General features: G+C 35.6%; 1 protein-coding gene across 6 annotated transcripts; it reads left to right on the top strand.

The window, feature by feature from the left end:
* Positions 1-7,899: 7,899 nt before the first annotated feature.
* Positions 7,900-48,093, top strand: RBM17 (RNA binding motif protein 17). 6 transcript variants are annotated; one of them, XM_074268763.1, is made up of 13 exons: positions 7,982-8,069; positions 8,956-9,044; positions 18,009-18,149; positions 23,476-23,592; positions 25,323-25,489; positions 34,893-34,990; positions 39,185-39,241; positions 41,324-41,465; positions 42,335-42,486; positions 43,780-43,853; positions 44,611-44,709; positions 46,525-46,597; positions 46,706-48,093. In XM_074268763.1, exons 3-13 carry the CDS (start codon positions 18,027-18,029, stop codon positions 46,807-46,809), a joined length of 1,206 nt encoding a protein of 401 aa, XP_074124864.1. In that variant the 5' UTR covers positions 7,982-8,069; positions 8,956-9,044; positions 18,009-18,026; the 3' UTR covers positions 46,810-48,093. The 6 variants fall into 6 exon arrangements, with proteins under 6 accessions (XP_074124863.1, XP_074124860.1, XP_074124864.1 ...); XM_074268765.1 differs by lacking the exon at positions 8,956-9,044 and adding an exon at positions 12,683-12,730 and having other exon boundaries at positions 7,983-8,069; XM_074268760.1 differs by lacking the exon at positions 8,956-9,044 and adding an exon at positions 12,683-12,730 and having other exon boundaries at positions 7,983-8,069; positions 18,009-18,155.
* Positions 48,094-56,407: the final 8,314 nt, after the last annotated feature.

The following is a 56,407-nucleotide window of genomic DNA, read 5'->3' as shown; positions in this document are numbered from 1 at the left end:
CCGAGCGAATATAATTAAGATGACAATACTCCCTAAACTAATCTATTTATTTAGTGCTATACCAATCAGACTTCCAAAAAACTATTTAAATAACCTAGAAAAAATAACAACAGAATTCATATGGAACAACAAAAGGTCAAGAATTTCAAGGGAAGTAATGAAAAAAAAATTAAGTGAAGGTGGTCTAGCTGTACCTGATCTAGAACTATATTATAAAGCAACAGTCACCAAAACCATTTGGTATTGGCTAAGAAATAGACTAGTTGATCAGTGGCATAGGTTAGGTTCACAGGGCAAGATAGTGAATAAAAATAGCAATCTAGTGTTTGACAAACCCAAAGACCCCAAATTTTGGGATAAGAATTCATTATTTGACAAAAACTGCTGGGAAAACTGGAAATTAGTATGGCAGAAACTAGGCATGGACCCACATTTAACACCACATACTAAGATTAGATCAAAATGGGTCCAAGATTTAGATATAAAAAACGAAATCATAAATAAATTGGAGGAACATGGGATGGTTTACCTCTCAGACTTGTGGAGGAGGAAGGAGTTTGTGTCCAAGGGAGAACTAGAGAGCATTATTGATCACAAAATAGAACATTTTGATTACACCCAATTAAAAAAGTTTCTGCACAAACAAAACTAATGCAAACAAGATTAGAAGGGAAGTAACAAATTGGGAAAACATTTTCACAGTTAAAGGTTCTGATAAAGGCCTCATCTCCAAAATATACAGAGAATTGACTTTAATTTATAAGAAATCAAGCCATTCTCCAATTGATAAATGGTCAAAGGATATGAACAGACAATTTTCAGATGATGAAATTAAAACTATTTCCACTCATATGAAAGAGTGTTCCAAATCACTATTGATCAGAGAAATGCAAATTAAGACAACTCTGAGGTATCATTACACACCTGTCAGATTGGCTAAGATGACAGGAACAAATAATGATAAATGTTGGAGGGGCTGTGGGAAAACTGGGACACTGATGCATTGTTGGTGGAGTTGTGAAAGAATCCAACCATTCTGGAGAGCAATCTGGAATTATGCCCAAAAAGTTATCAAAATGTGCATACCCTTTGACCCAGCCATACTACTACTGGGCTTATATCCCAAGGAACTACTAAAGAAGGGAAAGGGACCTGTATGTGCCAAAATGTTTGTGGCAGCCCTTTTCATAGTGGCTAGAAGCTGGAAGATGAATGGATATCCATCAATTGGAGAATGGTTGGGTAAATTATGGTATATGAATGTTATGGAATATTATTGTTCTGTAAGAAATGACCAACAGGAGAAATACAGAGAGGCTTGGAGAGACTTACATCAATTGATGCTAAGTGAAATGAGCAGAACCAGAAGATCATTATATACTTCAACAATGATACTGTACGAGGATGTATGTTGATGGAAGTGGATATCTTCAACATAGAGAAGAGCTAATCCAATTCCAATTGATTAATGATGGACAGAATCAACTACATCCAGAAAAGGAACACTGGGAAATGAGTGTAAACTGTTATTTTTACCTTCTGAATCCAATTCTTCCTGTGCAACAAGAAATTCGGTTCTACACACATATATTGTATCTAGAATATACTGTAATATATTTAACATGTACAAGACTGCCTGCCATCTGGGGGAGGGGGTTGGGGGAGGAAGGGAAAAAAATCTGAGTAGAAGTAAGTGCAAGGGATAATGTTGTAAAAAATTACCCATGCATATGTACTGTCAAAAAAAAAGTTATAATTATAAAATAAAATTTAAATTAAAAAAAAAAAAAGGAATTGACCTAAATCACTCCATTGTTGAATAAAACCAAAAAAGTTGATCATCACAAAATCTTGTTGTTGCTGTGTACAATGTTCTCATGTGAACTTATATTTTTAAAGCATAGGCCTAATCAGCTTGAAGTCTAGCTTTAAGAAGCTCAAGTGGCTCCTAATTACCAAAAGCTGAAAATCTGGCTTTCCAGACTGATTCCATATTACTCCCCTGCATAGATTCTATATAATAGGACATTTCTAGCTATTGTTTCTGGGTCTTTGCAGTGATTTCCCCCCCACCCCAGCCTGATACCTAGCATGTTCTCACTCCTTACCTTCCTTCAAACTTAACTCAAAAACCACTCCTTACATGTGAAGAATTTTCAAATGAAGAAATTGAAACTTTTCTAGTCACATGAAAAGGTGCTTTAAATCACTATTGATCAGAGAAATGCAAATTAAGACAACTCTGAGATACCACTACACACCTGTCAGATTGGCTAAGATGACAGGAACAAATAATAATGAATGTTGGAGGGGATGTGGGAAAACTGGGACACTAATACATTGTTAGTGGAGCTGTGAAAGAATCCAGCCATTCTGGAAAGCAATCTAGAATTATGCCCAAAAAGTTATCAAACTGTGCATACCCTTTGATTCATCAGTGTTACTACTGGGATTTTATCCCAAGAGATATTAAAGGAGGGAAAGGGACCCACATGTGCAAAAATGTTTGTGGCAGCCCTTTTTGTAGTGGCAAGAAATTGGAAATTGGAAGGATGCCCATCAATTGGAGTATGGCTAAATAAGTTATAGTGGAATATTATTGTTCTGTAAGAAATTACCAGCAGGATGATTTCAAAAAGGTTGGAGAGACTTACATGAACTGATGCTGAATGAAATGAGCAGAACCAGGAGATCATTATACACGGTAACAACAAGACTATACAATGATCAATTGTGATGGACATGGCCCTTTTCAACAATACGATGATTCAAACCAGTTTCACTTGTTCAATGATGAAGAAAGCCATCTATACCCAGAGAGAGGCTTGTGAGAACTGAGTGTGGACCACAACATAGCATTTTCATCCTTTTTGTTGATGTTTGCTTATATTTTCTCAGTTTTTTTTTCCCTTCTTGATCTGATTTTTTTTGTGCAGCAAGATAACGGTATAAATGTGTATATATATATATATATATATATATATATATATATATATATATATATATATATATATATATATATATATATATATATATATATATATATATATATATATATATTGGATTTAACATATATTTTAGCATATTTAACATGTATTGGACTACCTGCCATCTGGGGGGGGGGAAGGGGGGGGAAATTTGGAACAGAAAGTTTTGCAAGGGTCAATGTTGGAAAAATTACCCATGCATATATTTTGTAAATAAAAAGCTTTAATAAAATTTTTTTTAAAATTAAAAATAAAAACCATTCCTTACAAGAGGCCTTTCCTGATTTTCCTAGTTGTTAGTATTTCCTCTACTTTGAAGTTATTTTGCTTTTTTGGATATATTTCTATATTCACTTATCTGTAGTATATATCCTTTCCCTTCCTCCATCCCAGCCCATAGAATATAAACTGTTCAAAGGCAACTGCTCTTTTTTTTGTCCATGTATTCATATCTTAGTACAGGTAGAAATTTAATAAGCACAAAACAAATGTTCCAGACCTTATGAAACTTACATTGTTTGGAAAAACAAACATATATGGACATAGACTAAGTTGAGGGGGGCAAGAAGGAGATGGGGAATCATGTTCTGTTTTGCTCCAATAGACTATATACATGGAAGCTGAACTTTGGGGAGTAAGAATTGCTTTTCAATATAACAAAGCAATCTTTCTTTTCCTCCTTAATCAAGTGACTATATCATTGTCAAAGCAGCTGTTCCAAACCTTCTCATCTTTCTTCCAGTCTTCCATGATACCCACTTTTCACTGTCACTGAAAAATTTGAGACAATTTGCCAAGAGTTCCCTTTTCCCCTCCTGAGAGAAACTAAGACTGGACAATGAGTGTCTTGAATAAACACCATCTGGTTTTTTGAACATCTCATAACTGGATTTTTCTAAGATTCCTGCCTCAAGTCTGTGATCCCTTCAATCCATCCTCCACTTAGTTGCCAAAATGATTTTTCCAAAGTAAAGATCACTCACCAACTCAAAAAATTCTAGTGGATCTTTGTTGCCTCCAGGATGAAGTATAAAGTCCACTTGTCTAGCATTTAAAGCTTTTTCCTAAGCCATCCCTTTCCTACTTTTCTCCTTAAACTTTATTCCCCTTTACCCACTCTTCTGGCCTACTTGTTCTTGAATAGGACACTCCATTTCTTGATGAGATTGAAAATAAATGGAAGATTGGGGATGACAGAAGGGGAAATCTGTCGGAGAAGATGAGACCTAGACTCCAGCCTTGGGAAGAAGTACAGCTACTTCATGATGGATGAACAGAGGAGAATGGTCAGAATGCATTTGGGTGACAAGAGAAGAAGAGGGACCTCAGGGCAAATGGACAAATGAACTTAATTTTTTAAAAATATGACATATGATTCTCAGCTGAGAGAGTGGGGAGATGGGAACCCATGGAAGGTTTGAGGAGGGATAAAAAGTTTTGGAAGGGCAGCTTCAAAGAATAGAATAGTGAATTGATGAGGAAAATGTAGTAAAATTGCCTAGCAGCAGTGAGAACCCAATTGAAATTATTTAATATAGATCTATAGAGGAGGCAGAATGGTTGCCTGATTTTCTTCACCTTCATTTAGTAGTCTGAATATAGGACCAGAGGCAACAAATGGTGGAAATAATACAAAGCTGGGGATTGGCTGGGTATAATCAATGATAGGATAAGGGGGGCTAGGGAGAGTGTAGGACAGTGTAGAAATGAATTATTTCATCAAGGAGAAGCAGAGAGAGTGGCTAGCACAAGAATTATTGCCTGGAAGAGAAATGACAGGTCAAGGGATTGGAAGTAACAACAGGGATGAAGAGCAGGGTTATGTAAAGGATGACAGGCCAATAGATTAAGGTTAGATAAGGGAGTTCTGAATTCTTGACCATGCAGGTGGTACATTTGTAGGTACTGGCAAGAACACAGGTGGAATCATCTTAGTGTGTGACTGAGGTAGGGTAGAGGAGTAGCTCATGAAAGGTAAGTAGGTAGAGGAAGTGGATGGTCTAACTGAGGGATAATATGCATATTAAAGTCACCTACTATGAGGAGAGAGGGAGGAGAGAAAAATCATAAGCTAGGTATAAACTCATTGAGAAAGGAAGGAGAACGACCCGAAGGTCTCTAGACAAAAGCTACCAGCATTTTGATTGGTGGCAGATATGAATAACATGAACCTTAAAGGAAGAGAGGTTGCTGACTTGATGAAGGAGGAGAACCTGAAAATGGCAATGGGAAGCAAGAAGCATTTCAACTCATTAATGAGCTGAGGAGAACTTAAGGTGCAATATTGGAAAGAGTGGTGAGGTAGGCTGTGCCATCATAAAAATGCCAGATTTCTGTAGATGGAAGCAGTGAGAGGAAAAGATTTTAAATGAAGAAGGGAAGTTTGTTGTTCATGGAAGGGGCATTCCAGACTGCACAGTGGAAGGTCTGGGAGGAGTTAGGACGGGGGCTTAAAGATTCTAGAACCTAAGAACTGAATAGGACCTTAGAGATCACCAATCTTCATATTATGGTTAAGGAAACCAAAGCAAAAAGAGAGGAAATGATCCATCCCAAGTGATACAATCAAGTAATGGCAAAGTCTAGTAGACAATCAGGTGTGGTACTTTTTCTGCTATACCATACTTTGTTCCAGGAATCAATGGACTTGCTTTAAATGCTTACTCTGTTAACTTGAGGGGTACTTATGCCTCAGTTTTCTAATTTATAAAATGAATAAGGATCTAAATCCTGTGGTCTTATGAATAATCACTCTACCCTCTCCATTCCTGCTCCCTTTTCTTCCTAATTTTTTTTTTTTTTCCTAAGGCAGGGTCACACAGCCAGGAAGTGTTAAATGTCTGAGACCAGATTTAAATTCAAGTCCTCCTGACTTCAAGGATGGTGCTCTATCCACTGCATCACCTAACTGCCCCCTCCTTCCTAATTTTTTATGGGTCCACATCTCCTATGTTAGCATGAAGCTCCCTAATCCTGCATGAACGTATTCTAATCCCTGAGGCATTTGGAATTTAGTGAATGTTTCCTTGACTCCTCTATTGGTTGTTTTTAGTGATTACAAAAACTTTTAAGAGACACACCTATTGATTTAGATGCTGTCCTCATGGAGCATGAGCTCCTGGGGCTGAGGTGAGGGACTTTGTAATTCCAGGCCTTTAACACAGTGTCAGTCAGGCACATTTTGAACACAAATACTTGTTGATTGACTTGCTAGCCTCTTAAGTTTTTCAAAACTTATATTACCTATAAAATACTGAGGAGACATTTCCTAGTCACCTCTTTGGGCTTACGTTCCTCATCTATAGGACATATATAATCTATATATCTATATCTATAAAATATCTATAGACTGTCTCACAAGACTCCTGAGCAGAAAAGCACTACAGTTATAAGACAACATAAGCCATCATTGTTTTTGAAAGGTTAGCTGGAAGAAACTTGTTTGTCCTTTGCTCTCCAAGAGTACCTATGGCTTCAAGAAGGTAATGTCTTGACTTGCAAGTGAATTGGATTTAAATGAGGCAGGGCTGTACAAGTGACCAGACTTGTTCTCTCCTCAAGGACATCCCAGTCCAGGGCCAGGCACAAGGCACAACAACTGGAGAAGGCCCCAGAGGCAATGGGAGACTGTGGCCTTTTTACTCTAAGTCTGTCAAAGGCAGCATTCACTGGAATGAAAGCTAGGTAAGAATTGAGGCAAAAGATGGCATAATTTGCCTTCACAAAAGAATCGGTCTGAGAGGGGAAGACCTTCAGTTTGGGGCCAAAACAGAAACAATTGCTATTTATACTCATTCTGAGCCATCAAAACTCAATGACCAAAAAAAAAATTTTTTTTAATCAAAAAAATTAAAAAAAACCCAAAAAACAAAAAACCCTCAATGACCAAGTGAGGCTTGGTCATTACTGACCAATTAGTAAAAGCCAAAGGGATAGCTCCATTTGGATCCCAATAGGCTTTATCAGAGTCTGGTTTTTCAGAGCTCTACAGCAAGGAATCATAAATGAAATCTACAAGAAACAAAGGAGTTAATGCAGGGGAAGACAATCCGGAGGATGTGGCCCCGCCCCTGGAGGGGAGATAGAGGCCCCGCCCCCACTTCTCTGCCTCCCAGAATATCCCCTGCGATCTGGGGCTCCCCCCAGCTCCACCTTTTTGCTGCAGCTAATCCATAATAATAATAATAATAATAAATAACAATAATAATTTTAAATGGTTGAAATATGGTCTAATCTTGTTGCAGCAATTAAATTGCAGGAAAAATATGAACAGGAGATATCTAAAAATATTAAAGGAAAACCCGGGACAAAAAGTTTGAGAATTGCGGTACCGAGGAAAAGTCACCGGATGCCGGAACAGAAAAGGCGGGACACATCCAGTGACTGGCAAATGGGGGTATCTCTCTTCTCTGCGGATCAGAAATCCAGCCTGTGTCCCTTTCAGCACCAAAGTCCTCAAATGAGCGGGAAAGACTTGGGTTCGAATCTTGCCTCAGACATTTATTAGTGGTGTCCTCCTGGGCAAGTCATGGACTCGGATGAGTTTCCTCTTCCGGGAAATGGGGATGCGGGACGAGGTGACTTCAGAGAAAGGAAGGAGGATACAGGGAGGGGGCAGGAAACTCAGGTGGCCCGCACTTTTACACCTGGGAACTCACGCCTGCGCAACTGGGGCCAGAGTCCGCCGAAGGATCCCCTCCCGGAGCTCAGAGCCTCGAACTGGTATTGGGCGGGAGAGAGGGAAGAGGAGGAAGGAATGAGACGCGCCCCTGACCTCCCACCAATAGATGTCGCTCGATAAGCAGACGCCTGCTCCTTCCGCTTGGTCGGACCCTCTCTTCTTGCCGCAGACTTCTCTACGTATTTGGCGCAGGGATTCGTACTAACCGCGGCTACACGTCTCCTGACGCTTACGCCGTTTGCGGTGTGATCCTTCTCCCGCCTCGCTTCCGGGGCTGCTCTACCCTTACGCGGTTGGTGGAGGCGCGGAGCCTGCGCAGTGCGGCTCGGTAGCCCCGGTCGCCTTCAGCCCCGCTGCCGCTGCTGCTCCGGCCCATGGGGAAAGTCAGCCGGTCCCCCCGGGTGAGTGACCCCCTCCAGCCCCTAGCCCCGGTTCCCGACCCGCGCCCGGCCTCCCTGACCGACTCCCGCCCCTCCTCCCCGAGGCCCATGCTGGCCTGGCCCGAACGAGAACGCCGCCCCCGGCCCCCGGCCCCGGCCCCCTGGCCCGGGCTCGGGCTGGCTCTAGGCCGCGCTGCGGAGGAGCCTAAGGAGACTGGCCGGCCGCTTCGGGCCGGACCTCCCAGGCCCCGGACACCTGTGGTCCCGGACGCTCGGGACTCCTCGGAGGGCTTTCCTGGCCCCTCCCCCTGCTCCTCACCACCTCCTTATGTCCCCAGCTTCTCTCTTCTGAGAGTGAGCAGCCCCCTGCTCTTCCCGCTCCCGGACTGCCTTCTGCTGCCTTCTTCACCTCCTTATCCCCCCTTTCCTTTTTCCTAAAAGAAAGGAGTGGTCTGCTTTTAGCCTTTTCCTGCTGCCCCCCCCCAGCTTTTTTCTCAGCTCCCTCCTTCTTCCCCTGCGTGTTACCCTCCTCGTCCCCTCAGTACACCTTCCCTGTCACCTCTCACCCTGTCCTACCCCGCTCCTTCTACAGCCCATCACCCCCGCCTGCTTCCCGGCATTCCTTTACCCTCCTCGGACTCCTTCGCCTGCTCCCCCATTCTGTTCTCGCTCCTCCGCTTTTACCTCCTTATCCCTGTTCCGACCTCTCCCGCCCCTTCTTTTTATCCCATCTCTGAACTTCTTGCTCTCCTCCCCTACCCCTTTCTTCATCTCTCTCTTTTCTCCTCCTTTCTTACTCTGATCCACTTCCTCTTCCTTCCCTTTACCCCTTTCAGAAACGGGTCCCTAGCCTGACTTAGGGGCACGTTAATGGATGCAGGACTGAAGCGATCATTTCATTTTCCAGAAAGTGAAGGGCGCCAGGGAAGGAATTGTTGCTGGGGTGGAAATGATGGATAAAGTGACTGCTCCGTTTTAGTGTTAATGAAGATTTAGGTGAGGAAAACTGGGCACGGTTTGACGTGTATCCCCTTGTTTGGGGGAAAAAGTATGAATAGGATCCACGGACTAAAATTTTACCCCGAGAGTCTGTCCAATAAGAAACAGAAAAGAATGAGTGGTGAAAGCACAAAGGTAAATTTGTGGTGAGAAGGAAAGGAGAGAGAGTTATCCAGAAAGACTGATGTGTGTGTGCAGAGAACTATGGAAGGTATCAGCGAGGGCGTGAGTCAGAGGGGGTCTTTTAAAGGTAATGTCAGGAGCGTTGGAGCTCAGGGTGAGAGAGGCAAAGAAAGGTAAGGCAAGGCAGCAGCTGCAAAAGGGGAGGAGAGGTAGAGCTTATAAATTTGGGGGAAAGGAGAGGATCAAAAAAACAAAAGAGTAAATGAAGTGATAGCCATCAGCAGAAAGGAAGGCTGCTGTACTCTTTAATCTCTGGTTTTCTCTCCTAAGGAGTATGATCTTTGGACTGGAAAGCACAGAAAGATGACCAATCAGAGAAAAACAGGGAGAAAGTTACAGAACATTAGGCTCACCTTGATGATTTTGATTACATCTTAATTACATTTTAGAATACTGGAAGATTTGATGTTATGGTTTAGCCACTCTACAGTGATATCTTGAAGTTCCCAGGAATTCTTCAGGATTTAGGAAGTTAATCTTTATTTTTAAAATATTTTAGAGTTTATTAAATATCTACTAGGTTCCAGGCAGAGTACTATGATTTAGGAATATGGAAATCTTGTTTCAGAAATAAAGAAGAAAGTGTGGCTTGAGTGTAGATAATTGGGGAAGGAGGGGACAGGGGATGGGGAGGGAAGTGGCAAGTAAGGGGCAAGAAGGCGGGAAAGGGAGGAAGGGACTAGGTTATGAAGAGTTCTAAACAGAGGAATTTGGATTTTATCCTGGTGGTAATAGGGAAGCACTGAATTTCAGGGAATAGGGAGGTAATATGGCTAGGCCTGTACTTAAGGAAGCCAACAGGTAAGTAGAAGGGAGACTGGGATGTAGAGGAAGACTTGAGTCAGGGAACCGAACGCACAAGCTTTTGCAGTGGTCCAGGATGAGCAGATGCAGTCCTCTAAGAGAGTGGTATCCGTGTCAGAGGAGCAGAAGTGATCTATTCCAGAATCGCTACAGAGGTATAGATGACAGGACTTGGCAACAGATTGGTCATGGTGAGAGGTGGGGTGAAATCCAAATGCACTCCTAGTGTGACCAAGAAGGAAGAAGGTAAAATAAAATCCTAGGTTTTGAGTTGAGAAGGTGGGACAGGGAAGCTGTGGGGCCTTGGGAATGATGAAAAAGCTTGAAGTGGGACTGTGACTCAACTAGAGAGAGAAAAAAAGGATTGCCTTGCTTCAGTGGGGGTTCAACACAATTTGGTAATTTCTCTAGTTTCATTCAGCAGCAGGTGAGTAGAAGCCAAGCTAGTAACACTGTTGGACTTGGCTTTGAATGAGAGAAGGAACAGGCATTTTTAAAGCACCTTAACTATGTAGCAGGTACAGTGTGAAGTGATTTGCAGATATCTCATTTGATCAGCAGAGTGAAGGGTGGTTTTGTTGTCAGTGTTTGGAAGGCAGGGAAACAAGTTAGGAAGCTATTAGAATAATCCAGGCAAGAGATGATGAGGGCCTAGCCTGGGCGATGTCTGTGCGACTGTGGAAAAGGGGAAAGATGCTTTAGCCTTAGAAAGACAAAGTGAATAATTGATTCATATGAGGTGAATAAGAATGGAGAGTTGAGGTTGACACCAAGATTTTGAATTCAGCTGACTGGAAAGATGGTCATATCCTTGTAAAAGGGCTGAGTTTGGGAGTGGAAAATAAATTTGAACTTGTTGAGTTTGAGATAGATTCCTTTAGTAAGAGAAACACAGGACATTCTGAATGTCAAAAAAAGAGACGGGGAGTGGACTCTGCAAGATATAAGCCAATGAGCTTGAATTTGATTCTTCACACAATTCTAGAACATGTTAAGGTGAATGGATGATTTCTCCAAAAGGGAGAAATAACCTCAAAAAGTCATTCTGGCTTCTTCAAAGACATCATACCAGACTAATTTTTTTTTTCTTGAAAAACAGTTGTTGGATTGGTAAGTGAGAGAAATGTTTCATGGTTTGTTTACATTCATCAAAGCACATGACAAATCTCATGCTATTCTCCGAAAAATAGGTGCTAAATGATAGTTCATTTATGTGGCTTTAAAACTCTGTGCTCAAATCTCAGGAAAAATTAGCATTAACCTGAAAAGGCAGGCTCCTGTGCAGTGCCATATGAGGATTAGTTGAAGAAAGGGGGAATGATAAGCCTAGAGAAGACAAGACTTGGGGTAGGAGAGAAACTGTGATAAACCTATAGTGAGAGGGAGCTGCAAAGAAAGGTTTGATTTCATAAAGACAGATACACTAATAGACTCAGTAGTATGCCATTAATTGGACCAATCATTCTATAAAGCCATTTGAACTTAAGGACTTTAAAAATAGTGCCAAACACCTTTTTACCTATAGATTGCATCTACTAGATTCCAAGGAAGTCAGACAGGTCTCTTATGTAGAAAATAATCCTGACAATGCTTTTTGTGTTAGCAGTGGACTGGAAGTAGGTATCTGTTAAATTGAGAATAGAAAAGGATTAATGTACATTAACATAATGAAATATTACTGTTCTTTGAAATTTGTTGTGAAAGTAAGCAGTTGGGTATCTTGGTGCATCCAGTGCTGAACTTGGAGTTAGGAAGACCTGAGATCAAATCCCATATCAGATACTTATTAGCTATGTGACCCTAGCCAGCTTACTTGAATCGCTTTTGGCTTTAGTTCCTCAAATGTAGAATGGGGATAAGGTAGTACCTACCTCGCAAGGTTATGAAGACCAAGAGATACCACAAGTAAAGTGCTTATAAGCATTAGAATAAAAATTCTATATTGTCTACAAATTGTATACAATATTCTAGCTATACCAATTCAAAGCTGTCAAATTCTAGCTATTATTTTATATATATATATATATATATATATATGTATATGTATATGTATATGTATATATATATATTCTTATTATCAAATATAAATTATTCAGAGAAACTCTGGAAGACATGAGTTGAGAAAAGTAAGTAGAACCAGAAAAACAATTACATGCAAGCACTACAATGCAAAGGAAAGAACAATTAAAGGGAATCCTGTATTATTATGACGACCAAGGTTGGTCTTATAGAAGAGTTAAGAAAATGCACTTCCCTATATCATTGTAGAGAAAGTCTATGCTATTGTTCAGCTTTGTTACGTTGCTGAACTGCTTTTTTTCAAAAAGTCTTTTCTCTATGTGCTAGCTGTCTTATACTGTTATTTTGATAGTAGTGGTGAATATAAATGAACTGAAAATATTAAAGCAGTAGCTTATTTAAAACATTTCTTTTTGTTTGTTTTCAAATGCAGGGGTGCCAAGGAGGCATAAGAAATTTGTGTCTTCAAGTTTTTTAAATTTTAATTTATGGAATTAAAACAAGCATTTCCTTGATGATTGTACATGAAACTGCAAGGCTATGCACAACTTGCTATTCCTTTTAAATATATAATAAAATTACTATGTAAATTTCTTTTCTTTTTTTTTTTTTTCTTCCCTTCCCTCTAGCTCTAGAGATGACTACCATTAGACACAAATAGGTGTGTGTGTCTGTAGGTAGGTAGAACTGTTTGTTCTCTGTCTCTATCAGTTCTTTCCCTGGATGCAGACAGCATTTTCATATTTTCTTTAAAGTTAATTTGGCTATTTATAATAAGTAAAATAACTTAATTTACTCAGTTCTTTAAACAATATTGCTATTACTGCATACTGTGTTCTATGTCTTCAGTTTTTTAAAAAAATTTGATTTGACATGAAACAGCATGTGTATCATGTAGCTACATATTTTGTGGGTATTGCTTTGTTTTGTTTTTCTGTATAAGATTGTTTCACATTCAAGAAAATAAACATCTTCTCTTTACAATATATACAGAAAGAAGGAGCTATTTAAAATATGTCCTTAGATAAAAATTCAACTGGATGCTTTCCAAATTGAGATAGGAATTTCTTATTTATTACTAGAACTTTTATAGGTCTTTTTTTTCTGCTGTTAGAGACGTGTAGTTAACATTTAATTGTATTTGTCTTAGTCTTCCCCCCCCCCCCCCCCCCCCCCCCCCCCCCCGTCATTTCAGAGCCCAACATAATGACTTGAATTTAGTAAGGTCAGTTGAGCAATAAGCATTTATTAAGTAAGTACCTGACACTTTGGTAGGTTCTGAAGACAAAAACAAAACGGTCTCTGACCTCAGGGAACTGATAGTCTGGCCAGAAAGACATAAAAAATCCAAGAGTTTGAAAAACTACTGAAAAAGATCAAAATGATGTACTTGTTTCTAGAACCATCTTTAAAGTGGTAGAATAGAATTCACAAGCAAAATTCTGCAGATCTTCTCATTGATTTATTTTTGTGAAGGTATATAGTTCATGGATTGAAGGTGGAAAAGAATTGCTAGCTATTTCAAGTTCTCGTTTTATTCTTTTTCTTCTAGGCTTTAAGAATTACCGTTAATGGTTACCTAGTACATTAAGGTTCTTGCCCCTATTTCACTTGTGATTATAGACCTATAATTTGAGCTATATGAACGCAGATCTCTTAGAAATCTAGGTTCTTTGTTTTTTGTTGTTGTTTTTAACCTGGCAATTAGTAAGAATATATTCTATAAGAAACTTGACAGTTTGATGTGAGTGCTGGACAGTAGGAAAAAGGTATACATATAACTATTAAATTTGGCATGTATGGAGAATACTATCATATAATAAAAATCTAACCTAAAATTAGCAGTAGAACTATTCAGTAATACATGAACCACCACCCCCAAATGAGAAAAGGGATAGAAATGATATTCATATTCTCAGGTTTATAAGTCATGGTGTTATAGTGTAGTATAGTTGATAAAGTAAAATTGTCTCTGTGAGACTTGGTGAGATAGAAATTCTAAATCAATTATGAGTCTTTGGAAGAAAAAGTAAGCCTAATTCTAAATCAATTAGTTAGCAAGCATTTAGTAAGTTTTCTTTGTGCCAGGAACTGTGCTTTTAAAAAACTAGATGGAGAAGAGATAGAGGCTTACATATCCAGAATATACATAGAAAACCTTGAACCTAAGAGGTAAAAAATGGTAAGAAGCATTTGGGGACAGGAAAAAAAGGGGGGAGGGGGAAGAAAAATAGGTAATATCGTAGGAGTGTATTTTAGAATGCCCAAACTGGTAGAGAAAATGGATGAGCAATTCACAGAAGCACAGTCTTGGATGAAATCCCAAAATGACCAATTTGAGCACATACCTGAAAGCTGAAGGCTTTGTACTATTCCCCACAAATAGTTATCTAGGCTGTGCCAGTACTAAGATAAATGACCTGAGGCTATCCATTCTGCCCTGGGGCTGGGGTAGAAAAGGAAAGCTGGCTGTATTTTCTCACATCTCACTTCTCTATTCACTTTGAAACCTTGCTCATTGCTCCCAGTTTAACCTTCTAGGAATAAGAAGTCCAGTTCTCCTATATAACAGCTCACAGTATTCAAAGATAGCTAAATCATATCTATTTGCACCTTATATCCTGACACAAATCACAGAAGAGACAAAATATGGATGTTGATAATTTCGGTTCCCATAAGGTAAAAGCTGTGAAAGGAATTGTTCTTTTGTACCCAATTCTGATCAGCCAGAATAAATAGAAGAAACAAGAACCTTGAGAGAGAGTGAACATATGATATCAGAGGTCATGATAGTCCAGGAAGAAAAAATTACCTTTAGTCTATGTATTCAATGAATGAACTCATCTCTCTTTTTTTTTTTTTTTTTTTTTTTTTAATGAACTAAAATATGCTTGTTGAGGAATATATTAGAAAAACTAAAGGCCAGAATCACCTGAATCTTTTGGAAACTGCTATGTTTAGGGTGAGAAAAAGAATAGGGATATATGCCTGATGCTTGGAATAGATACAAAAAATTAACATCAAGTAAGAATCTTACAGCTTTTTGATATTATGGTTCAGTGACTCAAGTTAGATATTAGTCATTATTTTATTACACTTTTGATTTAAAAACATTGCTTGTGCCTAAAACTGAAACCTCAGGAATTTTCCCTTGTTAGAATTAAAGTATTTTGTAATATATTCTTGATTGGTATGCTATTACAGAGCTTTAACCTAAGCATAAACTATAGTAATTCCCAAACTATAGAAACCCTAAATTTAAAAAAGGTAATAACCTCTTCTGACTAGTCTTATCTTAATGGACAGAGAATTATTGACCATTTTTTATGTCTTGGGTCCCTTTGGTGAAGCCTATAGTCTACTTCTGAGAATAATGTTTTTAATGTATAAAATAATATAGTATTAATTACTAAGGAAGTCAGTCATATTGAAATATTAAAAAACCAAATTTATGATACATTAATATATGAGCTTTTAACATGTTAAGCAATAAGACAATGCATTTAGAATATAAGCAAATTGAAGTTGAATTTTACTTTTAATAATAAGAATATTAGACTATGGGATGGTCTTTGACAAGGTAACATCTATATCAAGCTGTATATCCAATTAATTTTCAGCTGTAATGTGATATGAAAATTTCATTTCTTTGATGATAAAGTCATATATATATATATATTATTAATATTACTGTGATTCATTCCCTACCTTCACAAGTGAAAAATGCTCATTATCAATGAGAGGTTAATGAAAATAAAGATATAATTTTTTTCCCTGTTTCACGTTCAAGTACCTCCTGAGGTTCTATGAATGTAGGTTAACACCTGTAGTAAATGGTTGTCATGAGATGTCATGGTCATGGCCATGGCTAAGAAGTGATTGTTTTCCACACTGATGAACCTTACCAAACTTGTACAGATCTTTAAACATCTCATAAAATTTTCACCCAATTCTTAATCAAACCTATACGAGTCCGTTTAACTTTTGGCAGTTGTCTCGCTAAAGTAGGGCATTAGCAGAGGTTAGGCTAATTTTTGAAGGCTTCAAAAAATGTAAAAGTCCTTCTGAGAAGATTAGAGGACTATTCTTCCAACTTGTCTAAATTGTATTAATGGGGATTGGGAATGTCAAGAACAGAGGAAAAAAGGACGGGGGGGGGGGGGGGGAGGTAATTTGCTACAGTGGAACATTTGAGGAGTAGAGCCAGAGCAAAGTAGGACTGAGTGAAATATCCCCTAGTGATGAGCAGTAGATGAGGATCTTAAGGGAGAGAAAGAACAGTAGGAAATTGGGAATAATGTAGAGAAACACAAGTGAGAAAATCCAAAATGCAAACTTCAGTTTTCAGAATTTTTCCTATGCTGAATAGTACATCCAAGAAAAAAGATGATTCTTTTTTTCTCTTCTGTAACACAGTCCTTTGTTTCTAGGACTCTGCTGGTGTAAGTTCTATATTACACATGTTTGTGAGTTGAACCTTGGATTTTAATCACATATTTAAATAGGTCCCAAATTCTAACAAACTTTAAAATACAATTTCTTTTTTAAACTTGAGGCTCCCTTAATGTCTACAATTCAGTCATTCAGTAAGCATTTGTTAGTCACTTATTTTGTGCTTGATGTTGAGGATTCAAAAGTAACAAAGGAAGCAATCTTTACTTTTCAAGGACCTTATGTTCTAATGGTTGGTGGGTTTCTATTTGAGTTTCATGTTTAAGCACTTTTGTCTTTGTGTCACAGCCTTTGTGACAGAGTAAGGGAGGAGTTGTCTAAGATTTTTAACTTTGCATTGAACTCAGAAAAACCTGAAAGACTTTTGTGAGCTGATGCAAAGTGAAATATGCTGTGTACTAAGTAACAGCAGTATTATTGTAAGATGATCAGCTGTGAATAAGAAATATTCTCAGCAATACAATGATCCAATAAAGGACATGTGGAAAATGCTACCTATGCTAAAGAACTGATGGTGTGATTGGAGATTGAAGTACATCATAATCACCATCATTATTATTATTATTATTAACTTTGTTTACTTTCCTGAAGATTTTTTTGGAGGGAGGGGGTGATCTATTTAACAATGTGACTATTATGGAAACATTTTGCATGATTACACATGTATAGTCTAATATAGAATTGCTTACATTCTTAATGGGGGGAAGAGGAGGGAAGAAAGAAAAGAATCTGAAACTCAAATTTTAAAAAATTATATATGTAGTTGAGGAAAACAAATACTAAATAGATTTAAACTATTATTAGCATTTTACTAAAATTAAAATTTGAGATAGAAGTGCTTAGATGTTTTGTAATAGGTGAATTCAGAATTTGGCTTTATATTTGTATGCTGTGGACCTAGAAAAATCACTTTAGAGTCATTTATCACAGATTTCTCATGAACAGTAAACATGACATTGTCTAAAAGAATTTACAAAAATGATATACAAAGAAGGTCACGTGGTGCAAGAGAAAGAAAGCACAGAACTAGAATTGGCCTCTCTTGACTTTGGATATGCAATTGACCTCACTTAGTCTCAAGTTTCCTAATCTATAATGTAAGGAGGTTTGGACTAGATTTCTGATTCTTTTATAACTCTAGAATTTTTATATTCATTGATTCTAAGATATATCTGTTCCAAGGCAATCCTAATAGACTTTGGATAGAAAATGCCATCTGTATCCAGAAAAAGAAAAAGAACTATGAAGACTGAATGTAAATCAGACATACTAGATTCACTTTTTTTTCCTCCCATGGTTTTTCCCTTTTGTTCTGTTTCTTTCCCAGCATAATTCATAAAACTGCATTTTAGAGAGAAAGGAAGGAAATACATTAGCATTGAAATTATGATTACCAATTTGTTGACAGTTGAATCCTTTGTTAAATCTATAATATCTGAAAACTTAATTGCTCTCTGCCTAATATTCAAATATGTGCTGTCTTTTCCATCTCTTGTCTTTTAGCTTTAAAAAGAAGAAAAGATGTCCTTGTATGATGACCTGGGAGTGGAGACCAGTGATTCAAAAACAGAAGGCTGGTCCAAAAATTTCAAACTGCTACAGTCTCAGTTGCAAGTCAAGAAGGCAGCTTTAACCCAAGCAAAGGTAAAGGTAATAACTGGGAACAAATCAGACATCTACAGTGTAGAGCTGGTTACCCGTCAAGATCATGAATGATTTATTATAGCAGATGTTTTCTTCCTTTTCTGATTGGACTGATGGGTGGCTTAGTGGGTTATACATTTGTGGGAGTGAAATATAGTTGTAGTGAAGTCAAAAACCAATTTACTATCCCAACCTCTATTGTGATTTTAGAATATAGTAGTGCCAGACAAAATAGAGAGACTATTTCTACCATTGATATCAGAATTTTCTCAGAAGAAGATATGAAGCCATGAAGAAAGCAAATTGCTTTATTTTCTTATGTAAGGATGATCTGGAATGCTCTTCCTTCTTACTCCTGTTTCTTGGAATTCCTTGTTACCTTCAAAACTCAGCTCATTGCTTCTTTATGGAATTTTTTTCCTCCTCCCAATTGCTAGTGCCTTCTTCTAGGTTACCCTAAATTTAATATCCTAATATATATATCCTAAATATTCCTATTGTTTTCCACTTTGTAAGCAAGTTCCTTGAGAGCGAACTTTTTTAGTTTTTACTTTATATCTTTAATCCTTGCCTGTCAGATAGTAGATGTTTAATATATGCTTCCTGGCTGATTTTGCTACTTGTTCTGTTACTTTACATCAGCGGTTCTCAAACTACTGCCCGCAGGCCAGATGTGGCCCTCTGAGGACGTTTATGCGGCCCACCGGGTTATGGCAAATGAGCTGAGGGGTGGAGACAGAGTGAGGTTTTGTTTTTACGATAGTCCGGCCCTCCAACAGTCTGAGGGACAGTGAACTGTCCCCCTATTTAAAAAGTTTGAGGACTACTGCTCTATATCTTGTATTGATAGTTCCCCATTATTCAAGATTTGGTACATTAGGGATATAATCTTTTTTACACCTTTACTATATGATCATCACCCACAAACACAGTACTTTCTATTAATAGAATTGATTTATAAGAATAAGAATCATTTCCCAATTGATAAATGTGAAAAGATATGAACAACTGGTTTTCTCTTTATTTTTTATTATAGTATTTTTTTTATATTACATGTAAAGATAGTTTTCATTTTTTATAAGATTTTGAGTTTCAAATTTTTTCTCTTCTTTTCTTCCCCCTCCTCACAAGATGGCAGACAATCTGATATAGGTTATACATGTGCAGTCATGTAAACATATTTCCATACTAATCATGTAGCGAAAGAAGAAACGGAATAAAGAGAGGGAAAAATAAAGGAAGCAAAAATAATATATTTCACTATGCATCCAAACTCCGCCAGTTTTTTCTCTGGATATGAATAACATTCCATCATAAATCTTTTGGACTTGTCTGAGATCATTCTATTGCTGAGAAGAGCTAAGTCAGTTATAGTTAATTATTATGCACAGTGTTCTTCTGATTCTACTAGTGAGCATCATTTCATGTAAGTCTTTCCAGATTTTGTAAAATCTCCCTGCTCACCATTTCTTATTGCACAATAGTACTGCATCACATTCATATATCAAAATTTGGTCAACCATTTTCCATTTGATGGGCATTTCCTCAATTTCCATTTTTTTGTCACCACAAAAAGATCTGTTAAAAATATTTTTGCACACATAGGTGTTTTTCTTTTTTATATGATCTCTTTGGAATATAGACCTAATAATGGCACTGCTGGTTCAAAGTGATGCTCAGTTTTATAGCCTTTGGGCATAGTTTGAAATTGCTATCCAGAATGGTTAGATTAGTTCACAGCTACACCAACAGTGCTTTAGTGTTCCAGTATCCTCACATCTGCAGTATTTATCATTTTCCTTTTCTATTATGTTAGACAATCTGAGAAATGGTACCTCAGAGTTATTTCAATTTGCATTTCTCTAATTAGTAATGATTTTTTTTTTTTTTCCTGAGGCTGGGGTTAAGTGACTTTTGCCCAGGGTCACACAGCTAGGAAGTGTTAAGTGTCTGAGACCAGATTCGAACTCCAGTACTCCTGGATTCAAGGCTGGTGCTCTATCCACTGCACCACCTAGCTGCCCCTATTAGTAGTGATTTAGAACTTTTTTTCATGTCATCATAGATAGCTTTAATTTCTTCATCTGAAAACTGCCTTGAACAATGGTTTTCAAGGAAAGAAGCTCAAACCATTAACAGCAGTATGAAAAGTGCACCAAATCACTAATAATTAGAACTACAGATTAATGCAACTCTTCTTAGGTTTCATCTCACATATAACATTGTCAAAACTGACAAAAAAGAAAAATGACAGATGCTGGGAAATATGACATGCCTGAAAACGGGCACATTAATGTACTGTTGGTAGAGGTGTGATTTGGTCTAGTCTCTCTGGGAAACAATTTCGAACTATGTCCAAAAAAAAAAAAAAAAAAAAACATTGCTTTTGACCCAGCAATATGTAGGCTGATGACCCCAAAGAATTTTTAAAAAGAGAGAAAAGGCACCCATGTGTATTTGTAACCACTCTTTTTGAAATTGGGAAGAACTGGAAACAAAGGAGGTGTTAGTCCATTGGTGAGTGACTGGACAAATTAAAGTAAATGAATATAATGGGATATTTCTCCATAAAAAAAAAAATCATTAAATGAATTTGATGGTTGCAAAGAGACCTGGGAATATTTGTAATGGACTGACAAATTAGAACAAATGGGAAAAGAATTTCTCTAATATCAAAACTAAAGATAAACACTGTAAATGATTAAAGAACAGATAATCAATAAAATGACCAATGAGAATTCAAGGTTACCAGTGATGAAGTATATTGCTTACCTCCTAAAGGGAGAAGAAATTGATTTAAGATGTAGAATGAGGCATACATTTTTAGATATGACTGATGTAGGAATATGTTTTGCTTGACTACATCATATAAATATATGTGTGCATAGACACACATTCCCCCCTCCCCCCAAAAGGATTTGTTTTTCCTCCTGGGGAAAATAGGAGGTAAAGAAAATGTTAATATATTGGAATACTTGCCATCTAAGGGAGGGGAAGAGGGAGGAGGTGGAATGAGGGAGGAAACTTTTGGAACACAAGGTTTTGCAAGGGTTGATGTACCATGCATATGTTTTGAAGATAAAAAGCTTTAATAAGAAAAGAAAAAAAATGTTAATTTAAAAACCCATAAAAATAGGCTAAACTTTAAGGAATATTTAAATCCTTTTCCCAATATGAACTATTATCTGTATTGGCTTTTTGATATTTTTAATGAATAAAAATCCAATTTGGTGTTTACTTATTTATATGTAATTTAATGGTAACTGGAGGTGATTTCATTTTTAATGTTACCATCAAATATGTCTGTTTAACCAAATCTTTGTTTGGATTCCCTTTAACTGTATTATAATTAGTTGGATTAAGAGTTCAGATTAATTCTGATTTTTAAAATTCCATACTCTTGATTTTTCTCTTTGTCCCTTTACATTCTAAAATTAATAAGTAATACTAGAAGGAATTATAGATATTTAGCCTGAAGAAATCTTGGAGGAACATAACTGTTTCAAAAGTTGAAATGTCTTAATATTTGACAATTGATAGAAGTTATATACAGAGTTGGGCCGAAAATTTGGAATACTTCCTTAGCAGTTGTAGAAATGTTTCATAATCTAATTGATTCAGTGTCACTGAAAGTATTTGAGCAGATTCTGATAGATTGCTAGGGATTTTGTAAAGGCAATTTATTCACTGAGTAAAGCATTAGATTATGTGAACTCTAAGGCTTCTTTAAGCTCTAATTCTAGGATTTTTTTTTTTTTTCCCCTGAGGCTGGCATTAAGTGACTTGCCCAGGTCACATAGCTAGGAAGTGTTAAATGTCTGAGACCAGATTTGAACTGGGGTCCTCCTTAATTCAAGTGCTCTTTCCACTGCGCCACCTAGCTGCCCCCAATTCTAGGAATTCTTACATTAGTATCCTCTCAGATCAGTTTCATGAAGTCATTTTACCTTTAAAGTAAATTTTACTTGGAGTCATTTTACTTTTGCTTTGCAAAGTGATAAATATTCTTACTAAAATTTAATAATTGAAACATTTTTGATACTACATGAAAACTTAACTTCCTGCGTGATGAACCAGCACTCAGTTCAGTAGGAGTTACAGGTAAAAAAAAAATTTTTTTTTTTATAACATACTTAGAAAAAAGATGAAGATTGACAAGCATTCTAAGTAGTAAAAATATTGCCGCTCAAAACTATGTTGAATGTAGACATTGTATTCTCTGGACTCCTATGTCAATAGTTCACTTATAGAAATATGGTTTGTTTTATTTACATCAATAAAGATATTTTATTAGATAAAACTAGCTTCATAGAAATTGTGTCCTTAGTGGAAAAAAGTTAAGGAAAAATCTCTGAATTTTTAAGCATTGTATATAAATAACCAAGATGTCCTTGACCAGAGGTATCAAACTCCTAGCCATAAAATTCCCAAGTACACCTTGATAATGATGCACCAGATGAAAATGCAATTGAGAAATGTTTAACAAAATAAGTAAAAATACAATAAACATCTATGATGTTAATTTATAATTTTATAAGTCAATAATTGGCCTTTTGGGATCTATTTCTATTTGAATTTGATACCTTGTTCTTAGCCATATTCTAAAACATTTTAATATATTTTGTGGTCATAGTATAAGATTTCTAGTATAATGGTTTAGAATAATGCATTTATCTTAGTTTGTATTGATTAACTCAGATTATTATTTACACTTTAGTAAAAATGCTTTTCTTACAAAAGTCCTTTAAAGTATTTAATGACAATCTTTTCATTTTACATATGTGAAAACTGAGGCTTTGACATGTAATGGTTTATCCTATTTTCAGATCCTCCCTGCAAAACTAGATCTACTGATTCTCATTCCAGTGTTCTTTCCACAAGATCACCATATTTCTAATGATCTTTAAAGACATTGAGGACTTAATTGAATGAAATTGCCAGTTTCTAAGTTTGAAAGATTGTAAAAATGTGATAAACTTCCAAAGAGAGTTATAAAATTTCCATTTTATTCATGGATGAAAAAAGGACAAAAATTGGGTAATCATTATCCGTAGTGGAGCTAAAATTTGAACTTAGCAATGCCTGGCTCTTCCTACTCATGTTTTTGAATTACTAGGTCAGACCAAGTCTTTAACTTCAGTAACTGGTCTTTTTTGTGATGAGAGTCAAAATCCTATTAAAACAAGATATTGCTGATCACCTTTTGAGATTGATTTTCTGGGATACAAAAGAATTATTATTGTAAAACAAAAACATTGTTTTAATTGTAAGAACTCAAATTTGAAATTTCAGTAAGTATTTCATGATAACTGTCTTTTGATTTTAGAGTCAGAGGACAAAACAAAGTACAGTCCTTGCTCCAGTGATTGATCTGAAACGAGGGAGTTCTTCAGATGACCGGCAGATTGTAGATACCCCACCTCATGTAGCAGCAGGCTTAAAGGTAAGATCAGCTCATAAGGAGAAACACTAAATAACCCATAATTCACTTGCTTGTGGAATTTTTTTTCTTTTTTCAATAAAATTTTTTTATTTTGCTTCTCTGTGGTCTGGTTTTTACCTCATTCTTTATTTGCCAGGTCCTTGAAATCATCATTAACTTAAAGTTGTCATTTCACATTTTTCACATGACAGACGCAATATATTTAAAATTCAAATAAATTATTATATAAACAAGGTCACCTAATAAAGCTCCTTTGCATTCACAATCTTTCTGAACCATCAGCACATCTGACTTCTGTTGTACTAATACGGTTACTGATATTCAGTAATTGATATTTTATGAATTGTGATATTTACATTTTCTTTTCTGTTTCAATTAAAACAGCATTAATCCTTATTGTTTTTCTTCAGTGTACTTAGGATCAACTCAGTTCAAACATTGAGAATTGTTTTTTGTCAGATTTTAATGACAAATACTTAATACCCACCTTCATATTAGCACTTTCAACATGCCTATATATATATAGCCAGGTTACCTTTGATAGTTATAGTATGAAAATTATTTGATTACCAGTTTCTTTCCTACCTTAATGGCTGAAAAGATAGCAGTATACATATTTGTTTGTACATGTATGTATGCACATACATATGTGTGTGTATAAAAATAAAATATAATTTAAGTCTTTTGGATTAATTTAAATCCATATGAAGAATTGTTTATTCTTTTTACATGTTAAAGGGATTTTTCTGTTTTTGTGATTACTTTTATGTAAGTAGTTGGTCTTAGATGATAAGAAAATTTATTAAATATTTATTAAATATTAGGCAATCTAAAATGTTAGCTTGAATAATCTGATAAAGAATATGATTTTAGATCTGTGATTGAATTCACACCACCTTAAATCATTATAATAATAATAATTTTCTATGATTTTCCCCTAAAAGGATCTCTAGTATGGCAGATTTAAATTTTTGTACTGGAAGGAAAAGGTAATTTACAAAGGATTTCTAAAAATCATATTATGAAGTAGGGTCTCAACCTTAAAATAGCACATTTTTTATTTTATTTTTTTTTTAAGTCAGCCTTGCCTCTTACTGTCTCATTTCCATCATACAGTATTGTACAAATAAGCTTTGCCTTAAATAATGATTTCAGTTTCTAGATATATCAAATTTGATCATCAGACTTCAAAATTTAGAAGACACAACTGGCTATAGGTGTGAGGGAAATAACACCCGTTTACATGAAACTTGAAGCCTTTCTGGGGTAAAATGCAGGATTTTTTAAAAAAAATCATTTCCTTTCCATTAAATTAATTTCACAATGTATTGTAAAATTATTTATTGTTATCTAGGCAATGATTTGAATAATTTGTGAGTTAGAATTACAGCATTTTGGAATCCAAAAGGGATTAAGTACTCATCTAGTAAACCTCCATCATTTTACAAATGAGTAATTGGGCCTAGAGAGATGAAATGACTTATCAGATAACATGACATAATTTAGTGGCAGAGTTAGCATGCAATTCTAGGTTTTGAATGTAAGTCCAATTCACTTGCTTATCAAACTAGCTCCTCTGAAAATAAATTTATGATATTTAAAGAATTTCTTTCCTTTTTCTCTTTATTTCTGGTAGTTTACCCCCAAAAATGCTTTATTTATAGAACATTATGGATGGGTAACAGTTGCATAACATTATTCTGGCTTACTTTGGAATTTTGACTCCTTAGGATCCTGTGCCTAGTGGATTTTCTGCAGGAGAAGTTTTGATTCCATTAGCTGATGAATATGATCCCATGTTTCCTAATGATTATGAGAAAGTAGTAAAACGCCAAAGGGAGGAACGCCAAAGGCAGCGGGAGCTGGAAAGGCAAAAAGAGATTGAAGAAAGAGAAAAGTAAGTCTACTTTGGATTTTAAAATAATCCACAGTTTTTGTATTTTTAATTGAAATATTAGTATGTAGGCATGAACTATAATGTTCAATTCTATTTTCTGTTTATCAGAGTAATCACATTGACATTTATTTTTTAGTCATAATTTTTTTCATTGTTGTCTTAAAGATCAGTACAAATAGTAAGGTAGACAGAATTAGACTTAAATTTCCAGGGAATCTTTGTCATTGTCATCATCTTCAAATGAATCTTAGTTTAAAATAAATTAGACTAACAGTTTTAGTACAATCTAAATTATCCTGATGACTGAATCAGCAGCAGCAGTGGCAGTTTCCAGACCTCTTAGCCTGCAGGCTCCAATGACAGCATAGAAGGTCTATAGGAAAGATTTGTCACGTTGAGGACAATGGGAAGAGTGAAGCAGAGTCTAGCACATCCCATGCCAACACAGCCCTTGCTACAGCAAATCAGGAGGGGGCCTTGGGAGCCACTGAATCATCAGGAGCAGTGGGAACTTTTGCTAGCACTGAGGAAGCATTGCTTTGCCCATACTCTGATCTGGATCACATTCCTAGGTGATAATTCTAGCATGAGAAGTAAGTAGCATTGTCAAACATGATCACAGGGTCCATCGTCATAATTACAGAGCAGAAAGCACATCTTTCCTCAGATTTCTTAGAACTGAAAACTTATAGGTCCCTAGAAATCTTTCTGAAAACAACTGTACAAACCCCCGAAGCTTGAGACAATTTATGCTCCACCCTGGAAGCAGAGTCTTTTTAACAAAAGTTAAAAGCCAAGTAATATGCTGGCGAAATGAGCAAACAATAGAAAAAAATTCCGACTGTAGAAAGTTATTAGAGTGACAAGAAAAATCAAAATACATGCTGAGAAGATAACGAAATCAAAGGTTCCACATCCACAGCCTCCAAGAAAAAGAAGAATTGGTCTCAGGCTATGGAAGAGCTCAAAAGGATTTTGAATATCAAATAAGAGATTGAGAGGAAAAATTGAGAGGAGAAATGAGAGTGATACAAAAAAATCATGAAAAACACGTTAAAAGTTTGAAAAAGGAGGCATAAAAAATGCTAAAGAAAATAATACCTTAAAAAACAGACTAAGATGAATAGTAAAAGAGGTATGGGAAGTCAGTGAGAAGAAAGTCTTAAAAGCAGAATTGGCCAAATAGAAAGAGAGGCACAAAAATGTTTGTGGCAGCTCTTTTTGTTGTAGCTAGAAACTGGAAGATGAATGGATGTCCATCAGTTGGAGAATGGTTGGGTAAATTATGGTATATGAAGGTTATGGAATATTATTGCTCTGTAAGAAATGACTAGCAGGAGGAATACAGAGAGGCCTGGAGAGATTTACATCAACTGATGCTGAGTGAAATGAGCAGAACCAGAAGATCACTATACACTTCAACAACAATACTGTATGAGGATGTATTCTGATGGAAGTGGAAATCTTCAACATAAAGAAAAGCCAACTCACTTCCAGTTGATCAATGATGGACAGAGGTAGCTACACCCAGAGAAGAAACACTGGGAAGTGAATGTAAATTGTTAGCACTAATATCTGTCTGCCCAGGTTACATGTACCTTCGGAATCTAATGCTTATTGTGCAACAAGAAAATGGTATTTACACACATGTATTGTATCTAGGTTATATTGTAACACATGTAAAATGTATGGGATTTCCTGCCATCGGGGGGAGGGAGGGGGGGGATAATTTGGAAAAATGAATACAAGGGATAATATTATAAAATATATATATAATAAAAAATTATTAATTTTTTTTTAATAAATTAAGAAAGAGAGGCACAAAAATTCACTGAAGGAAAAAACTTAAAAAGTAGAATTGACCAAATGGAAAAGGAAGTATAAAAAAAGCTCTCTAAAGAAAACAGTTCCTTAAGAATTAGAATTGAGAGAGGCAGAGCCAAGATGACATAGTAGAGGCAGGAATTCGCCCAAATTCTGCCCCAAACCATTCTAATTTCTTTTAAATAATGACTCTAGAAGTTCAAGAACATCCAAAAAGACAAAGCAAAACGTTTTCCAGTTGAAGGCAGCGTAGAGGGTCAGCAGCAAAGGTCTGTGACAGCTGGATGGGAGTCTAGTGTACAATCCTGGCGTAGGTTGCACCTATGCAGCCCATGACCCAGCCCACCCAGCCCAACCTTTGAATCATTGGCAGTATTGCTAACTTCCAGACCTCACAGCTCAGAGATCCCAAGGACGACCTGGAAGGTTAGCAGAAAAGGTCTGTGGAACCAGGATGGGATCCCTAGGCACAATCTTAGCACAAACCCACACCAGTATAGACTCAAACCTGGCCCTGGCCCAGGCCCCAGCATCAACAAGGTGGGACCTTGAATCGGCAGCAGTGCTGGAAGCTTCTGGACCTCTCAGCCTGGGGACACTAGGGAGGACTTGGAAGGTCAGCAGAGAGGCTCTATGGCAAGATAGGAGTCCGATATGTAGTCCCAGCACAGCCCCAGTCCCAGGCCCTTAGTCAGCAAAACAGGCCTTTGGCACACTAGATCTTTTAGTTATAGTGGGACAGAGACACTTCTAACAGTTTCAGGGCAGAAAAGACTTCTTATGGTCTGATACCCAAAAAAATCTTTGCGCACAGTTGCATAACACCCCTCAAGCTTGGGATAGTGCACCCTCCGCCCTGGAAAGCAGAGTCCTAGTTTAACAAAGAGCTAAAAGCCAAATAATAGACTAGGAAAATGAACAGACAACAGGAAGAGTTTCTGACCATTAAAAGTTATTATGGTGACAAGGAAGATCAAAACACACTCAGAAGATAATAACAATCCAAGTTCCTATATCCAAAGTCTCCAAGAATTGGGCTCAGGCCATAGAAGAGCTCAAAAGAGATTTTGAAAATCAAGAGAGAGAGAGAAGAAAAATTAAGAAAAGAATTGAGTGTTGCAAAAGGAAATACAGAAAGCTAATAGGAAAAGAATGCCTTAAAAAGCAAAATTGGCCAATTGGGAAAGGAGGTATTAAAATTCACTGAGGAAAATAATGCCTTAAAAAGAATTGAGCTAATGACTATGAGAAATCAAGATAAAATAAAGCAAGCCACCCCACCAAAATAATGAAATATCTCCTTGGAAAAACAACTGACCTGAAAAAAAGTCCAAAAGATATAATTTAAAAATTATTAGTCTACTTGAAATTCATGATTTAAGGGGGGAAAAAAAAAGAGCCTGTACATCATCTTTCAAGAAATGATCAAGGAACACTGCCCTGGTATTCTGGAACCAGAGAGTAAAATAGAAATGAAAATAATTCACTGATCACCTCCTAAACAGATCTCAAAATGAAAACTTCCAGGAATATTATAGCCAATTCCGAAACTTCCAGATCAAGGAGAACATATTGCAAGCAACCAGAAACAATTCAAATTTAATGGAGCCACAGTCAGGATAATATACGATTTAGCTGCTTCTACATTAAAGGACTGGAGGACTTGGAATATGATATTCCAGAGAACATTGAGGCCAGGATTGCAACCAAGAATCACCCACCCAGCAAAATGGACTATAATCCTTCAGATAAAAAGGTGGGATTTTTTTTCTTTCTTTTTTTTTTTTTTTTTTTTTTTTTTAATTCATTTTTCCAAATTATCCCCTCCCTCCCTCCACTCCCTTCCCCCGATGGCAGGAAATCCCATACATTTTACATGTGTTACAATATAACCTAGATACAATATATGTGTGTAAATACCATTTTCTTGTTGCACATTAATTATTAGCTTCCGAAGGTATAAGTAACCTGGGTAGATAGACAGTAGTGCTAACAATTTACATTCGCTTCCCAGTGTTCCTTCTCTGGGTGTAGTTATTTCTGTCCATCATTGATCAACTGGAAGTGAGTTGGATCTTCTTTATGTTGAAGATTTCCACTTCCATCAGAATACATCCTCATACAGTATTGTTGTTGAAGTGTACAGTGATCTTCTGGTTCTGCTCATTTCACTCAGCATCAGTTGATGTAAGTCTCTCCAAGCCTCTCTGTATTCCTCCTGCTGGTCATTTCTTACAGAGCAATAATATTCCATAACCTTCATATACCACAATTTACCCAACCATTTTCCAATTGATGGACATCCATTCAACTTCCAGTTTCTAGCTACAACAAAAAGAGCTGCCACAAACATTTTGGCACATACAGGTCCCTTTCCACTCTTTAGTATTTCTTTGGGATATAATCCCAATAACAGCAATGCTGGGTCAAAGGTTATGTACAGTTTGACAACTTTTTGGGCATCGTTCCAAATTGCTCTCCAGAGTGACTGGATTCTTTCACAACTCCACCAACAATGTATCAGTGTCCCAGTTTTCCCACATCCCCTCCAACATTCATCATTATTTGTTCCTGTCATCTTAGCCAATCTGACAGGTGTGTAGTGGTATCTCGGAGTTGTCTTAATTTGCATTTCTCTGATCAGTAGTGATTTGGAACACTCTTTCATATGAGTGGAAATAGTTTCAGTTTCATCATCTAAGAATTGTCTGTTCATATCCTTTGACCATTTATCAATTGGAGAATGGTTTGGTTTCCTATAAATCAGGGTCAGTTCTCTATATATTTTGGAAATGAGACAAAAGGTGGGATTTTCAAGCATTCATGATGAAAAGACCAGTACTGAATGGAAAAATTTGATTTTCAAATATAGGACTCTGAAGAAGCATAAAAAGGTAATCAGGAAAGTGATATCTTCAGAGACTTAAGGTACACATTCCTATATGGGACAATGATACTTGTCACTCAGAACTTTCTTATTATTATGGCAGTTAGGAGTATATATAGACAGAGGACAAAGGTATGAGTTGAATATGAAGTGATAATTTTTTTTTTTTAAATGATGAAATTAAGGGGTGAGGGAAAAAATGTCCTGGAAGAAAGGGAAAGGGAGAAGTGGAATGGTGCAAATTATCTACTACAAAAAAGAGGCAAGAAAAAAACTTTTAAGTGAAGAGGAGGAGGAAAGGGAGAGTGAGGGAACCTTACTCTCGTCAGAATTGCTCAAAGAGTAAGTAACATTCATACTCTATATGGGTGTAGAAATCTGTCTTACCCTGCTGGAAAGTAGGAGGGAAATGGAGTATGGGAAGGGGGGTAGTATCAAACACATTTAGGAGGGACAAGGATGAAGAGAGAGAGAGAGAGAATAAGGAGGGGATGGGGATGGGAAATACATTTAGCAATAGTAATTGTAAAAAGATTTTCGAAGCAAGTTTCTCTTATAAGACCTTATTTCTCAAAAATAGAGGGATACATAAATGATCAAAAGAGATAAATTACTCTAGAACCAGATGGGAAAATACAAAATAAAAATGGAAAAAATCCACTGATCATCTCCTGAAAGAGAAAACTCCCAGGAATATTATAGCCAAATTTTATATAGCCAAAATGCAGCCAGAAATAAATAATTGAAGTATGGTAGAATCACAATCAGGATAGTACAAGATTTAAGAGCTTCTACATTAAAGAGGGTTTGAAATAGGTTATTCTGGAGATAATTATGGAATTGCTTGCTTTCTCCTGGAGGGAATTAAATGTTTTCATTTGCAAATCCCAGATTGTCACCCTTCCTCCTTAAGGCTCTCATAGTCCTCTTTCCTGTCTTTTTATGCTTCTTTTGCATCTTGTATTTGAAAATCAAATTTTATATTCAGCTCTGAGATTTTCATCAGGAGTGCCTAACAGGTCTCTTGTTTCAGAAATATTGAATGTACATTTTTGCCCTTGAAGGATTTTGTTTTGCTAGGTAGATAATTCTTGGTTGTAATCCTAGCTCTTTTGCTCTCTGAAATACCACTGATCTTTTTTTTTAATGTAGAAGTTGTTAAATCTGTGTTATCCTGACTGTGACTTAACTGTACTTTAATTGTTTGTTTCTGACTGCTTGCAGTATTTTGTCCTTGACCTGGGAGCTCTGGAATTTAGCTATAATATTCCTAGGAGTTTTCATTTTGGGATCTCTTTCAGGACGTGATCAGTAGATTCTTTCCATTTCTATTTTTCCTTCTGGTTCTAGATTATCAGGGTAATTTTCCTTGACAGTTTCTTGAAAAATGATGTCTAAGCCCTTGTTTTTTTTTTTTTTTTTAAATCATGACTTTCCAATAATTTTTAAATAAATTCTCCTAGTTCTATTTTCCAGGTCAGTTGTTTTTTCAGAGAGATGTTATAACCCAAATGTTAACCAGACATATATTAATGAAAACTTTTCTGCAGGTTGTAGTCATGCCTGACTCAAATAACCCACAAAAAAACAGCAAATACTTTAAAATATTTTGTATAGGAACACAGAAATCTAGTATAGCTAGTTCAAAACTTATAAAAGGGTTATATTATGAAAGTTTGTAAATAATTTAGAGTTCAAAACATTTTCTGGAATAAACAGTGTGAGTTCTGATTGGTTTTCAGTTCAGTGCAAAGAAAGGCTATTCGGTTTGGTATACCTGAAGAATCTTGTTGTAGACTGAATCTGAGCACTGTGTATAATATTTCATTTAAAACATATTCACTCCAATTCTCCCTGTGCAACAAGAGAACTGTTCGGTTCTGCACACATATATTGTATCTAGGATATACTATAACATATTTAACATGTATAAGACTGCTTGCCATCTAGAGTATGGGGTGGAGGGAGGGAAGGGAAAAGTTGGAATAGAAGTGAGTGCAAAGGATAATGTAAAAAATTGCCCAGGCATATGTTCTGTCAATAAAAAGTTATAATAATAATTAAAAAAAAAACAAACATATTCACAGTTCCATTTTAAAACACCAGAAACACATTCTTCAGTATCCCTAGTAGTGGGGTTAACAATTCTTTCATCTCATCTACCAGGTCATAGATCATTTGATCTCAACTAGTAGTTTATGCTCGTAGGGTCCATCACCAAGGACTTTAATAGAATGGGGACTAATAAATATGGTGAGGAGTGGAATCTAGAGACAATAATAGACTAGGGACCAACTTTGGAGTTGGAATTAGTTAAGAATTTACAATTTTTCCTGTAATGTTTGTCTTATTGGCTCCAACATCATATGATCAGTGAAGAGAAATGGTTGAATAGTGACTGACAATATCACCTTTCTAACAGGATTCAGTCTCTGAGGGTAAAAAACAAAAAAAATAAAGTAGAGGGCTAGAGTGAGGAGTCCTCGAGGATAAAGGCTGTTCCTGCTGTTCAAAGTTCCAAGGATACATATCAACCTATGTCTGAAATCTTCCAGCCCTTTATTTTCTTCTGAGCTGCCTTTTTTCCTTTATCAGTACCACCAACTATTGGACTCAAGCAAGATGTATTTCTGGTTTGATGGGGAATATAACTCAAATTTCATAATCAGCTTGTTTATCATGCTGAAATAACAACCAAACTGGGCATTTTCTGCATTAAAGCAAAATGAGACCTGGGTGTGGATGAAAAAGGACAGAGATAGGTAGGAAGTGGGTATATATTGCTTTGCTTAGGAATCCAACTCTTGGAGTGGAGTGCAGCAGTAGGGATTTGTGATTTGAAAGTGATATTGATTGGTATTGGGATTTTAGGGACCATGCCTAACTGTGAAGGGGCAGGTCAATTCTCCAAAAGCCCCCATAGCTGTGACTCATAACACACTTGAAGGAATTGCAAATCAGCTTTTACTGATGCAGATGTTACTTGTGAATTGGAATGAAATTGGAGGCAAGAGGAGAGAGGTCAAGAGAATGCAGCTGCCTCTCTGTCTCCTTTTATCATTATCATCCTCTCACATGAAGGAATCTATTCTGCTGCTCAGAATTAGATCCCTGGCAACCCCCAGTATGTGGCTCTTGTAACATTGGAGCATTTTTTTCTTTCCTTATGTCACAATGATGATTAAAGACATATTACGTAATATATGCTTCAAAATATTTTGTATATCATATACATATTTAATACCTTTTATCCATGGTATTAAATACTTTCATTTGAGCCAGAAATATATATATATATGTTTTCTTCTCAGCTAATATTTTAAAGCTGTAGCAAGAGCTTAATTTTATCTGCATTGTTGTTGGCTTTTTTTTTTTTTTTTTTTTTTTTTAATAGACCTAAATAATAGATCTGTGAGCTTCTCAGTGTGGGCATACTCTATATTCAAAATTCATCTGTGCCTTCTTTACCTATATGATTTGTGTGTCTGTTCTTCTATAGTTCCTCTCCATATTTTGTTTTGGAGATCTTCCTTTAGACTTTTTTAAAGGACCAGTGGACTTTTTCTGTGCCATTTGTTAATCCTCACCAAATCTCTCATTGCTTTTTGAATTAGCCCCAACTTGAAGTCCACTAATCCTACAGAGATTATGTTAGTCAGATTTGCAACCCAACATTGACACCATGAAAATGGTTGTATTGGAAATCTTTTTTTTCCCCACTTCCACAAAAGAGCACAGAAGGATCCCAAAATGTATCTGGTTCCCCTTTATACATATTTTTGAATTATGGAGCTTGCTTATGATTTATCTTCAGTGCCTAACCTGTATATGTAGTAATATGCTAATTCAGTGGAATAGCCCTGCAAATTGCATGTTATCATCTAAATAAGTCATTTTTTTATCCAAAGTAAAAAAACATAATATTAGGGGGCAGCTAGATAGCACAGTGGATAGAGCACCAGCCCTGAATTCAGGAGGACCCGAGTTCAAATTTGATCTCAGACACTTAACACTTCCTAGCTGTGTGACCCTGGGCAAGTCACTTAACCCCAGCCTCAGGGGGGGAAAAATAAATTATTTTTTAAAAAAAACCAAAAAACATAATATTAGATATTTGTGAACTAGTTTTATTCTGTTGTTCATTTTACTAGCAGCAAATATAGAGTTTCTATATTATTTTAACATGTTCATAAGTCCTGGGTTTAACATTTTTTATCTGTACTAAAATAGTTCACTAATTTAAAAAGATAAAGCTATAGTGTTTTTTGGTTTTTGTTTTTTTTTGTTTGTTTTTGTTTTTTTGTTAAATTGTATTCACATTATTATGCTAAGTTGATGTCAATTGGATGCTATATTGGTACTGGTTAATTGTCTTTTGCATTCTTACATTCCAGGCCATTGCACAAATAAAAATTTAATCTGAAAACATAACATCCAAAATATTATTTTTTTATTTTTTAACATTTTGTGATCTTTTGATAGAGGATCCACACACATTTGTTGAGTAAGAGCAAGTTAAGGTAAATTCCATAATAACACTTAGCTAGATTTCAAAAAAAAACTTTGAAGGAACTTGAAAGGTAACTTAATCCAGTATACTTGAAGCATGAACATCCCGCATAGTGCTTATAAATCCTCTACTTGAAGGATAATAATAAGGCTTTATTAACATTTTGTTTGTTATATTTTTAGGAGACGTAAAGATAGGCATGAAGCTAGTGGGTTTTCACGACGGCCAGATCCAGATTCTGATGAAGATGAAGATTATGAACGAGAAAGAAGGAAAAGAAGTAAGGAATAAGAAAATTCTTTTTCCCCCATCCCCTTACTTGAATTAGATTGGTATTCTTTGTTGTACTTCCTATATATGGACTTTTCATTCACTGTGTGAAATACATATATGCAGTTGCCTTTTCTGTATCTCTAAGACATAGACTAAATTGGGATTAGTCTAAGAAGTTACTTCTTAGTTACTAAGATTAAGGAAGACTGAAAGACCTAGTACTTAGCTGTGACTTGAAGGAAGCCTGAGTAGCAAGGGGAAAGCCAGAGAAAACTCTTGGACTTGGGAGATAGTGAATCATGTGTGAGCAACAGCAAAGATGCCTGTTATTTCTGTCCCATAGGATACATAGAAGGATGGTAAGGAAATTGGAAAGGTGGGAAAGGGACAGTTTATGAAGGACTTTAAAATTTTAGCAGAGAACTTTCCATTTTAATTTGGAGGATAACAGGTAGCTTTTATTTATTGAACTGGGGCATGGAGGGGGGTGTCATATGGTCATATCTGCCATTAATGGAAGTATCTGGTTACTATGTGTCATATATTCCATTAGTTTATGGCTTCAAATTTTTTGCTACCATGGGTCACATATTGGTTGATAAACCCTAACTAGGGTGATCTTTAGTTTAGTAAGAGTAGCCTATTTCTCACAAAATGATTACATGGCATTTCCATCTGAAGTCTAATCCACTTTGTAAACAGTAGCAGTCAGGAAAATCAATTAAATAAGAAACTCCTAGGCAATGGACATTTAAAATTAATAAAATTAAACACTTAAAATTAGTAAACTGTGTTCTCTATAAGAAATGCCCCTTGGACATTTGATTCTGATGAGAAAGATTATAAGTGCGAAAGGAGGAAAAGAAGTAGGAAAGAATATGCTATGGGTTTTTTTTTTTTCCCTTATTTGAAATAGATTGATCATTCCATGTGTTGGAAAAGCATTTCTGTGGACATTTCTAAAATGTCTCATTAACAGTAAAAGCAGATGCATTTTAGTGCTACAAATAAATCATGCACTTTATTTAGAAGGCTTCAGAATGTGAAAGGCAGAAATGTTTTGTTATTTACAAATTTTATCATAGGCTGCTAGTTTTTCTTTAAATATAGATCTTAAGTATAGTATATGAAAATTTAGAAATTTATGTTAAAGAAGTGCAACTAATAGTTAAGATATTATGATGAAACTACACATCACTATCACTAGGCAAAAATCATAGTGATCTAATACTTTTAGATCCAATTTGTTTGTTTGTGAGACCTAATGGTCTTATGAAATCCCTCCAGCTATTAGTTATTTCCCTGGGGTTACATGAGATTAGGGGTTAAGTAACTTTCCCAGGTTCTCACATTCATAGTATATGAGGTCCCATTTGAATTCAGATATTCCTGTTTCTAAGCCCAGTGCTCTGCACCACTTAGCTGCTCAACATGTAAATGGACAATAAATAAATAGATGCAGGATAGATGGGAGGTAATCTCAGGGAAGTCACTAATAGAGGGATAGAGAACTGGGAGGAGGAACCTGAAAAGGCTTCCTACAGAAGAAATCATTTAAGCTGTGTGCTAAAGGAAGCTGGGGGGGGGGGGGGGCGGTGAAGAGGGAAAGCATTCTAAGTATGGGAAGCAATCTTTGCAAAGGCACTGAAATGGGAAATGGAGCAGCAAGGAGCAAATTTAACTGTATCAAAAAAATGTGGGGGGCGGGGGCAATTAATTGTTAAGAAAAGATAGGAAGAGGTCAATTAGTGGTGGGAGAGGGTTGCTTTATAAGACAGAGGACTGTGTTTGACCCTAGAAGACACAGGAAACCACTGAAGGTTGAGTAGGGGAGTGACATGGTTAGACCTTTACTTTAGTAAAGTCATTGTAGGAAAATTTTTACTTTAGGCATCTGAGTGGAAATTAGAGTGCAGAGAGTGGCTTGAGACAGTCCAATTAGAAGGCTATTGAAATAGTCTAGGCAATTGTAGATAAAGCCTTATATTAAAATAGTGACTTTCAGTAGAGAGAAAAGGATGTATACCAGAAAAGTTGTACAAGTAGAAATAACAGCATTTGGTATAAATTGGATATGGAGAATGAGTGAGAATTATGTTCTCTAGCTGGATCAAAGTGGTAAAGATGGAATAGGGAAATGTTTTGTAGATAGCTGGGTTTTTGGGGAAAAGATAATAAGCTCTGGGCATGTTAAATTTGAAATATAGAATATGCAGTTTGAAATGTCAACTAGGCAGTTGGTAAAGGGGGACTGGAACTCAGTAAAAACATTAGGATTGGTTGTGATAACTGAATATATGAAAGCTGAGATTATCAAGTGAGAAAATAGAGAAAAGAGAGGAGGTCCCAAGTCAGCTTTGGTAGCCATTCAATTAGTGGTGGTAACAGGGATAAAGAAACATCAGAGGAAGACTGAGAAGGAAGAAGTGGTCTTTTAGAGAGGAAGAGAAATTGGAGAGAGAGTATTAGGAACTTTTAGAAAAGTGTATCCAATGGACAGAAATAACTACACCCAGAGAAGGAACCACGGGGAAGTGAATGTAAATTGGTAGCACTACTGTCTATCTACCCAGGTTACTTATACCTTCGGAATCTAATACTTAATGTGCAACAAGAAAATGGTATTTACACACATATGTTGTATCTAGGTTATATTATAACATATGTAAAATGTATGGGATTGCCTGTCATCAAGGGGAGGGAGTAGGGGGGGGAGGGATAATTTGGAAAAATGAATACAAGGGATAATATTATTTAAAAAAAAATTACTCATGCATATATACTGTGGGGAAAAAAATTCTAAATAAAAAAAAGAAAAAAAAAGTGTATCAAGAGAGATGATCCATAGTATCAAAGGCTGCAGACGTCAAGAAAGATGAAGATTAAAAAGAGATTGTTACATTTAGCAATTAAGAAATCCTTGGTAACTTTGAGGGCAGTTTCAAATGAATGATGGAAGGAAGAAACCAGATATGAATATATCACTTCTCTAGATAGAATAAAAGCTCCCCTGTTATTCAAAATCTTTCACAGTTTGCCTTTGATCTATTTTTCCAGACTGATTTCACTTTACTCCTCAAGCGAGAATCCCTTCCACTTGACCTACTCACTATCCCCACTTAGGTGCCTTTAAAACATGCTATCCCTCAGACTCCTCATCTTCTCTGTAGCACTAGCTTTCTTCAAAATGGAGCTCTAGTATCATCTTTTTACACATGTTCTTCCTCCTCTTATATATAATTCCCCTCCCAGTTGTTGGCATTCCCTCTTTTAATCACAATTACTTTGTATTTACTTATCTGTGTATATGTAGTTTACCCCTCATAGAATATTATTGCCTTGAGGAAAGGACTGTTTCATTTTTGTCTTTGTATTCTCTGTAGCTTGCACATATTAGATATTTGTAAACTGAGATTCTCTAACTTTTGTGTTGATAAGATTTGGGTAATGGTATTTTTTTTTCTATTATGATGAAAGCAGTATTATAGAATTGTCTTAAGGAATATGATTTTTAAATTTTTTTTCTTAAAAAAAAAATTGACAGGGGCCAGCTAGGTGGTACAGTGGACAGAGCACCAAACCTGAAGTCAGGAGGACTTGAATTCAAATTTGATTTCAGACATTTAACACTTCCTAGCTGTGATCCTGGGCAAGTCACTTAACCCCAGTTGCCTCAGAAAGACAAACAAACAAGAAAAGGATTAATGTTTGGCTATTAGAGTTCTGCTTATTTCACTTGATATCCATTCACACAAGTCTTCCAAATCTTCAGAGTCCTCATTTACTGTGCTACCATAGTATTCTGTTCATCTAACATCTGTAAATGGGTAAACATTCATTGTATATCCATTTTGCAGTTTTCTGCTTAAAAAAAAAAAGTATTGCCCTAAATAGTTTTGTATACATGAAGCCTTTTTCTCTGTGATCTTTGTCTAGGTAAAAGAATATGTAAAATTTAATTTTCTAGTTGAATTACAAATTATTTTTCCTAATAGTTGGACTAGTGCATAGGTCTACCAACTGTTATATTAATGTGCTAGTCTTCTTTCAATTTCTCTATCACTGACTGTTCCCATACAACATTGCCAGTTTTGGGGGCCCAAAATAAAGTGTTTTAATTTGTATTTTTCTTATTAATAATTAAACATATGTTTTATTTTTCCCCATTCCTTTAATTAATTCAGTTTATGTTAATTTGCAGGTATGGGAGGTGCTGCCATTGCACCACCAACTTCTCTCGTGGAAAAAGACAAAGAATGTATGTTGATCTATTTCTTGACTTTATTCATTTCTAAAAATGTATCATGCTACCTAAGACTCAGTGATTAAAATTCTTAGATTTTTGGGTTTCTTAAAGTTGAGAGGGTATTTTCCTGTTTTAAATGCATTTTAACTATATAAGCCCTCAGTTAAGATAAACAAATCAGTCTTTTTCCAGATTTACCTCATGAACAGAACCAGACTTTCCTATATTTAATCAGTGGAGTAGAAGAGGTTTCATCATATTTTTCTTGCTGCTTTAATCACTGTAATCCAGTACAGTCTCCTATGTGGTTTAAAAATATTCTTTGTGTTTTCTAGTGTGTCAGTTAAGTTCTCAACAGTGTGTTTTAGTAGGTCCATTTTATTTTGATGATTTTATTTTGGCTTATTATTTGGACTTAACATGTTGACTTAAATATTACAAATTTTATCATTTGCAAATTGACAAACTGTTAGTTAAGAAAAAATCTGTATTATTTACCTTGCTACTTTTCTGCTGACTGCTGTAGAAGATTGTGGTATAGATCACCTTCCACTAGGTGGCAGAAGCTTACTTGATTTTTAATTTCCTTACTGTTCATTTCAAGGCATTGTGTTCGTGGAACTTAATCTACCTGGCAGAAGATCTCTACTACTTTCCATCTCTTCCATTAACAAAATTGTAGTGAGGTGGAAAGAATTTGAGGAGTAATCCAGGCTACTTAAGCTAGCCCAGACCCACAAAAAATTGAATTATTCAATATAACCACTCTGCTTAATAGCATTTAGAACAAGAGATTCTGTGTATTTTTTAATGTGTTAGGGATTGCTGCAAAGAGTGGGTATGTGGTCTTGAGCTTCAGATTTCAACCTGCTGTAAATTTGTAATTTTTTGTTCATGTATGTTATAATTACCTATTGTCCTATAACTTTGCTATGAGAAAATCAAATGAGATAATATGTGTGAAGGGCTTTATAACCTTTAAAGCACTATATAAAATAATTATTAGGAAGAGGAAGAGAAGGTAAGCAAGTGGTAAGCATTATTCTCCCTATTTTATTCATAATTATTAAATAATATATGCCTCATATAGTTGAACATTTAGTTAGTATGAGCCAGTAGATTGCTATAAAACTAGAAGGGAGGACCACTGGAATTTTATCACATTTTCTCTCCTATAGCCAAGTTTTCTTTAATTGTGTTATATGTTTAAATTTTTATTTTATATCCAATTTGTTTAAATAAGAATGCCTTTTCCCAAAGAAACAATATTACAAATAGTGGTTAGATTCGTAGGCCAAAGCTGTATAACTTATAATTAGTATAATTGAAACATTATTCAATTACAATGAAAAATCATAGAAAACTAAAAAGCAGTGCTGTTACAAATATAAAATAAGATAATCCCTAATTTCCAAAAGGGTTTTAACTTAGAATATATTTTCTCACTTAGACATAGATGTCAATTTACATTTCTTAGGCCAGTCCCCTAAAGAACTTTAATCCATATATATATAAAATGTAAAGACCTATAACCTCTAGTGTGTCTGAAGTATAGTGTCATAGAACCTATATACCATATTTCTAGAGAAAATAAATTTAAGTGCCCTAACTTGATCTATTATAAATATTTTTATCTATACCTCAGCTCTGTCAGTAGACTAACCATCCTACTGAGGCTTTTGAGTGATGCCTCCCCAACTCCAAGTCACTATTATAATTCCCATGGTTTGCATTAGAGAATGTTACAAAGTTGGCAACTGTAGGTCTAGCATAGGGAAAAAAAGAAAAGGAATTCCTGCCCCTACCAGAATGCCATTTTTATTTTAGGGGTGTGTGTGTGTGTGTTTGTGTTTGTGTGTGGGGAAGTGGAAGTGTAGAAGTACCTGGATAATATTTAAACATCAGTTTTATTAACTTTACCCCATTTTGGGTAAAAGCAAGAAAGGAGACAAGTAATCTCAGGAATAATTTTGATCCTAGTAGCTGCATGAAACATAAGTATTTGAAATAATTAAAACAAAAAATAATTTAATAAAACTATAAGTTCCTCTTCAAAATTTTCTCTTTGTAAACTTGTTTCATTCTATCTAACAGTACCCAGAGAGTTTCCATTTGAAGAGGAGTCAAGACCTCGTTCACAGTCTTCCAAAGCTGCTATTCCTCCCCCTGTGTATGATGAACAAGAGAGACCACGATCCCCAACAGGGCCCAGTAATTCCTTCCTTGCTAATATGGGGTAATTATTTTAGTTGAATTCATTTCTAAACAGAAATTTTATGAATTTGAGCAGCATTAAGTGTGGAAACAGTGTGGAATAGTGGAAGACCATTGGATTTTAAATTCCAGAGACAGTGTTCAAATCATAACTACCTTTTATTTTACCTGTGTGATCTTGGGCAAGTCTCAGGAAACGTTTTCTTCAGTTTCATAATTTGTAAAATGAAGTTGGAATAGATGATCTTAACATCTTTTGTAGCTTTAAATCTTTGATCTGGAATGAAGGTATTAAGGAATATTCCATTTACATTTTTAAAATTATTTTTGTTCTATATTGTCTTCAAAGATCAGTCCCTTGGTGAATTTGTTGTGTCATCTTGTCTAAGAACTTGTACAGTTAAGTTCTTTTTATGATGTGTTAACTTCATTTTCATCATAAAAATCATTCCTGGTAATTGTTAAATTTTTTTAATATATTGTATTACTGTACATTTTAAGTTAAGTGTAATTTACCTGAATCCTTAAGATTATAAATAGAGCAAGGCAAAAACTTTTTTTTCTTGTCCTATTGACCTAGCAGATCTTGTACTGTTTTCTTTGTAATTTGTAATTTCTTCACTTTAGTATGTGAAACTTAGTTGATTTTAACTCTTCATAGCACTTTTATTCTAAAATCATGTAGTTCCCCTTAAATATTCATTAGTTTACTCAAATCCCTTCCAGTTCATATTGTTATCTTCTTATTATATTTCAATTTGTGTGCTTTTATAGTCCTTAAAATCCTTTCTTTTTTAATATGCCAGAACTCCCACATTTTGGGGGTGTCATTTTGATTTTAAAGATAAGAGAACTGATTGATATCATGCTTTTCATTATTCCTCTTGCTAGTGGTACCGTTGCTCATAAAATCATGCAGAAGTATGGCTTCCGAGAAGGCCAGGGTCTTGGAAAACATGAGCAAGGATTGAGCACAGCATTGTCAGTTGAAAAGACAAGTAAGCGAGGTGGCAAGATCATTGTTGGTGATGCTACAGAGAAAGGTATGTCTTCCTGAAAAAGGATAGTTTAGTTGTAGGTATCAAGGAGAAAAAGAAAGGATATAACTTTTCGTTGAGTTTGTAGTTTTTATTTACCTTTCCCCAAAAACAATTTTTTTAGATAGTTTTTCTGTCAATCAATAAACATTTATTTAGTGCCCCCTATACTATAATCTGTGACACAATTTAGCTAAGAATAGGTGCTCATTACAAAGAAACTGGTTACCAAGAGATGAATTCTTTGACTATGGCAATTCATTGAAACATTTAAAATGTCCCTTCGAACTGAGCAGCCCCTTTCTGGAAAGGATATCAGAAAGCATTAAGAATTATTAAGTTTATTGACTACCTCTAAACATTAGGATAACTGAACCATAGATTTTCTTCTTTCAGCCATTTCTTTTGAATAGGTTTTGTCGGAAATTGGTTTATAGACTATCTGTTAGATAGAGTAACTCCCTGTATTCAGGAGGCAGTGATGTGACTAGAAACTATTACCACACATTAAATAGTTAGTTGTACAGTAGATGGAATGTTTAACCTGGAGAGGACAAATTTTAGGATTGTTTTTAAATATTTAAAAGATTCCCTTATAAAAGAGGAATGAGACATTGACCACTTGTAAGGTAAGACTTATTAATATTTGAGCTGTTCAAAAATGGAAAAAATAGCTGCCTTTAGAATTGGTTCCCCATTAGTAGAGATGACAAGGCGAAGCCCAGTGACTATTAGGGTTGTTATTAATAGGATTCAGGATTTATGGAGGAATTTGACTAAATGGCCTTTGAGTTCCATTCCACTTCCACATCTGGCATAATATCCTATTAGTATCATGAATCAATTAGCAACCTTTTTTTTTTTCCCTAAACTTCCCAACCCTCCCTTTCCTTAGGCTGTACTATCAAAAAAGTAATTAAAAATCTGCAGTCAGTCATTAAATTGCCATAAACTATTACTGATATGAAACTAGTGGCTGCTTGTCAAGCTTGCAACATCAAGCCAGAATTTATCCTAAGCCATTTGATCTACTTTGGGAAGTGAAATAAAAATTTGTCAAATAGCAATTAAAAACCTTTCTTTGAAAATCATTATAATAAGCATTTCTTAAAACAAAGCCAGCTGGTTACTTTTTAGAAGTAGGTATCCTTTTTGGTTGGTGAATGATTGCTAAAATTCTTGCAGTGAAATTTGGAGAAGCACAATGCTCATTGTGGATTGCATTGTTTTATTATGTCAAGAATTGACTCTGCTTTTTGCCATGATAATATAGATAACTAGCTTATTTTGTTGCTGCAGATGCATCTAAGAAATCAGATTCAAATCCATTAACCGAGATCCTTAAATGTCCTACTAAAGTGGTTCTGCTAAGGGTAAGTCTTTCTGTCTGGCTTTGTTCCAAATATTGTTCAAGTCTAAAAGAACAAAAACAATAATTGCCTAAATTATTTCCTTTGCATAATTTATGTTCAAGGATCATCTAAATAAAAATTATAGTTTACTGTTTTTACTTTTTTAAAGTGCATTTTCATTCACCAAAGTTGCTACATTAGCTATAATTTATGGTGTCAGTGACTGTCGGAAGAATCAGGATCATAGTTGACATTTGGGGAGAACTCAAAAACTGACAAAGAAATGCAAGTCTTAGAAAGAGTTTGGTTATTGCAGGAACTTGTAAAAGGATTGTTTTTTTGTTCCTTTACTCAAATTGTTGAAAGTCACAATGTGATTTTAAAGATGATTTTTTTGTGTGTGTTGAAATATTCATTTCTTGGCAATTTATTGAGTAGAAATTATTCTATTTAAGATTGCTATAATGTTTTGAAGTACAGTAGTTTCAAAGACCGGGAGAAAATATTATTTTTGACATTTCTCTTTTTTATGTAAAGGTTGTACAGAATTCTAGTACCTGAATAAGAGCTTATTTAACCTAATAACTAGGGCTTTCTTTAATATAATAAATGCCTTTAAAGAACTATTAACTATGGAATATCTCTGGGGTGAAAATTTTCCTGTGTTGAGATTGAAGTAGGAAATTTGTCATTATGAAAATTTAACTTTTGCTATTTGTATACCACTAATCATCCAACTTGACATATAGTCATTGATTTTCTTTTCCTTGATTGGCAGAACATGGTGGGTGCTGGAGAAGTAGATGAAGATCTAGAAGGTGAAACCAAGGAAGAATGTGAAAAATATGGCAAAGTTGGAAAATGTGTAATTTTTGAAGTAATGGCCTTTCTTTTTTTTTTTTAATCCTCCTAAGAACATTTATGTACTTAATGAAAAATATTTAGAAAGGAAAACTTTTAAGTCAAGAGTCAGACATCTTTTCCCCCTATATTGCGGCTTCAGGGACTATTATGCCAACCTCTTTTTGCCAGAACATAGCTTCAACAAATTGTTCTCTGCTGTAGGTGGAGTAGTGATGGCAAGGTAAATTACTACCTAATTAATTAAAAGAGTATTTTTCATGTGTTGCTCACAGTTCTCTTGCTATACTATAAAACTTTGAATATGGAGAAAATATTTTGGGTTGCTCCTTGTATTGATAAGTAGATTTCAACCCAGCCACAGTTCATTTAATATTCTTCATGAGTTGCTATGACCAAAAAAATTCTCCACCTTTGGTGATCAGTTTGTCTTAGACAAGAACCACAGAAATGCAGCTTATTAGGTTTCTTCCACACTCTAGGGCTTTGACAGCTGCTTGCTGTTTAGTGTGCCATCTACTAAGGCGTGTGAGCTAGTTGCTGTATACAAAGGGGAAGGGCCTAGAGAGGAGGGCTAGGTGACATTTCCAGAAGTCGAGGAGGAGATCAGTAACATTGAAACCCCAAAAAGTCAGCTAGAACCTGATGCTGGGGGAGCCTGACAGGCTGGACTCTGAATTTTGCTTTATAGAGCCCTAAAAGTTTTTGAACAAAAGAGCAACATGTCAATATCACAGACCAACTGAACTAGAGCACCTTGCTTTACATAGGAGGGAACTGAGACCCAGCAGGGTTAAGGGACTGATTCAAGGTCATACAAGTGTCAGAATCAGGATTTAAAATCAGGTCCTCTGACTCCACAGCCAAGGGATTAGTTTGGCAATATTTTTTTGTTTACTTCTCTTTTCTTTGGACCACTCTGAAGCATGTAGTGTATTGACCAAGCTCTCCTGGATATTCCCTCTTCATTTTCCTGATGTTGCTCTCTCTTGGTGTTCTGTCTTGTCTGGTGTTCTTTGTGGGTTAGTCATCCATAGTTTTCCCCCTAACTGTGGAAGTAGCTCAGTTAGGAGGGGTTTTTTTTTTTTGTTTTGTTTTGTTTTGTTTTTTTTGACTCACTTAATGACTTTTTAACAGCTCCCATGAATTTAATTTCCTCTATGGAGTTAACTCCCAAAGGAGTGTGTCTTGGTCTTTTTCCAGTCCCAGGATCTCCTGAGTTTCAGTGCCACATCTTTAAATGCCTGCAAAACATCATATCTCAAATTCAACATGTCCAAAATAGAACCCATTAGCTTTCTCCAAAAATCTAATTTCTTTTTCAAATTTTTCTCATAGTGTTGAGGGGTACTAACATCCTTCCTATATTTTCAGCTTTAGTTTTATCCTTCCAAGTCCTCACTTTTGCTCCTACCATATGTTACCAAATTGCCAAAGTAGGATACCTTGATGGCATAGGTGATTATGCACTGAACCCCAGGACTTAGAGTCCAAAGGTGAATTGAGTCTGGCCCTTCCCATATTGTATAGTTGAGCAAGTCATGTAACTTCTCAGAGCCTTAGTATCTTTATTTGTAAAATTGAGATAATCATCTACACACTACCTATTTCACAAGGCACTTGTGAAAAAAAGTGACTTATAAGTGACTTATGGCACCTTCCTCTTAAGGTTGTTGTGAGGATAAAATGAAATATTTGTAAAGTGCTTAAAAATCCTAAAGTATTAGAGCAATGCTAATTATTGTTAAATCATGAAGTTTTCTATATATATAGGCTACTCTTAGTATACAAAGATAAAACTTTTACTAATATAATTTAATCTCTATTTCAGATTCCTGGTGCTCCTGATGATGAAGCTGTACGAATATTTTTAGAGTTTGAAAGAGTTGAATCAGCAATTAAAGGTAAATTAAATGATACAACAAAATGTGTTTTATATTGGAGAACTTTTTAATAATAACTGATTTTCATCTTTGCATTTAATCACCTTTTTTTTTCTGTTTGCATTCTAGCTGTTGTTGATCTGAATGGGAGGTATTTTGGTGGACGGGTAGTGAAAGCTTGTTTCTACAACTTGGATAAATTCAGAGTCTTGGATCTGGCAGAGCAAGTCTGATTTTATGAACTCAGAGCACAAATCACCTCTGGCAATCCTTAGTAAGCCTTTAGGCTGAAAGCAAAGAGGAAAGAAGGAAAGCCTGCTTGACCAGTGGGTACAGAGACTTTTGGGAAGGACTCCGAAAATTCATGTTGACTGACCCTTTTTTTATTTTGTGGTTTTTTTTTTATATAGTATAAAATCCTTTAAAAAAAAAAAAAAAAAAAAAAAGCTCTATGCCTCTCTGATTGTTTCTTTGTTTTTCACTACATCATAGTTGTTTACATTTATTGATAGGCCCTTATGATGATTCTTGAATATATCAGTGATATAATATCTCATGAACTCTGGAAAATCTTGAAGATATAAAAGGGGGGGAGGGTAGTCATAACATGTGATCCTTCACTTTCTTAGTAATGTACTAGCTATTAAAAAATATATATATAGCTACACAAACCCCACAGTAATCATCTTGGCAGCCTCTGCCAATGGTGAATTTGTCTTGCTCTTTTTGGAGCCTGTAAGACCTTTTCTATTAATTGTTGTAAAACCTCTTTACATTCAGAAGTAAAAGTGGAGAATTATGAATATGAGAATGAGTTTGAATGAATCATCTCTCTTCAAACTAAGACAAACAGAACTTGAAAGGTTTTGATTGTGTTGATACAGGAATCGGTTGGCCTAGTCTCTTGCCTCCAAAGATCTAAGTATATCTCTGTGCAGATACTGAAATACAACTAAGAGCAAACCCTATAGTTCTGCTGGCCAAATTTTGTACAATATTGGCTATAGTATTGATTTTGCTATTATATCAAATGCTTAAATTTAAGACAGAATTCATCTACTTCAACTCAAAACATGAGTGGATTAACAATTCCACAACCTTGATAGAAGTATTACATTATTCTAAAGCAAAGTAAGTTAATAGGGGCAGATAAAAGAGAATTGGTAAAATGGTTAGCACTCGTAAGTTCAGTTTCAGACTTGGGAGTATACCCATTACATAACTTGGTGCCTATATTCTGTCTCGTTGTTTGCCAGAATGTTAAGTTACAAACTACTCTTTCCCTAGAAGTGGCAGCAGTGGGACAGGTACCTATGTTCTATTTTTAAGTTGTTCTTCAATATGGAAGTATAGTATGACCCTGGGGGGGGGGGGGAGGAGATTAAAAGGAATCCTATTATTTAGTCTCATGATTAATGCCCTAGACCCCATTTGGAGGTTTGAGAACTATTTTTTGCCTTTAAAAAAATTTTTTTCCAGATGTTTTTAGTTCATATAAATAAAACAATAACATTTCAGTTTTTGTGGTGGTGATTATTTCATTAAGTTTCCATGTGTGTTGAGAAAACATCTATGAGGATAGGATAGATAGTGCTCTGTGAAATACTTTGGCGTGTGAGAGCTTTATGATCCATAACACAATTGAAGGCTATCTTGGAGGTAAGTCACTGTACTAGTATTCTTTGAAATTTTGAGATATGGCCTCAATTTAAAACTTTTAAATATTGTGTAAAAAAAAAATTATATATATATATATAATATACATTTACTAGCATATACATTTAACAGCATTGATTAGCAATGCAAATTGTCTTTGGAATGCATTTTTATTTATGTTTTATGAAATTTACCATTTATTTTGTGTTTGGATGATTCAGAAAATTGCCCATGATGAGTACTAGATAAAAAAGGTGAGTAGCCTACTTTTAATTCAGTTAGCCCTGGAATTCAAAATTAAATCAAAGTTTCTAACTTTTTCTTCTATATATAAAAGACTGCATTATTTACAACAACCTTTTATTATTTTTTAATTAAAGCTTTTTATTTTCAAAGCATATGCATAACTAATTTCATCATTCACCCTTGCGAAACCTTGTTTCATATTTTATTCCTTCCTCCCCTAGATGACAAGTAATCCAATATATGTTAAACATATGCGATTTATATATATATATATATATATATATATATATATATATATATATATATATATATATATATTTCTATAGTTTTGTTTATTCATAAGATTCTTCCTCATTCATGAGGAAAATAAAGAGCAATGTGTCCTACTTGGGCAAAAATTCATTGTAACCAAGTTCTTTTTGTGAAAAAACCTATGATTTCATTAGTTCAAGCAATAACTTATTACATAAGCACAGAAGAATGTCAGCATTGAGAGATTAAATTATTTGCTCAGGGTCATACAACTGTTAAGTATTAGAGAAAGGCCTTGAGTTTTACGGTCTTCCTGACTTTGAATCTAGCACTGTAGTTATCCATTAATTTTTAATAATACACAAAAAGGATTTTTTAAAAGGTTTTAAGGAATAGTTTCTCTTTATATTATCTTTCAGCTTTGTTTTTATTTAGAGGACAGTTGTGACATCCTGGCCTTTAAGGCAGGAAAACTGGATCTGGCCTCAGATCTACAAAGCAATGACCATGGAATTAGAAGGGACCATGTATAAGGCATATCTGTCACTAGCTATGTGACTGAGCAAGTCACTTAATTGCTCCAGACCTGTTTCCTTATTTGGGAAATTAATCCTATCTGTTGAAATGTAATGATTCTGCAGCCTTGAAGTCTGCCATTCTCTTATTCTATAAAAATAGTTGTTGAATAGCATGTAGCAACTCATTTTCAATTAATTTTAATATGAAAAAATTGAAAATATATTCCCTTTAAAAATTAAAAGCTCAGCTGATGCTTTTTAGCTCTTCCACCCCTCCCCCCACCAAAATAATGTAACTTACTTGCTATTAAACCCAGATTTTTTTTTTTTTCAGCCATCATTTTACTCCTAAATTTATTTCAGACAATATGGAAATACTTGGTATTAAACATTTCTTCTTTTATTCTCCTCTTATTACCTTCAGAAGCATCAAGGGAAATTTTGTATCTTCTGAGACATGGCAGTGAGGTGTAAGAGCACTGAATTTGGAATCACAGGGAGCACATCCTAGCTTGATCATTTACTAGCTCTTTGACTTTCAGCTAATTACTAAACTTCTCTGAGTTAAAGTTTCCTGATCTGTGAACTGGCAGGACACTTGTACCACGTCTATGATAGGTTGTGAAGAAAAGTTTTCATTAATATTCTTTATTTCCAGATTCCCTCTCTCCTATTTACTAAGAAGGCAGTTTATCAATTAAATATGTGACATGCAAAACAATTCTATATTAGCCATATCACCCAGAAAGATAAAACAAAACTACAGTTTTCATTGAATTTATTAGTTCAGTGCAGCTAGATGGCACAATGAATAGAGCACCAGTCTTGAAGTAAGGAGAACCTGAGTTCAAATCTGGTCTCAGACACTTAACACTTCATAGCTGTGTGACCCTGAGTAAATCACTTAATCCCAATTGCCTCAGCAAAATATAAAACAAAGGAACAGTTCTCTGGAGGTGGATATAATTTTTCATCATAAGGCCTTTGATATTGTCTTGGAGCATCATATTGATCAGAGTAGCCATATCTTTCACAGTTGATCATTATTACAACACCCGTGTGTGTATAATGATCTCCCATTTTTTCTGAAACTAACCCTTCTTCAATCCTTATAATACACTAATACTCTATCACAATTAATTGTATGCTGCAACTTGTTTAGCCATTTGCCAATCGATGAATATCCCCTCAAGTTCCAGTTCTTTGCTACTACAAAAAGAGCTGCTATAATTTTGTACATGGAGGTCATTTTCCTTTTTCTTTCATCTCTGAGACACAAACCTAATAATAATGTTGCTAGACAAAAGGTATGCATAATTTTATATAGCCTTTTGGGTATAGCTCTAGATTGTTATCAAGAATGGTTGGACCAACTCAACCAACATTTCATTAATGTACCTATTTTCGCCTTAGCATTTATCATTTCTGATAGGTATGAGGTAATACCCCAGAGTTTTAATTTTCCATTCTCTAATTATAGGGATTTGGAGCATTCTTTTTTATTTCTTCTGAAAACTCCCTGTTCATATTGCTTGACCATTTATCAATTAGGGAATGACTTGTATTCTTAGAAATTTGACTCAGTTTTCTATATATTGGAGAGATGGGATCTTTACCAGGAAAACTTGCTATAATTTTTTGGTATTCATTGTCTATGGTACCTTTTAGCAAAATGTAGTTTCCCTGTTTATCTCTAAACTAGGCCTCTTTTTACTTTTGTTTTGTCTGAGTTAATGATTGCTATACCTGCCTTTTTTACTTCAGCTGAAATGTAATAGATTCTGCTTCTGCCCTTTATTTTATATTTCTTGTACACTCTATATTGTTGGACTCTGGTTTCTACTCCATTCTGCTATCCACTTCTGTTTTATAGATTAGTTAATCCCATTAACATTCACAGTTATGATTACTTTGTCCCTCCATTCTATTTTCTTCCTATTTCTTCTCTCTTTATCCTGTTTCTCCTCAAAAGTCTGTTTTGCTTCTGATTTTAATCCACCTCCTTCCTGAAATCTCTTCCCCTCCCTCTATAACTCATTCCTTTATCTATTTCCTTATTGGATAGCATAGATTTCTATGCCCAATTGAGGATATGTGAATATATATATTCTGCATTCAAACCAATCCTGATGAGAGTAAATGCAAGCATTGCTCACCATTGCCCATATTAATCTCTTCTATTTTATTTTATTTCATTTTTTTAGTGCTGAGAACATCTTTTTTTAATATATAAAATTTTATTCTCCCCAATTACATTAAAATAATTTTTAAACTTTGTTTTGAATTTCAAATTTTATCCCTCTCTCTTCTTCCTTTCCTGAAATGATAATATACATTATATATGTTCAATTATGTAAGACATTTTCATATTAGTCATTTTGTACCAGAAAACTCAAAAGAAAATAAAGTGAAAAATAGCATCCTCCAATCTGTATTCAAATAATATCAGTTTCTCTGGATGCAGAGTATGCTTCATCTTTAGTTCTAGACCATTGTAGTGCTAGAATAGTTCTTCATCATGTAGTATCACTGTTACCATGTACAATGTTCTTCTGGTTTTGCTCACTTCACTTTGTATTGGTTTATGTAAATTTTTGCAATTAGGACAATTCAGTTTTTTAAGATACTGTTTTCTTCAATATTTTTTCATGCCTCTTTTACCAAGCTGCTAATCTCTTCATAATTTTCTTGTATCTTATTTTTTTTCCCAATTTTTCCTCTACAAACTCTTAGCTCTTTAATTCTTTCAGTAATTCTTGCAGGCCTTGGGTTCAATTAGTGTTTTTTAAAAAGTATTTGCTTGTAGGTGTTTTCACATTGATGTCTTCTAAATTTATAACTTGGTCTTCAATTTTTGTCTTTTTCCTTTTTTGTAGTTTGCTCATTTTTCCTAGCCTATGCCTTTACTTTGAATTTTATGTTAAAAAGTTGAACTGTTGTTCACCGGGAGACAGGAAGGCATTGTGCCAAGATTTCAGCTTTTTTTTGTACTGTTTTCAGAGCTGGTTCTGAGGTTCAATAAGTTTTCAGTATTTCCAGGATGGTTGATCCTGGAAGAGAGGGATCAGTATTGCTACTCTGGTAAACTCTCTGGTCTACCCAGAAAGGGCCCCTGCTTACCCACAGTCACAAGTGCTAGTCTTTCTGTTGGCCCTGGTCCTCTGCGTTCCTGTAGCTACAAGTGCCAGCACCCCACTTGATCCTGGAACTATAACCAGGGCCCCTGTTCCCTTTTGATTGCTCTTCCTTCTACTTCCTTCCACTTTAGTACTGCAAACCAGAACTAGGTATGGTCTGGCTAAAGAATTGCTTATTGATGCTAGCTGTGCCCAGTGCCAGGAAAAGGTCCCCGGTAATCTCTTTACGACCATTTGTCTGACACCTATTTCTAGGCTAATAGCTCAAGAAGCTATTGCTGTTACTGCTGTCACAGCACCTCTTCGGTGTCCCTACCATGCTTAGGGCCTACTCTTCCTAGTGTAACAGACCTCTCTCCCAGACCTAAGTTTTTTTAGGCTGGGAACATGGCTGCTCTTGACCTTTTGTTGGCTCTGCCTCTCCCAAATTTGGCTTGAGGCATTATTTTAAAGTTATTTGGAGAGGAATGTTAGGAGTGTTCAGATAGGATGCTGGATCGTGGCTTTGTCCCTGAACTGTTAAATATTGATGGTGGATAGTACAGCCCTTGGAGAAGAGAGAAGAAAAGGCACAGGATTCAAAATCATTGAATTTATCTTGTGAAGCTTCTATCTTTGATAAATTTATTGATGTAGCTTGTAGATCAAACCTCTAAACACTTCCCCTTCCTCCACCCAGCCCTGGGTGAATCTTGTCTAAATCCTTCCATAATCCCTCAACAGTGATCCTTCCAGGGTATTTTGAAGCCTTTTTATGCCTATCGTAAAGCATGATTCTCTAGAGACTATAATACTGCATGATTGGCAGCCTAGAGTATTATTGGAAGAAGGTTCCAGAGATGGAATTTTGTTTCAGGGAGAAGCTTGAGGTCATTGAAAATGCTGAACAAGACTTAGTAAAAGAAACAGAATGCCTGAAATGGAGGCTATTAATATACATTCTATACTGTTCATGGTCTAACCATACCTGGAGCTCTGGTTGTAGGAGTTACTTTTTAAGAGTGACATTGGGGAGCACCTCTAGGGTGACCAAGGTGGAGACAGGACCTATGGTATGTAGCCTGGGGCTCATTTGAAGGGACAGAGGCTGTTTAATCTGGATTCATGTATGGGTCCACAAGAACTGATAGCGACTGCAAGTTGCATATAGACAGATTCTACCTCATATTAAAGAAATCAAGGCATTTTCAAGTTCTTAAAAAAAAAAAAAAAAACAACCCACAAATGTGTGGATTTGTTACCCTTCATTATGTAATTTTTACCATGCTGGCTATCACCCCAGAAGTCTTTTTAAGATAGTTCGCATATCTCATTTCCTTCTCTCTTCACCCTCCCCCCATTCCTCCAACCCAACAATCTCGGAGCAGGCTTTTATGTGGACCTATAGAGAACCTCCTCCCCCAAATACAGAACCTCCTTTATTCCATCTATAAATATATTCCATATATGTTATGCATTATATATTCCATATATTTTTCAACATTTGCTTTTGGAGAACCTTGGGCTACTATTCACTGTGTGGCTTAGACGGGTCATAAACCTTGCATTTCATAAATATATCTGTCCTACCTGCCTCACAAGGGTGTTCTGAGAAAGTAGAGAATTTGAAAATGCTTTGTAAATGTTAAGTTAGTTACCAGTCAGCACAAGACTGAGATGATTGCCTGGGTACTCTCCTCCATACAGGAACCTTCCATCTAGTTGGGTGCACAAGAAAAATTTGAGATAATAATGAGTCAGGATGTGCTATGTGTCCAAATGAGTGATACAGACAAGAAAGATCACTTGAAGTTCCTGTTCCCACACACTATACTCGGGGAGGAAATATTTTTATTTTTCCTTTCAGGCCTTTCTGAAGCCTTTTTTTTTTTTTTTTTTTTTAAATTATCAAAATGTGTATCTTCTTTGGAACCTCTGAGAAATGGCAAGACATTTTTTACTCAGGAACTTATTTTTAGGTCTTCAAACTTGAACAAGACATTGCCTTCATCCTTAGGCAATATCTAGTCAAATCTGCAACAAGTAAGACACCTATGTCTCACCAAAGGCAGAGATAATTCTGACTTGTTCCATTTTCAGTGTTGTTATAATTCACTAAAAAACCTTAAATAATGCTGCCATCTTGAGACTTGGTGTAACCATTTGGAAATTGGAAATGTCAGCTCTGATGGGTATTGAGAAATTTATAGTCTAAAAATAATTTTGCAGATGAAGTAAGTCAGACTCAAATTGTAACTTGCCCAGAGTAAATGACAACTTAAAACTTTGTGATCTTAAGGCTACCACATAATAAAAGGAAACTTCCAACCATCCCTGGACAATTCTAGAACGAACTTTGAAAAGCCAACCAATCCATCCTATCTTCAGACCAAATAACCCCAACACCATCCTGAAGAGATGAGAATCTATAATGTATGACAACCTCAGTCAGAGCTGGCCTATCAAAACAGGTGTTTGCCACTGATTTGAGGGCATGATGAAGGCCCCATTCCCTATTGGAAAAAAATATCTTATCCATAAACCTGCTGCTGATGCCTGTATTTCCACCATGAGAGATTCAGAATCAGAGGAACTAAGTGTTAAAGTAACTCCCAAATCATCTAATTCAACTTGATCCTGAACAGGAATCCTCTCTATAGTATCCCAGAAATCATCCAGTCTATTTGGAGAGAAAATAATTAAACTCTTGTAGCAGCCTGATTATTAGGATTTGTTTCATCAAGTCTGTTTGTCTTTACGAAACTTTCATTCATTATGCCTTGTGGTCTCTGGGGCCAACCAAAACAAATATATTTTCTTTTCTATTTGGCTATTCTTAAAGAAAATCACCACATTTCCCCTAAGTCTTGGTTCTTCTAACTGACTTTTATATAGCTTGGTCTTCGGTCTATCCTAGTCGTCCATCTGTCTGGATGCAGATCAGTTTGTCAACATCCTTCCTAAAATATGGCACCCAGAATTGAACAGATTATTTAAATATGTTCTGATCAGGATAAAAGAGCAGGACTCTCCTGTTATGGACACACTGCCTTATTTTTTTTTTTTTTAAATACTCTATAAGATCACACAGCTTTTTATGGCTGCTTCATCATAATGAACTTGCAGTTCACTATAAATACAAGATTTTTTTCCCCATAAAATATTGGCCAGCCATTATTCTTGCACACTATGCTTGTGTAAGCTGATTTTTTAAAAATCGAGCTTATTAAAAAAAAAAAATTTGGATCCTGGCTCTGTCATCTGATTTGTTAACTATCATCTCTCCCAATCTTGTATCATCTCACAAATTTAATAAGCAAGTCATATATGCCTTTATCCAAGTAACTGATAAAAATGTTAACAGAGTGGAGTGAAAGATTAGCTAAAACGTTATGGCATTCCACTAACAGGCCTCTCCAAATGGACATTGATTTGAGGTCAGGTCATTTGGTCTGTCCTGAATCAACTTATTACTAATAGAAAACAATTAACCAATATCTTTCCATCTTATCCACAAAGACAATAAGAAAGACTTGTCAGATGCTTTGCTGAAATCTAGCCATACTATTTGTCTATAAGACCCCCTCCATCTACCAATCTAGTAAACTTTTCAAAAAAGGAAATGAGTAATATGGCATGATTTATTCCTGTTGAAACTATGCTGGCTTTAGGAATCATCCATCCCTTTCCAAATAATAATAAACCATCCCTTTAATAATCTAGAATTTTTCCAGCAAAGTTACTTTCTCCAGCATGTAATGTGAAAACTTCCCCTTTGTTTTTTGGAAATTGGAATTGTGTGTACCTCTTTGTAGTCCTGTGATACCATCATCCACAACATGATTTTTCAGACAACTAAGACTTAGAAGTCACATCTACCTTTTCTGGCTTTTGTTTTTATTTTCAGTATCCTGAGAGATAGTTATTCCTTTGAATTCATGGAGAGCAGCTGGATGCTTTTACCATCCCCTTATCTTGATATTTTCACCCTATTTGTTCTTTCTTTTGGTCTAAAGATAATTGGGGGGGGGGGCGGGAAATGG

This window comes from Sminthopsis crassicaudata, chromosome 5 (assembly GCF_048593235.1).
Source record: "Sminthopsis crassicaudata isolate SCR6 chromosome 5, ASM4859323v1, whole genome shotgun sequence".
Taxonomy (NCBI): Eukaryota; Metazoa; Chordata; class Mammalia; order Dasyuromorphia; family Dasyuridae; genus Sminthopsis; species Sminthopsis crassicaudata.
Note: the sequence above shows the minus strand (reverse complement) of the source record. Positions and strands in the feature narration are given on the sequence as shown.

Excerpts from the sequence above, each read along its gene's own strand:
- RBM17 (XM_074268759.1), top strand. The coding sequence starts at position 18,027 with ATGTCCTTGTATGATGACCTGGGAGTGGAGACCAGTGATTCAAAAACA. Across the intron at positions 42,487-43,779 it reads TGGTGATGCTACAGAGAAAG|ATGCATCTAAGAAATCAGAT; the intron begins GTATGTCTTCCT and ends TTGTTGCTGCAG. Across the intron at positions 44,710-46,524 it reads GAAAATGTGTAATTTTTGAA|ATTCCTGGTGCTCCTGATGA; the intron begins GTAATGGCCTTT and ends TCTCTATTTCAG.